The sequence below is a fragment of the Rhinoderma darwinii genome, chromosome 8, assembly GCF_050947455.1.
Source record: "Rhinoderma darwinii isolate aRhiDar2 chromosome 8, aRhiDar2.hap1, whole genome shotgun sequence".
In the NCBI taxonomy this organism is placed as follows: domain Eukaryota; kingdom Metazoa; phylum Chordata; class Amphibia; order Anura; family Rhinodermatidae; genus Rhinoderma; species Rhinoderma darwinii.
Genome location: NC_134694.1, coordinates 40057472 through 40129560, shown reverse-complemented (window position 1 = coordinate 40129560; position 72089 = coordinate 40057472). Strand labels below are relative to the sequence as shown.

The following is a 72089-nucleotide window of genomic DNA, read 5'->3' as shown; positions in this document are numbered from 1 at the left end:
CTGAACATGTGATCGCTGTGACAACCAATCACAGCGATCACATGCATTTCTGCATAGAAAACAGTGTGCACGCGATCGCGTGCACACAGCCCTGTGCCCTCGCTGTTACCAACAGCTCTGGGCACTGGGCAGAGTATCAGGGACCAATCTGATGGTCCCTGATCATGTGGTCGCTGTGAAAACCTATCACAGCGACCACATTTGTTTTATTTTGACTTTTCTGGCAGTAAATCTCCTGCCTCTTTTCTTCTCCTCAAACATTGTTTCAGTTTGAGGAGAAGAAGAGACTCGAGAGAATTGCTGCCAGAAGATTACAGTGAAAAAAAATACAGTTACACTAAAACATTCTCTGTATAGATAGATTTCTATCTATCTATACAATCTATCTATCCATCTATCTTTTTTTCTATATATCTACCTTTCTATCTTTTATTCTATTAGAATAGGCAGGTAGGGAGTATATAATTATATATATATCCACATATATATAATATATATAGCAATAGCGGTTTATTTTTTTGTTAGCGGTAGTGTAGATATATATAGCAGTTAGTGTGTTTTATATAAAAAAAAAAAAAAAATTTGTTTAGTTAGTGTTCGTGTTAGTTACGTTATGGCGAGGAAGTTGTTTAGCGCCGAGGAGGCATACGCCATGCTGTGGTCTGAGTCGGAGACCGCATCAGAGATGGCGTCCGAGATGGAACCTGTTTTAGGTAGTGACGATGACAGCGTCACTTCAGGTTCATCTTCAGGGGACGTTGTCCCTGATGCAGTCGAAACTGCAAAACATGAAAGCGCAGGGCCAAGTAGCGCTGTAGCACGGGACAGCCTGGTCCCTCCAGTCCAGGCTCTTGTATGGGCACCTGCCCCATCTTTTGGGCCTAGAATCCACGGATTTACGGCCACTCCTGGCATAACCGTGGACAATACAAATTTTGTCCAAATGGATTACTTCCATTTATTTATAACGGACGACATCCTAAATCAGATTGTCCACGAAACAAATTTATATGCCACGCAATATATAAGGCAGAAACCTTCATCCACCCATGCCAGAGATTGGACGCCCACCAATTTGCAGGAATTAAAAATTTTTTTGGGGCTCACCCTAAATATGGGTATTGTCAAAAAGCCCTCCATTAGGTCTTACTGGTCAACAAGACCCGCCCAAGCCACCCCAGTATATTCTGCAGTAATGCCCAGGTCTCGTTATGAGACAATAATGAGGTTCCTCCACTTCAATGACAACGCACAGGCCCCCCCAAGTACCGATGCAAACCGGGATCGGTTGTTCAAAATAAGACCGCTAATAAATTCCCTCAATAATTTATTTCTGCAACTCTACACCCCTGAGCAGAATGTAAGTGTGGACGAATCCCTCCTCAACTTTCATGGCAGACTTAGCTTTCGCCAATATCTACCTTCCAAAAGGGCAAGATATGGCGTTAAGCTCTACAAATTGTGTGAAAGCGGGTCAGGATATACCAGCGCCTTCAGAATTTATGAAGGGCGGGACCGCACAATAAATGTTCCTGGATGCCCCCCTGATCTTTCCACCAGCAGTAAGATTGTGTGGGAGATAATGCAGCCTCTGCTTCACAAAGGGTACCACCTGTACTGTGATAATTTTTATTCTAGTGTGCCCCTGTTTAGGCATTTGCATGCTGCAAGGACTGGGGCATGTGGTACCATGCGCAAAAACAGAATTGGTTTTCCACAGCAATTAGTGGGGAAGCGCATGGTAAAGGGGGACTCCTGTGCTTATGCATCTGAAGAATTGCTGGCGGTCAAGTTCAGGGATCGCAAAGATGTGTATGTGCTAAGCACGATTCATACCGCAGGAACAGTGGCAGTGAGGGAAAGAGGGGCAACATCGGACAAGCACAAACCAGTGAGCGTGTCCGAATATAACAAGTACATGGGGGGGGGGGGTGGATTTAAGCGACCAGGTTTTACAGCCCTATTTAGTAAAACGCAAAACTAAAACCTGGTACAAAAAAGTGGCCATTTATTTGTTACAGGTGGCCATCCACAACTCATTTGTGCTCTATAAAAAAAACAGAGGCAGAGACACATACCTGGATTTCCAGGAGAAAATTATTGAAGGCCTCATTTTTGATGTTCAGGACACCCCAGAATGCCCCCAGTCTGAGGATGTCACGCGACTGACTGAAAGACACTTCATCAGTCGGATTCCCCCAACAGCAACCAGAAGCAACCCCCAGAAAAAGTGCCGCGTCTGCAGAAAAGACGGGCACCGCAAAGATTCCCGATATTTATGTCCCTCATGTCCCTCGCAACCAGGCCTGTGCATTGAGCCATGTTTTAAAAAATACCACACTGTTCTGAATTATTAGATTTTAGTTAATTTGTTGAAAATATATTTGCCCTACATTACGTTTTTATTTTTCCCCTGATTTTACTCCAAGGGTGAGGGAGGGAATGGGTGGGGGGTGGATGTCATGTTTGATGTTTTCTAAAGTTCATCTGCTGGAGAGCTCCATTTGCATTAACCTGAAATTTCTTATTGTAGAAAACCCCAAAAAATTAATTCCCATTATACCCCTAGATGAATATTTTGGGATTTCTGCTTCAAGAGCAGATATTTTGGACGTGTTATAGAAACTCTGTTGAGTTTTGTAAAACCAGCTTTGAAAAAAAGCGATTTGTGAAATAATCTTCTTCTATCCTCCGCCCTCCTACATCTCTATGTGATAAATAAGGCCACATATTTGGTATCCCCATGCACGGGAGAAGTGGCAGAATGTGAACGGAGATTAATTTTGACCGTGGTCTAAGCCGTGTGTGAAAAATGCTGGTATAAACTGACGCATTTGCTAAAAAATTGCTAATTTTATTTTGATCCATCTTATTCAAGAAACTTTCAGAAGAAAACTGGACTGTCTAAAAATATGATAAACCCCTTGAAGGAAACCTTGTGGGGTCTACTTGTGTGAATGAAGTCGTTTATGGGGTGTTTCTAATGTTTCAGCAGCATTAGGCCCCCCAGAAAACAGTATGCTGCTATAAAATCAAATGCAAAATTCCTGGACCGAAAAGGCCAAAAAGACTCCTTTTATGCCAAGCCCTGGCACATGCCCGCACAGTGAATAAAGCACACATATTTGGTATCCCCATGCACGGGAGAAGTGGAAGAATGTGAAAGGAGATGAATTTTGGCCGTGGTTCATACCGTGTGTGAAAAATGCTGGCATAAACCGACGCAATTGTTAAATTCTTGCATTTTTTTCCAATTTTGCCCACTTTAGTGAAAAAAAAAAATGATATATACTGACAAATGCCACTAAAACAAAGCCCTATCTGTCCTTTAAAAAGAGTGTAAAATTCAAAGATGAACTTTATTCACCTGCTGAGTTATAGTCATCTAAAGAAGCGCATAGCAAAATTGTGAAATTTGCTCTGGTCATTTAGCTGTAAAACAGCCTAGTCCTTAACCGGTTAAAAAAAAAAAAAATGGGTATTGGGAGAAAACACTGAAGCAAAAGGTGTTGACCAGTTCACAATTTAAATTACACATTTTATCGTTTTAATATAAAAAGGAGGAAACGAATCTCACTGCTTATAAGCAACTTACTTTGCCAATGACGAAAATGTTGGCCAGCCTGGTGGCAAAGCTGTTTCCATTGGCATCCTTGACATGAACCACATCAAAAGAACCTGGGTGCCTCTCCCGGTTGGTGATGATACCAATTCGGCCCAAGTTAGCACCTCCAGTTACCATGCAGAGGTTACCTGCAAAACAAGAGATTCAATTTAAAAATAAAAGCAGGACAACACATAGTGTGACAAATGGCTACCGAACTTGTCTGAATAACGTTGAGTGCGCGGAATGGCAAACTTTTCAAGCATATGCCGAAAACACATGCCATGCATTGGCACCATAGAAACCTACAGATCCTATATGTATACAAATATAGTACTCCAATGCATTGCCAGTTTGTGGTTTTAACCCCTTAATGACCGGGCCATTTTGCACGTTAATGACCAAGGATTATTTTTTGTTTTTTCACGGTCGCATTCCAAGAGTCGTAACTTTTTTTTTATTCCGTCGACATCGCCGTATAAGGGCTTGTTTTTTGCGGGACGAGTTGTATTTTGTAATTGTACCATTTTTAGATGCTTATAACATATTGATTAACTTTTATTAACTTTATTTTAGGAGAGAATTGAAAATAAGCAGCTATTCCAGCATTAATTTTCACGTCATAAATTTACGCCGTTTACTATGCAGCGTAAATAACATGTTCACTTTATTCTATGGGTCGGCACGATTACGGGGATACCAAATATGTAAAGGTTTTATATGTTTTTCCTACGTTTGCAAAATAAAAACCCTTTTAGAAAAAAATTACTTGTTTTTGCATCGCCGCATTCCAAGAGCCGTAACTTTTATATTTTTCCGTCGATGTGGCCGTATGGGGGCTTGATTTTTGCGGGACAATGTGTAGTTTTCATTAGTATTATTTTGGGGTACATGGGACTTATAGATTAACTTTTATTTTATTTTTTATGGGGGGAATGGGAGAAAAGAGAATTTTGCCGTTGTTTTTTGCGTTTTCTTTGGACACCGTTCATCCGGCGGTTTAATTAATGTGTTCATTTTATTGGTCAAGTTGTTACGATCGCAGGGATACCATATATGTGTATGTGTGATTTGTTTTGACACTTTTACTAAATAAAACCACTTTTTGGGCCAAAAAAGTAGTTTTATTTGACTTTGACTGTAATTTTTTTTATTTTTCTTTTTCACAAACTTTATTTAACAGATTGTCATTTTTTTTTTAAGTCCCATCAGGACACTTCACTATTAGATCTGTTGATCGCATATATAATGCTTTGGTATACTCAGTATACCAAAGCATTATTGCCTGTCAGTGTAAAACTGACAGGCAACCTATTAGGTCATGCCTCCGGCATCGCCTAACAGGCAGATGCTGAAGACAGACCTGGGGGTCTTTGTTAGACCCCCGGCTGTCATGGAAACCCGACGGCGACCCGCGATTTGTTTGCGGGGGCGCCGATCGGGTGACAGAGGGAGCTCCCTCCCTCTGTCAAACACATTAAATGCCGCTGTCACTATTGACAGCGGCATTTAATGGGTTAAACTGCCGGAATCGGAGCGCGCTTCGATTCCGGCAGTTGCAGCAGGAGCCAGGCTGTGTATAACAGCCGTGCTCCTGCCGCTAATCGCGTGGGTACAGTGACAGTACCCGCGCGATCACAGGACGGATATATCCGTCCTCTTGCGCGAACTAGCAGCTGCTGAGGACGGATATATCCGTCCTTCGGCGTTAAGGAGTTAAGTTGTCTTATGGTGTGAACAAGGCCTTAAAATCTTTACACCAAACAAGGTTCTGTTCCCACTAAAGTTACAAGCTTTTACCAAGAGCTTAAAGAGAACCTTTCACCTGCCCATACACGAGCAGCAAGTAATGGGCAGGACTTCACAAACACTGTCTCACTTGAAATTATTTTTCTAACTCCCTCCATTATTTACATATCAGTGCCGTTATATTTGGCACCCGATATGTAAATGAGCCTCTGGACTGTCCAATCAGCTACGGACAGGGTCAGGGCGGCTTGCGCTGTGTTCCCTCCTGTGAGAACACACACAGACCGGGAGAGCGCTCTCTGCAGAACCACCAGTCTACTGCATGTGCTCGCGGGAGGGAACACAGTGCAAGCCGCCCTGACACTGCCGGTAGCTGACTTGACAGTGTCAGAGCAAAGACATCACGCCCCCTTGCCATTTAGATAGAAACGCCCCATTGACAGTTCAGGGGCTTATTTACATATTGGGCACCAAATATAACGGCACCGATATGTAAATAACAGAGGTAGTTAGAAAAATTATTTCAAGCGAGACTGTATGTGAAGCCCTGTCTATTACATGCTGCACATGTATGGGCAGGTCAAAGGTTCTCTAAGGCTGGCGGCCATGCAGCTTAAACACTGCGAAATTCCCGCAACAGAATTCTGTGCGGAAATTCCGCAGCATTTACAACAGCAGTAAAGTGGATGAGATTTAGAAACTCATGCCCACGCTGCGGTAAGAAAAAAAAAAACACAAAAAAACAAAACAGCATAAACGTTAAGTGACATGCGGTGCAGAATTTGAATTCAATGGGGGATGCAAAGCCCGCAACAAAAAGCCAAGTGTTGCGACTTTCCGGCGGAATCGCATCGATTTCGATGCAAAGATCGCAACTCAAGAAAATAAATAAAAATGAATAGCTTACCGGAGAGCATTCTGGCCTCCTGAGACGTTTCATCCCGTGACTGCTGCAGCCAATCACAGGTTGCAGCGTCATCTTGGAAGGCCAGACTACGCGCAGAAAAGAGGGAGAGGGTAAGTATGGTGTTTTGTTTTTTACCACAGCGCTGCATTCAGCAGCAGAGATTCTGTTCGACAAACCACACCACAATGTGGTGCGGTTTTTCGGACTGAAGGTGCTGTGGCTTCCAGGTCAGATACGCTGCGGTTTTTACACAGCGTATCCGACCTTTGGGAACCCTGCCTAATGGGATATTATGACCAGACATTTACGGCAGCTTCATGGTCTGTCAGTCCACTTGGGCCAAAAATAGTGTTAACGCAGTGACAAAGACCAGAGCACATTTTGCATGAACTCTGCAAAAAAAATAAAAAGTGCAGTTTAAAGGGAGTTTGTCACGAGATGTCCGTATTGAACTGCCAACAGGCTATTCTAGATTCGGCTATAGAATGTGTATGTATACTGTATATATTTTGTTTAATTGATGACCTGACATCTTGTTGCAATGGTTTTATCGCTATATTGCTTGTACATCTTGACGGTAGCCAAGTAATCAATTTTTACATATAAATTTTGATGTTAGGCCATAATATTGAGAGTGGGTGATGGCAGATTGGTTTGATCATCCATTTGAATGACAGGGCTTACCTGGAATATTGACTCCCCCTTTTTTCTATGTTCAAATTACAGGTGACTGGTGCCGTGCTGGGGGTGCTCGGAGTACTGGCGGACATCTAGCGTGGGCAGTTTTGCTCGCATTGATGGACGACTGTGATGAAGATGGTATGGGGCAAGGTGGGCACCGTTTGTAGTTGCCTCATTGGGTTCAGTATTTGAACCCCAGGCGGGACTAGAAGCATGACCTCCCGACGGGTGCGAAACGCACGTTGGGGTGTTTCCTCAGGTGTATTACAATTCCATCATGTCGACCACAGGTATTTAACTATATTAGCTTTTGCACTTTCTGCATTTTTTCCTGACTACCTGTGGTCTTACCAGTGGGATTCTGATCCTGGATAATTTTTCCTTGGTGGATGTCTGTTGATATAATACTATTGATCTATAAACCACGCATCTGGGTCATTGTGGTTTTTTTTCACCTGATGCGGTTTTTAATATTGTTTTGTACAATTTTTTGTAATAGTGGAATGGGGGGGGGGGGGGGGGGGCTTGGGACTATGGACTATTAAAGTGCAGCTAAACGTTTGACAAACTTCTGACATGTCATCATAAGTTTGGATTGGTGGGGTCCGAGCACTGAGACCCTGCACCAATCGCTAGAACAAAGCAGCTGAAGCATTCGTGCGAGCTCTCAACCGCTACGTGTCTGTTCGGACTCAATAGAAAGTCTATGAGCGCATTCTCCAATACATCGGCTTTCCGGAAAAAGCCGAACAGGCACGAAGCGGCTGAGTGCTCACACTAGCGCTTCGTTCTAGTGATTGGTGGGGGCCTCAGTGCTCGTACCCCCACCAATCCAAACCTCTGACATGTCACTATGATGTCAGAAGTTTGTCAAACGTTTAGCTGCACTTTAATGATTTACAAATACTATTTTGAAATATTTGTTTTATATTGGGCTAAAGACATCATTGGTTTTGTGTACAGACATTATGTCTCGTGTTTTGACTATGGTTTATAATATATTATAGATTAGGCTCACCTGATTCTAACATGTATTAAGTCTTTCCCCAGAGTGCAGTCTTTGAAAAGAAAAGGCTTTTATTACATTTATGCAAGTGAGCATTTTGGAGCAACGAGGACCTCACCGTTGCTCCAAAATGCTCTCTCGTCATTCCCCAAGCAGCATACAGATAGAGTTCATGCCTGGCCCCGTATGGTAGTGAACGCATCTACAGGCTAATCGGCGCATACACAGTAATGCCAATTAGAACGGTGACTTACAGGTTGCACTGTGCATGCTCCGTATCCTAATCGGTGCATGCGCAGTGTAATCTTTATGCTCATTGATCTAATCGGCACTACTGTGCATGCGCCGATTAGGATGTAGGGACGTGCGTGCACTACGGGGCCAGGCGTGAACTCGCCTAATACGCTGCCTGGTTCCTGTCAAATGAAGCAGGGAGGATGAGGAGTTGAACTGGGGAATGCCGATAAAGCATTTTGGAGCAATGGTGATGCCCTCGTTGCTCCAAAATGCTCATTTGCTTATTTCTTTTCTCTGGGGAAAGAAATAGCCTGTTGGTAGTTCAATACGGACATCTGGTGACGGACTCCCTTTAAAGCTCCAGGTAAAAGCAGACACTTAGAGGGAGCAGAAGCTTTTAATTAACCAAGTTACACACTGGACAACTGCTGCATCTTAAATCTAAGGGATTCCCTTTAAGGCCCTGTTCACAGAGTTTTTCGACGCGGAAACCGCGCCGCAAAACTCCTCAAAAACCGCCCGAAAATGCCTCCCATTGATTTCAATGGGAGTTGGACGAGTTTTTTCAGCGCGAGTAAAAAAAACGCGTTGCGGTAAAAAGAAGCGTCATGACCCATCTTGAGGCGGTTTCCGCTTCCAAAACCCCATTTCAGTCAGAAAGAGGAAAAAAAAAACGCCTCGAGTGTTTTGACGAGTTTTTGTCAAACCACTGTGCAAAAAACGTCTGGAGCAGATTTTGCAGGAGGAATTTTCCTCCTGCAAAAACTCAGTGTGAACACAGCCTAAGGTTTATAGTGAAGGTTTAAGTTGTCAGTGCCACATACTTACCAGTATCAAACTTGATGAACTCTGTAATCTTGCCAGTTTCCAGGTCAATCTGAACAGTGTCATTAACCTTAATGAGGGGGTCAGGATAACGGATGGTGCGGGCATCGTGGGTCACCAAGTGAGGGATTCCTTTTGTTCCCACCCAGGTCTTCCTCACCTTGCACAGCTTGTACTGAAGGTGGTAAGGGACAGTTAATATTCATCTGTTGGTATAGACTGCTCATACACGGACATGAATATTGAAGAAGTGTAATGCCAACCTGAACTACTGGCCAACATGTAGGCATAACTATTGTGCTTCTATCATACTATGCTTATTAGCCATTTTTATTTGGTGAAGGCCATGTTTGCACACAGCAGAGAATACAGAACAGGGAAACAAAATTGATAGAATAGAGCATGCTGTGAATTTTGTAATTTGCCGATCCCATTCACTTGCTTTGTACAAAGTCTACAGATGTGGAAGTTGTGTATTTGTATTCACTTCTCACACCAACAAAATTCACAACAAATATGTTCACAAAACCCGGGACTGCAATACCCATAGCTATACCTTTGCCTCTTCAGCTGTGATCCTGTGCACTGCAAATCTACCCTTGGTGTCATATACCAGACGGAAGTGCTCACCAGTTTTGTCAATGCTGATGACATCTGTAAAACAAGAGAGGTGGATGGCTTTGTGGTTAAAGGGACTCTGTCACCACATTAGAAATGCCCTATCTCCTACATAAGGAGAGGGGCGCTATAATGTAGGTGACAGTAGTGCTCAATGGACAACAGGGCGTGTTTTACTATTGACCAAGTGGTTGTTGTACAGAGGAGTGTATGATGCTGACCAATCAGCGTCATGCACTCCTCTCCATTCATTACCTCAGCACATAGGGATCCTTTTAGATCACTATGTGCTGTCTTATACTAACACATTGATACTGAAGTGTTTAGACAGTGAATAGACATTCCACGGAATATCTATTCACAATCTCTGCACTTACTGCGTTACTGTTTCTGTGGTAGTTACAGCAGAGCAAGCGTAACCTCGCGAGATTACGCGGTAAATGACAGGTTACAAAGAGATTACGCTTGCTCTGCTGTAACTACAACAGTAACGAAGTGCAGGGATTGTGAATAGACACCCCGTCCTGGCTGGAAGGAATGTCTATTCACTGTCTAAACACTTCAGTGTCGTTAATGTGTTAGTATAAGACAGCGCATAGTGATCTAAAAGGATCCCTATGTGCTGAGGAAATGAATGGAGAGGAGTGCATGACGCCGATTGGTCAGCGTCATACACTCCTCTGTACAACGCCCACTTGGTCAATAGTAAAATACGCCCAGTTGTCCATTGAGCAACTCATTAGCATAAAGCTAAAATCGCTAATAACGTGGTGAAAATAGATAGTTTTTTTTAAAATAAAAAGCATTACTGTCATCTACATTATAGCGCCCATCTCCTTATGTAGGAGATAGGCCACTTATAATGTGGTGACAGAGTCTCTAAGAGTACGCTTAAAAGGGGTAGTCCCACTATAACAATCACCTTTCCGTGGGATAGGTTATTAAAGGTTTGTTTACTAGGAACCCCACCAAATCACAAAAACAGGGGCACCGGGTCCCCTGTCTGAATAGAGCAGCGGAGACAGCCAACCGCTGTTATCTGCCATCTCCATCAGTTCCATAAGGAATGAATGGAACAGCAGCGGGTATGCTTGACAGTCGCTTCGTTCAAACAGGGGACTTGGGACGCCTGTTCTTGTGATCAGTGGGGGTCCCAGTGTTAAAAAACGTATCCCCTATCCCACAGGGGTGATAAGTTGTTACGGTGGGACAACCCCTTAAAAACGTGTTACTCAGTTCCCATGTTATAGCACCCTATATGAAGCTTCAATGAATCAATAGAAGGCAAAGAAGCTGGTAGATATACTTAGTCATCAAGACACATTTAAAAACTTTTGACATTTCATAGATACATTCAAGTCCCCACTAATTGCTTGAGTAAAAAAGGGGCACAACTGCTTTACTGCTGTCAACCTTCCTTCGCAGCACGCACAAAGATGATGATGATGGGTCATACAGACTTTTGCCTCTCCGCAAGCTCCCAAACAAAGGCAAGAGGATACAAAGTGGACAGTGCTATATGGGGTGCGTGTGCCCCTCTCGTTATAGTTACCAGACCAACCAAAACTTCTAACATGCCAGACCCATGTTTAAGAGACAGGCACGCATTTAAGGCATTTGTATAAATGAACACTTCCCATTCTCAGATCAAAGCCACATTATTCAGGTCATGAATGGCCTATCCTCCATCTATTGCCTGGTCTTCTGAGAATTACTTTGAAAACTAAAAAGGAGCATTTCGGAATTACTCACCCCCATAGCAAAATTGTAAGAGATTCCACAGTATGACTTGAATGTGAAGGCAATTGGAACTACTTTCATAAGACGGGATGGAGGGAACAGCGCTGCAAGCCATTAGGCCCCATGCACACGACAGCAAAAAAACCTCAGTTTTTGCGGTCCGCAAAAACGGAGCCATTCACTTTCATTGAACACTGACACCTTTCCATAGCACTACGGAAGGGTGTCAGTGCCGTGGAAATGTTCCGGGAATTATGGAACGTGTCCGTTCTTTCGCATTTTGCGGGCCGTGCTCCCATACTTTGTATGGGAGCACGGCCCGAAAATGCGGATGTCAGTCAGTGGCCGGCCGTGCCCGCAAGCGCGGGCTGGGATTGCGGGCACGGTCGTGTGCATGGGGCCTGAGTCACCTGCGATTGTGGGACACATGCAGAGAACTAGGTAGAAGCGCTGATCCTCTGCAGATCAATGGAGCTGTAAGGTGCATCAGGTTAGACCCGTGAAAGGGACATCAAAACCATGAAAATTCACTTTGACAAGACTTGATGCCAATCACTCCCTTCAAGCAAATGTATTTATTTATTTTTTATTAAAAAAGGCAATTTGTTTGGGCTCAAATTGAAGACCATTCCGATTCGAACCGCATCGCTAGTGTCGTACATTATTGTCCCCTCACCTATACGCAAAACATAACGCCATGCCAAATTGCCACAGCAGTTAGTTGCTGACCGCAGCAGTGACGTTCCCTCCATAGTGACATGACTATTTTAAAGCGTCAGCTCAAACATCATTGTAGTCTATATAAGAGTATGAATGGGGTGACCATTCCTCCTCCAAACTTCATTACATGACTGGTATGAATTTGTCATTAGTGTTCTCCTATAGAACCGATCACAAGTCAGCGTCTAGCACGAATGTAAGAAAACACAAAACCCAAATCAAGCAGCAGCAGCGTAGAAAATACTTCCAAAGCCAGTACAAAGTATAAGTTGGGATATTAATAACCATCACTCACCCATGAATCCAGCCGGGTACGTAATGTCTGTGCGGACTTTGCCGTCAATCTTAATGAAGCGCTGCATACAGATCTTCTTTACCTCATCTCCGGTCAGAGCGTACTTCAGCCTGTTCCTCAGAAAGATGATGAGGGGCAAACACTCCCTGAGCTTGTGGGGGCCAGTGGATGGACGTGGGGCCTGTAGGTCAATGGTTTATACAATTACTAACATCTTTAAAACATACACAGAACTTGCAGAAAAGTTTAAACGACTTCAAAGATTCTTACCAGAAGTGAACAGAACTTTACGTAGCTCTACAGCCTACCGGAACTCTTATTAGAGCAATAATCAAAGGTTTAGAAGAATTGTATGACCTTATATCCAGTATAGATCTATACCATAATCACACTAAACATGACAAATACTCACAAATACACCCGTCAGCTTATCCAGCATCCAGTGCTTGGGCGCCGCCACGCGCTTCAAATGCTTCTTGGGTCCGCGAGCCTTTAGTAATAAAAGGAAGGAAATCAAATCACAGGTTATGAAACATACACAACTTTACCCTGTGACCACCAGGCAGCAGCCATTGCCCTCCTTTATAGTCACATTGCTATATAGTTATCCACAGGGGTCAGCACTAGATTGGATGATCCCCGGGAGCTCCTCATAACGGATAATGGAAAAGCTACAGACAATATCTAGTCACGTGAGAACCATGAAGCCCCCCCTAAGTACACATGGGATCTTCCACATAATGTAACACGGACTGACGACTTCCTCCTTCATTACCAGGGTCCCCGATAACAGGCGCCTAGTGACCGGTGCAGCGACGTCATTACAGGGTACTGGAGCGCTCACTAGCCGCACTACATGCCACAGACCGGACAAGGCTATGATACGCTGCTAAGTCTCCGGGAGCAATGGCGGCCCGGGCTCACCGTGTCAAGCCCTCTAAGTTTTAATGCTTTAGTTAACAAAACAGGTGCCAATGAAGGAGGTGGACAGATGTGTACGGCCTCTACAGCATTACCATGAGGGAAACGGTGCCGAGAACGAGGGGAGGACAGAGGATGGGGTCGGATAGAGTTTCTGAGATAATCGAGAATAAGTCTCACCATGGCTGCGTCTGCAATGGAAAGGACCTCCTTCTTCCGGGGGCGGCGGGATAAACTTGTGCCACAGACAGCAAGCGAGCAAGGACAATACTTCCGTGTATTCTACTCAGCGTAGGGACCTCTGCTGGAATGGAGTGGTACTGCAATTTATGTTTCCGGTTCATGTTACAGCGATCTGCCTCCCGTGGAATGATTTGGGGTATCTAAGAGGATGCATTGAAATCGTTAATTACCGAAAAACCGCGCCATTTTGTGGTAATAAACCGCGATTTGACCGCACCGCACTAAAAATTGTATTTAAAAAAAACCTTAAGAAAACCTGATCAAATCTGCACGTGTGAATACAGCCTAGGGTATAGGCTGTATTCACACGTGCAGATTTGATCACGTTTTATTAAGGTTTTTTTTCAATACAATTTTTAAAGCCAACACCAGAAGTGTATTCAAACAAGAGGAGAAGGGTTCAGTATATGTCCTTTATACTTTCTCTCCCTTTATGATCCACACCTGGTTTTGGTTTAAATAAACCTGATCAAAACCAAATCCTACATGTGTAAATAACACCCTAAAATCCTGCACTCATGGATTCTTATACAGGCAGTTTTTGTTAGGAATTATTGTAACATGTAATATTAACACAGTTTGGTCCCTGGTATCTAAGAGTGGGGGCAGTATATGTCTGCTGTATGTACATACTGTACTGTTGGTATACAATGCAAAGATTGAATTCCGTGAGGGATTTGCTGCGGCCAAATATGGCACTAATGCTTCTAGGGATTTCTATGCTGCCTCGCGGAGGAACCATATGGCGGCACAAAGGTGGCTATGGGTCCGTGTGTGCGCAGAAGGGGCAGAACATATTATTAAAGGAGTAACATGCAGTGCAACTTTTAACCCCTTCCCTCTTTGGCCACTTTTGACCTTCCAGACAGAGCCTCATTTTTCACGTCTGACATGTTTCACTTTATGTGGTAATAACTTCGGAATGCTTTCACCTATCCAAGCGATTCTGAGATTGTTTTCTCGTGACACATTGGACTTTATGTTACTGGCAAAATTTGCTCGATACATTCAGTATTTAATTGTGTAAAACGCCAAAATTTTGCAAAAGATTGCAAAAATTAGCATTTTTCTAAATTTTTATGTATCTGCTTGTAAGACAGGCACTTATACCACACATAATAGTCACAAATTAACATCCCCCATATGTCTACTTTAGATTGGCCTAGTTTTCGGAACATCCTTTTATTTTTCTATGACGTCACAAGGCTTAGAACTTTAGCAGAAATTTCTCACATTTTCAAGAACATTTCAAAAGGCTATTTTTACAGGGACGAGTTCAGTTGTGAAGTGGCTTTTAGGGCCTTATATATTAGAAACCGCCAATAAGTCACCCCATTTTAAAAACTTCACCCCTCAAAGTATTCAAAACAGCATTTAGAAAATGTCTTAACCCTTTAGACGTTTCACAGGAATTAAACCAAAGAAGAGGTGAAATTGACAAACTTCATCTTCATTTTTATTTGCAGAAATTCATTTTTAATAAATTTTTTTTTTTTTTGTAACACAGACTTTTACCAGAGAAACACAACTCCATATTTATTGCCCAGGTTCTGCACTTTTAGGAAATATCCCACATGTGGCCCTAGTGCGGTAATGGACTGAAGCACCGGCCTCCGAAGCAAAGGAGCCCCTACAGGATTTTGGGCCTCCTTTTTATTAGAGTATGTTCACACAGTTAACAAAATAGGGCTGAAAATAAGGAGCTGTTTTCAAGGGAAAACCGCTACTGATTTTCAGCTGTTTTTTTAATCATACTAGCATTTTTTGGAGCGTTCTTTACGGCCGATTTTGGAGCTGTTTTTCTATTGCGTCCATGAAAAACGGCTGACATGCACTTCTTTATACGGGGTGTCTTTTTATGCACAGTTTTTTTGAAAATGAGGCGTAAAATAACGCCACGTCGGAACAGAACGCTGTATTTCCCATTGAAATCAATGAGCAGATGTTTGTAGGCGTTCTGCTTCTGACTTGTCAGCCGTTTTTTGGGATGTTTACGGCCCAAAAAACGGCTGAAAATAGCCCGTGTGAACATACCCTGCAAATATATTTTACCGTGTCAGGTTTGAAAGGCTCTTGCGGTGCCAAAACAGTGGAAATCCCACAAAAGTGACCCCATTTTGGAAACTACACCCCTTGAGGAAATTATCTATGGCTATAGTGAGCATTTTTACCCCACAGGTTCTTTGCAGAAATTATGGAAAGTAGGCTCTGAAACTGAAAATCTAAATTTTTTGTAGGTTTAGCTAATTTTTTCTAATTTCTACAAGGACTAAAGGAGAGAAACCACCACAGCATTTGTAAAGCAATTTCTCCCGAGTAAAACAATACCCCACATGTGGTAATAAACGGCTGTTTGGACAAACGGCGGGGCTTAGAAGTGAAAGAGCGCCATTTGGCTTTTGGAGATCATATTTAGCAGGAATGGTTTGCGGAGGCCATGTCACATTTGCAAAGCCCCTGAGGGGACAAAACAATGAAAACGCCCAAAAAGTTACTCCATTTAGGAAACTACACCCTTGAGGAAATTATCTAGGGGTGTAGTGAGCATTTTGACCCCACAGGTGTTTCATAGATTTTATTAGAATTGGGCGTGAAAATATAAAAAAATACTTTTTCTTTAATAAGATGTCGATTTAGCTAAAATTTTTTCATTTTCTCAACACATAAAGGAAAAAAAGAACCACAACATTTGTAAAGCAACTTCTCCGGAGTACGGAAATACCCCATATGTGGTCATAAACTGTTGTTTGTGCACACGGCAAGTATCAGAAGGGAAGGAGCATCATTTGGATTTTAGAGCACAGATTTTGCTGGATTGGTTTCTTGACACCACGTCGCATTTGCAAAGCCCCTAAGGTACCAGTACAGTGGAGGCTGCCAAAAAAATACTCAATTTACAAAACTACACCCCTTGAGGAATTCATCTAGGGGTGTAGTAAGTTTCATAGATTTTATTAGAATTGGACAGTGAAAATACTAAAAAATCATTTTTCTTCAATAAGACGTAGATTTAGCTCAAAATTTTTCATTTTCTTAACAAATAAAGGAAAAAAAGAACCCCAACATTTGTAAACAACTTCTCTGGAGTATGTAAATACCCCATATTGAGTATTTCTGGTGTTTCAGTTTATAATGTGGGGGTATATGTTTATAATGTGGGCAGAGTACATCAGGGACATAGTCAGGTGGTATAATAATGGGTTAAAAAAAACAATATATTGTCATAAACTGCTGTTTGGGCACACAGCAAGTATCAGAAGAGAAGGAGCGCCATTTGGCTTTTGGAGCACAGATTTTGCTGGATTGGTTTCTTGGCACTATGTCGCTTTTACAAAGCCCCTAAGGTAAAAGTACAGTGGAGACTACCAAAAAAAGACTCCAATTTAGGAAACTACACCACTTGAGGAATACATCTAGTGGGGTTGTTAGCATTTTGACCCCACAGGTTCTTCATAGATTTTATTAGAATTGGGCAGTGAAAATAAAAAAAATAAAAATGTTTTTCTTCAATAAGAAGTAGCTTTAGCGCAAAATTTCTCAACAAATAATGGAAAAAAGGAACCCCAAAATGTGTAAAGCAATTTCTTCCGCGTACGGCAATACCCCATTTGTGGTCATAAACTGCTGTTTGGGCACACGGCAGGGCTCAGAAGGGAATGAGCGCCATTTTGCTTTTGAAGTGCAGATTTTACTGAATTGGTTTCTGGTCGCTATGTCGCAATTACAAAGCCCCTGTGGGACCAAAACAGTGGAAACCTCCAAGAAGTGACCCCATTTTGGAAAATACACCCCTCAGGGTATTCACCTAGAGGAGTAGTGAGCATGTTAACCCCGCAGGTGTTTTTGCAGAAATTACTGTGCACTTGTTGTTGCAGAGTGAAAATGGGAGTTTTTTCCATAGATATGCCAATATGTGGTGCCCAGCTTGTGCCACCATAACAAGACAGCTCTCTAATTATTATGCTGTGTTTCCCGGTTTTAGAATCACCCTACATGGGGCACTAATCTTTTGCCTGGACATTCGACCAGGCTCAGGAGTGAAAGAGTACCATGCGAAATTGAGGCCTAATTTGGCAACTTAGAAAGTATTGGTTCACAGTTGCAGAGGCTCAGATGGAAAATAATAAAAGAAACCCATGAAAAGTGACCCAATTTTGGAAACTACACCCCTCAAGGCATTTCTTAAGGTGTAGTGAGCATTTTCACCCCACAGGTCTTTTCCATAAATGATTGCACTGCGGATGGTGCAAAGTAAACATTTCAATTTTCCCCAGATATGCCAATTCAGTGACAAATATGTTGTGCCCAGCTTGTGCCACTGGAGACGCACACCCCAAAACTTGTTCAAAGGGTTCTCCCGTGTATGTCGATGCCACGTATGTGGCAGTAAATAGCTGTTTGGGCACGCTGTAGTGTTCAGAAGCGAGGGAGCATCATTTGGCTTTTGGAGCGTGGATTTTGCTTGATTTTAGTTTTGGTTGGAGTTTTACTGGTATTTCAGTTTATAGTGCGGGGTCACATATAAGCCGGGTAGAGTACATCAGGGGCATTGTCAGGTAGTATAATAAAGGGGTAAAATAATCCATAGATCTTTGTTATGCTGTAAAGTAATCCTATCTGCACAGGCCAGTGTCGCACTGATAAATGGTGTCCTTTCTTATCCCCCTTTTGGTTCACACTCCGCACCTTTGCAGTTTGGGGAAGTTTGTTGGGAGGTGTTGTCCTGGTATAATATGGGCACTGTCGCTTCCAGCGGATATGTTTGAGCCCTTCCCTTCCTGTTTCCCTAATTTTAGTGCCTTGATAAATCGCCTCTTGAAACAGAAGAAATGTTCCCTTCGGGCCGTCACAAATGCATATTTTTTTATTTCCTGACTTATTGGAGCCTTAACTAATTTTATTTTTTCATAGACGTAGTGGTATGAGGGCTGTTTTTTTGCGGGACGAGCTGTAGTTATTATTGGTACCATTTGGGGTACATGCGACTTTTTGATCACTTTTTATCCTATTTATTGGGAGGCAAGGTGACCAAAAAACAGCAATTCTAGTATAGTTTTTTCATTTTTTTTTTATACAGCGTTCACCATGCGTTATAAATGACATTTTGATTTATTTTGCGGGTCAGTACGATTCCAAATGAAAGAGATCAGCAGCACATCACAGTCCCAGAGAGCATTCACAGGGAGCATTTAAACAGGAAAAGATTTCAATCGGTGCAGGCAGTGTCGAGTCGCAGCCAAACAACTCCAAAACAGGCACAAGAAGGTAGAAAAACCACAGCACACACGTTATCCAGGTATCAAAAAAGAGGTGTCTTCATTTCACCATAAAAAGCGATGTTTCGACCCCAGTGAGGGTCTTTCTCAAGTTTGAGAAAAAAAAGTTTAATAAAGTTAATAAAAAAATTTGAAAAAAAGTGAAAAAGCCACTTTTCCCCCTTACAAAATGCTTTACTATTTAAAAATTAAATAAAGTAAAAAAAGTTACACATATTTGGTATCGCCGCGTCTGTAACAACCCCAACTAAAAAGCTATTACATTATTTAACCCGCACGTTGAACGCCGTAAAAAATAATATAAAAAACAATGGAAAAACTGCTGTTTTCTTGGAATCCTGCCTTAAATAAAAGTGATCAAAAAGTCGCATCTACTCCAAAATGGTACCAATAAAAACTACAAGTCATTCCGCAAAAAAAAAGCCCTCATACAACTGCATCGGCAAAAAAATAAAAAAGTTATTGCTCTTCAAATATGGAGACACAAAAACAAATAATTTTGAACAAAAAGTGTTTTTACTGTGTTAGGCCTCATGCACACGAATGTATTTTTTCCCTCCCGTAAATACTGGCGTAAATACGGGTCCTTGGTCACACGTATTCGACCCGTATTGCACCAGTATTTACGGACCAGTGCCTGTAAATACGGGTCCGGTGTCACCAGTATTCCACCCGTATTTACGGGCACGTTTTCGCTGCAAAATTGCACTGCACTAATTACATAGTTACATAGTTTGTACGGTTGAAAAAAGACACATGTCCATCAAGTTCAACCAAGGGACGGGAAAAGCGAAGTAAAAAATTTCTACACATAGGAGTTAATATTTTTTTGTTCTAGGAAATTATCTAACCCTTTTTTGCAGCCATCTACTGTCCCTGCTGTGACCAGCTCCTGCGGTAGGCTATTCCATAGATTCACAGTTCTCACAGTAAAGAAGGCTTGTCGCCTCTGCAGGTTGAACCTTTTTTTCTCCAGACGGAGGGAGTGCCCCCTTGTTTTTTGAGGGGGTTTTACATGGAACAGGATTTCACCATATTTTTTGTATGTGCCATTAATATATTTATATAAGTTAATCATGTCCCCCCTTAGTCTTCTTTTCTCAAGGCTAAATAGGTTTAGTTCTTTTAATCTTTCCTCATAACTTAGATTCTCCATGCCCCTTATTAGCTTCGTTGCTCTTCTTTGTATTTTTTCCAACTCCAGGGCATCCTTTCTATGAACTGGAGCCCAGAACTGAACTGCATATTCTAGATGAGGCCTCACTAATGCTTTGTAAAGTGGTAATATTACATCCCTGTCCCGCGAGTCCATGCCTCTTTTGATACAATCGGCATAATCGGCAGCCCCTTCTCTCTATCAGTGCAGGATAGAGAGAAGGGGCAGCCCTTTCCGAGGTAAAAGTAAAAGAAATTCATACTTACCCGGCCGTTGCCTTAGTGACGCGTTCCTCTCTTGACATCCAGCCTGACCTTCCTGGATGACGCGTCAGTCCATGTGACCGCTGCAGCCTGTAATTGGCCTGTGATTGGCTGCAGCGGTCACATGGGCTGAAACGTCATCCCGGGGGGCCGGACTGGAGGAAGAAGCATGGAGTTCTGGGTAAGTATGAACGTCTTTTTTTTTTTACAGGTTGATCTATATTGTGATCGGAAGTCACTGTCCAGGGTGCTGAAAGAGTTACTGCTGATCGTTTAACTCTTTCAGCACCCTGGACAGTGACTATTTACTGACATTGCCTAGCAACGCTCCCGTAATTACGGGTGCACACACGTAGTCACCCGTAATTACGGGAGCCCCATAGACTTCTATGGGCCTGCCCGTGCCGTAATTACGGCCTGAAATAGGACATGTTCTATATTTTTCAACGTCACGGGCACCTTCCCGTAAGCATATGGGGAGGTACTCGTGGCCAATAGAAGTCCATGGGCCCATAAAAACGTGCCGTAATTACGGGCGTTTTTTTACGTTCGTGTGCATGGGGGCCTAAAAGTAAAACATACAAAATCTATGCAAATTTGGTATAGTTGCATCGTAACACCCCCTTGTTTAAAGTTATTGTGTTATTTATACCACACGGTAAACGGCGTAGATTTAGGACGAAAAAAGAGAGGCGAAATTTCAGGATTTTTTCTATTCCGCCCCAACATTTTTTTTATAAAAGTTAATCAATAAATTATATGTACCCCAAATTGGTGCTTTTAAAAAATACAACTTGTCCCGCAAAAAACAAATCATGAGCCGCCGCCGCCATCTTGTCGGCGGCTACGGAAGCCTTCTAGGCCCTGCCTCTGGGTGGAGCCTGAAAGGCCTCCATACTAGGCATATTGGGAGGCGGGTGTTAAGCCTCCGATTGCCTATGCAGCCACCGGCACCCCGGCAATTTTATTGCTTGGGTGCCGAAGAGCTGCAAACCCCTTAAATGCAGCGATCGCTTTTGACCGCTGCATTTAAGGGGTTAATGGCAGTGGTCGGAGCAAATTTTGGTCCCCGACATTACCCCAGGGTGTCAGCTGTAACATACAGCTGACCCCTGGGGATGGTGGCACCGACTCAGCTTCTGAGACGGTGTCCATTATTTGTCATATGGATACATAAAAATGCGGGAAGCACTAGCTTTCCATAACGTATCCATACAACAAATATCGGGAGACCTTTATGACATATCCACAGTATATGTCATAAATGTCAGATAGATGCGGGTCCCACCACTGGGACCCGCACCTATCTCTAGAACGGGGCCCCTTAAACCCCGTTCTAGCTTTGTCTGATCTCGCTGACTCCCGGCCACTTCCTGGTTATATGGTCGGGAGTTTCGAAAACAGCATAGCTCGCTGAGCTATAACCTTTTTCATGGTCGGAATTCCCCTCATTTAGCCGCAACACAGAGCAACTGAATGGGGTTTAGGGGGTCCCGTTCTAGAGATAGGTGCGGGTCCCAGAGGTCGGACGGAATTCCTCTGCAGAATTTCCGTAGAAGATTACAGTCCCAGCCATGTGGATGAGATTTGAAGAAATCTCATCCACATGCTTCTGAACATTTTCCGAATGGAAACCAGAGCATGCTGGGGATATTCCAAGCCGCAGCATGCTCATTCTGTCCTGGATGTTGAAGGTGGATTTTACCCTTTTCAAGCTGGGTTCACACGAGCACATTAACGTCCGTAATGGACGGACGTATTTCGTCCGGAAGTCCCGGACCGAACTCAGTGCAGGGAGCCGGGCTCCTAGCATCATAGTTATGTACGACGCTAGGAAACCCTGCCTCTCTGCAGGACAACTGTCCCGTACTGTAATCATGTTTTCAGTACGGGACAGTAGTTCCACGGAGAGGCAGGGACTCCTAGCGTCGTACATAAACTCCCTGCACTGAGTTCGGTCCGGGACTTCCGGCCGAAATACGTCCGTCCATTACGGACGTTAATGTGCTCGTGTGAACCCAGCCTTAATGTAGAAAGGTTGAAACATACACACATAACACGTGCATATGATGCTGCGGGTACACTGCGAAAAAATCTGCAGCATTGTTGACCCGTGTGAAACCAGGCTATGGCGACTTATCACATGTCATGTGATTTCATGCAAGCCGCGATGTTAGTAAGTAGGGGAGGGACTTCAATAAATTTCTTAACACTGCTGAAGTTTTGGCAATCGTCATATCGCGGACAGGTGATGCATGTACATACACGATTACATGCTTCCCCGTAGACGTAGCTTAGGGGTAATATCGTACTGCATTTTACCGTGAACGCGCTTGTGCAACTATTGGCCACAATGGGTCGCCGTGGAGCCGTGGCCTTAAAGGGGAAAAACAGTGTGGAGTTGAATGGGTTAAGTGGGAGGTTCTTTCCACAGTCTCCTCAGAATGCAGGCAGATTCTATATAAGACAGGACAGGGCTACCTCCATCTTGCTCCTTGCCCTGCTATTTCCTGAGAGTTCTTTGAGAATTTCTATGTGAACTTGTTTTAAGAGGAAAAAAAAATTACTTGCTGCGGAGATACAGAAGTATCTGCTCTGCCTCATCTATGGGGACATTACCTGCTTTATACTCCTCCCATTTTAAGTAATGGCTGCACCTGGGTGAGAAAATGTTGATGCTGCCACCCAGAGTCTTTTCTCCTTTTCATGGTCCTGCTAAGACCTGCTCCCTATGCTTCCCTCCATGAGACTGCCACATGATAGCCTGTCGCAATGATGCCTGCACCTCAAAACCTGCTGCTCTTCTGGTTGCTTCTCGCTGTAGCACCCCCTGCTATAGGAATGGATGGGTTAGGGGTGATCATGAGGTCTCCTGCTCTGCCATTGATTCAGACATTGATGGACCATGGACCTTTGAAGTCCCGCATGGCAGCAAAACGTGATCTGAGCGTAGAGCACCTACGCTTTATGTTAGAATTGTACCAAAGGTCTGCAGATGAAGATGGAAGACCAAAAGCGAGTAGACCAGCCGGAGCCGCAGTGAGACTTGTAAGGCCTGTGAGTCCAGCACCTTTTATTTCGGGTGAGAGATGCAGGGTTTTTTGGGGTTGTCATATTAGGCATCATTCACACTAGTGTTTCTGCTTTGTCTTTGTTTTTTGACCTGTTTATTGGAAGGTAAGTAAAATACATGACTAAGTCAAAAGGATAAGTGATTGGATATGCATTGGATCGCTCATACTTTTTGATGTGTATGTGTGTGTGTGTGTGTGTGTATATATATATAATATGCCACACCCACATCTGTCTCCGCTTTCTACGCTATTGTTTGTTCTTTGGAGTAGTTGTACTGAGGCTACAAGGAGTGGAATAGGCTGATTCTACCTAATGTTCATAAGAAAAACAAACTATAGGCTGAATTCACACCCAGCGTTTATTTGCGCTTTTGGTAGCAATTTTAGCAGCATCTGTTTGCCCTACTACGTTGCAGCCAGGTGTTAGTAAGTCTATAGTAAAATACAAGAGAACCTACATACACAGCGTTTTGGTTTCTGGCGAGGTTTTTGAGGCCTAAGGGTATATTCAGACATTGAGGTGCGGTTAAAACTGTGTGAAAAAAAACACATCCACACACCGCATGCATTTTGACCGTGAGTTGGTGCATTTCTCGATGCAGTCAGTATTAAAAAAAAAACATTAAAAAATGCACTAGAAACATGTGGTAAACGGCCGAAAAATCGCAGGCAGAACGCCTCCAAACATCTGCCCATTGATTTCAATGGGAAAACGGCGTTCTGTTCCGACGGAGCGTTTTTTCGTAGTGTTTTTTTTTTTTTACGCGTAAAACCGCGGCCGCGAAAAAGAAGTGCAGGACACTTCTTGGGACGTTTTTGGAGCAGTTTTCCATAGACTCTATTGAAAAAAGCTTCAAAAACGTCCGTAAAAAAACGCAGCGAAAATCGCGAGTGCCACAAAAAATGTCTGAAAATCAGGAGCTGTTTTTGCCTGAAAATGACTCTGTTTTCAGACGTTTTTGCTCACTGCGTGTGAACTTACTCTTATTCTATGGGTCGGCATGATTACAGGGATACCAAATATGTAAAGGTTTTAGGTTTTCCTACGTTGGCACGTTAGAAAAAAATTACTTGTTTTTGCATCGCCGCATTCCAAGAGCCGTAACTTCTTTCTTTTTCCGTCAATGTGGCCCGATTTTTGCGGGGCAAGGTGTAGTTTTCATTAGTACTATTATGGGGTACATGGGTCTTATTGATTAACTTTTATTTTATATGGGGGGAATGGGAGAAATAAAATAATTTTGCCATTGTTTTTTGGTTTGTTTTTTTGGACGCTGTTCATTCAGCGGTTTAATTAATGTGTTCCAGTCGTTACGATCGCGGCGATACCTTATATATGTATGTGTTATTGGTTTTGACCAAAAAAGTGTTTTTTATTTTTACTGTTTTTTGTTTATTTTTTTTGTCCAATTAGGGGAGTTTACTTTGCGATCTTTAGATCGCAGATATAATGCTTTGGTATACTTAGAATACCAAAGCATTATTGCCGGTCAGTGTAAAACTGACAGGCAATCTATTAGGCCATGCCTCTGGCATGGCCTAATAGGCAGTTGCTGAAGGCAGACCTGGGGGCCTTTGTTAGGCACCCAGTTGCCATGGCAACCCGAAAAGGCCCCGCAATTTCGTTGCCGTGGCGCGGATGGTGTGACGGCGGCGGCTCCCTCCCTGTCAAACACATTAGATGCACCTGTCGCTATTGACAGCGGCATTTAATGGTTTAAACTGCCGGAATCTGAGCGCACTCCGATTCCGGCAGGAGACAGGGTGTGTATAACAGCCGTGCTCCTGCCACTGATTGCGTGGTTACACTGGCAGTACCCTTGTGATCAGAGGACGGATATATCCGTCCTTGTGCAGGTAGTAGCTCCTGCATAGGACGGATATATCCGTCCTTCGTCGTTAAGGCCATTTTACACAGGCCAATAATTGAGTGACCGAGCACTCGTACGAACAAACACCAGTTTGTCGGCTGATCAGATATTTTATGCTATCATAAAAAAGATAGTTTATTCAAACTGAATAGGGACGCAAAAAAAATATACTCAATTTCGCTATGTGTAGTCGAGCCCTAACAATCATTCGTCCCTATATTGCTACAATATCTGTTTCATGTTTGGTGCTCGCTTGCTCCATATGTTGTCATAGTCTATTGGCACTCCTTACCAGGCAGTAATCACATGTAGGGCCCTGGCTATGGGCCATGATTACGGGTGCCGCTGGCGGCTGCGCACAGCCACTCGCAATTTCCGTCCGTGCTTCCATACAAAGTATGGGAGCACGGTCCGTAAAAAGCAAAAGATGGAACATGTCCTATCTTTCGCGGAGGCTTTCTGCTAGGGCTGGACAATTAATCGAAATTCAGTGCAAATAATCGACATCTAGCCAATTTTGGTTTTATCAATTATTTTCTTCCAGTTCAAACTGTATCTGCATCTTCAGGACGCAGATACAGTTGAAGCCAATGGTCCAGTACTATGTATGGCTGAGCGTAAGGCAGTGATGTCATCGTGCCTTTCTGCGCTGAGCTGCACAGACCAGGCATTATACTGTGTGGAGGGCAGTTATGGGGGCATTATACTGTGTGGAGAGGACTATTTGGGCAATATACTGTGTGGGGGCAGTGTCAGGTGGTATATTATACACGGTGGTATACAGCAGACTCGGGGGGATAAATATTAATTCAATGGTGTGGCATGCAAAAGGGGTGTGGCCTAAATCATTCAGTAATCGAGGTAACGTGTTAAATTAATCGTGCTTTGGATTTAAGTCCTAATTGCTCAGCTCTACTTTCTACGGCCCGGACACCTTCCCGTAAATATATGGGAAGCTGTCCGTGGTCAATATGTGGATGGGTCCGTAGTTGCGGACCACTATTACGGTCCGCAATTACGGACCAATTCTATGGTCTAGTGCATGGGGCCTTACACAGTGACTTTGGTTGGCAAATTTAGATTTCTTGCGGCTGTCCTGTCACAATAACCTGCAGGTCGGAATGCAGCCACATTTACATTTGTCACTGCAATGCAGCCAGCTCGACACTGCGATCTTTGGTGGTGCTGTGTTTGACACCGCTAAAGTCGCTGTGTAGCCCTAGCCCAACACTGGGTTCCCACGGGTCTCAAATGCTGCGTAATCACGCAGTGTATGCAACCTGGAACCCACAGTACATACCGCCAAAATAAACGCAGCACGTGGTGGAGCGGTTTTTCAGCCGTAATTTTCGCTGGGGGAAAAACATTCGTACTTAACCCTCCCCTCTCATGCGCGTAGTCCGGCCTCCTAAGACGACGTTGCGGGCCATGTGACGCTGCAGCCTGTGATTGGCTGCAGCGGCCACATGGGATAAATTGTCATCCAAGGAGACCAGACTGCAGGGAGGAGAGTTCTGGGTAAGTATGATGTTCAATTATTTTTTTCCTGAGTTGAGTTTTCGGTTTTATTTGGTGGCAGAATCGCTTTGAAAGTCGCAACACATGGCTTTCTGTTGTGGGTTTTGAATTCAATGGGTAAAAACCTGTAACGAAAACGCAGCATAAATTGACATGCTGTGGATTTAAATTCCGCACCGCAGGTCAATTTATTAACATTTACGCTGCGTTTTTTTTTTACGCAGTGTAGGCATGAGATATTCTAAATCTCATCCACTTTGCTGCTACTATAAATGCTGCAGAATTTCCGCACAGAATTCTGTTGCAGAAATTCTGCAGCGTTTACACTATGTTGAAACCTGGCCTAAGGATGGATTCACACGCAGCGAATTTTGTGGTGGAAATTTCTGCAACTGAATATCCGTTCCATTCATCCAAATGAAACGTGCAGAAACGACTCCATTCAGGTGAATGGAAAGTATTTTCAGTTGCAGAAATTTATGCAAGAAAATCTGGCATGTGTGACTGCTCACTAAGACTACATTCACACGAGCATGTCCGGTTTGCGTGCGCAAAAAACGGACCGTATTTCCTGCATTTCATGTCAGTGTACCATCAGTGCGCTTTGCGTGTGGCGTCCATGGTTACCCTCTGCAAGCAATCCCTTTTTTTTTTTTTTTTTAATTCTCCGTTTCTTTACCAACTGATGCATGAAACAAGTACAGGATGTCGTCCGTGTGCTGTCTGTAATTTTTCACGCACCCATAGACTTCAATGGACGACAACGTACGCAAAAACTCGCCAATCTAGGAAATGCAGTGAGTGAAAACTCACGCATGTCTGAATGCCCCATTTAAATGCATAGGTCCATGTGCTGTCCGTTATTTCAACCGGACAGCACACAGATGAGGAACACGCTCATCTGAATGAACCCTTAGGCTGGGTCCCCACAATGCAAATTGTGTATGCATTTTGTAAGCCAAAACCAGAATTTGATCTAAGAGAGTAGACCTAAAGTATATAAGGCCTTTTTTTTTTCTATTTCTTCTGTTTGTTTCCGTTCCTGATTTTGCTTAAAAATACATGCGAAATCTGCAATTCGGGAACCCAGCCTAAGGGTATGTTCCCACTGAGTTGTTTTTTTTGCAGGCAGAAAATTCTGCCTCAAAATTCCGTTTGGACTTTTGAGGCAGATTTTCATCTGCATGCACACCGTTTGCCGTGTTTTTCGTGGCATTTTTCACTCGCGACCATTGAGCGCCATGGGCAAAAAACGCCACAATACTTTCTCTGCCTCATATTGAAGTCCATGGGAGGTCAGAGATATAAACGCCCGAAGACAGGGCATGTCGCTTCTTTTTCCCGCGAGACTGTTTTTCCGCTCGCGGGAAAAAACTCCTCCGCCTCTCATTGAAATCAATGGGATGCATTTTCAGATGTTTTTGGCGCATTTTCAAACACGGTTTCCGCGTCAAAAGGGTAAAAAAAACTGTGGGAACTGACCCTAAGAGTGCATATAGATGTGATTTTTTTTTTTTTTTTGGTCACTCACGGCAAAAAGTGTTTTGATGTGGTTTTTGCAGGTACAACACATTTATTTTACAAGTTTTACCTGTAAAAGCCGCACGGGCAAGAACCGCATTGGGAACTGCAGCAAATTGCAGTAAAACCGTGATTTCTAAATTGGCTAAAATGCACCCGAAGTCAAAGTTTACACGGAGTTGTTCTTTTCAAGCAGAAAAAATTACTCAAAATTCCTTCAGGATTTAAGGCAGATTTCGATTAGCCAGGATTTTTTAGTGCCTTTCTTTAAGTTTTTTTGGAGCAGTTATTTTATTTTTTGCAGCGTTTTTTTAAATGAGCTGTGGGAAAAAAACTCTCCAAACAAGCAGCACGCTCTTCTTTTGCCCCCTATAAAGTTCAATAATTTTAGAGGCTTAGGGTATGTGCACACGTAGTGACCAAAAACGTCTGAAAATCCAGAGCTGTTTTCAAGGGAAAACAGACCCTGCTTTTCAGACGTTTTTTGACCAACTCGCATTTTTCGCTGTGTTTTTCGCGCCGTTTTCGCAGCGTTTTTTACGTCCGTTTTTGGAGCTGTTTTCATTGGAGTCTATGAGAAAACCGCTCCAAAAACGTCCAAAGAAGTGTCCTGCACTTCTTTTGATGAGGCAGTCATTTTACGCGTCATCGTTTGACAGCTGTCAAACGACGACCCGTAAATAACAGGTCGTCTGCACAGTACGTCGGCAAACCCATTCAAATGAATGGGCAGATGTTTGCCGACGTATTGTAGCCCTATTTTCAGACGTAAAACAAGGCCTAATACGCCTCGTTTACGTCTGAAAATAGGTCGTGTGAACCCAGCCTAAAACCGCAAGATAAGGTTTGCTGCCCAGAAAAAAAATGCCTCTCCCTCCCATTGAAATCAATGGGGGGGGGGGGGGGGGAAGACTTGGGGCTTTTTTTTTTTTTTTTAATTTTTGCTTTTTCTAGCTGGCTCCAACATGGTTTCCGCATTTCGTTTGGAATGTTGAGGCAGATTTTGATCTGCCTGCACGGCGTTTGCCGTGTGTTTCACAGCGATTTTCGCTGCTTTTTTTTCCGCTCGCGCCACAGGCCAAAAACGCAGCGAAATACGCTATCTATGCCTCCCCTTGATGTCCATGGGAGGTCAGAGACGTAAACTCCCGAAGAAAAGGTATGTCGCTGCTTTTTCCCCGCTCGCAGGAAAAAAAAAAACCTTACATTTTTGGCGCATTTTCCGACGTGGTTTCCATGTAAAAAAACTCCGTGTGACCTCACCCAGCATATTCAGCCCTTCACACAACAGGGTTGCCTGGCCATGTGACGGCCGTCACACGGCTGCAGTAGGAACAATAGACCCCTAATGGGGCTATTCACACTACCGATTTTTTGACGGCCTAGGAAACCCGGCCGTCAAAAAATGGGACATGCCCTATTTTCGGCCATTCTCCCGGCCGCCCGGCTCCCATAGAGGTCTATGGGGCTGGGTAATACACGGCCATTACTTGAATGTTCTCCAAGTGACGACCGTGTCTTCCGTCGCTCGCTCTCTCCTTCTCCTCACAGTGCGAAGTGCATGTCAGGAGGAGGGTATGTCTTTTGCTCCCTGTAGGAGCTTCGGCAACGCTGTGGCCGGGGATTGGGGATTCCGCTCCAGCAGAAGTCCCTGACTTCAATGTGTCCAAATATGGACATTAAAGTCAGGGACAGCTGAAGCGGAATCCCCGGCGATGTGGCCGGGGATTCCGCTCCAGGAGAAGTCCCTGGCTTCACTGTCCATATATGGACACAGTGATGTCAGGCACTTCTGAAGCGGAATCCCCGTCCCTGTGGCCGATGTCTCCGCTCCAGGAGAAGTCCCTGACTTCACTGTCTTCATATATGGACGTTGAAGTCAGGGACTTATCCCGGAACGGTGGCGCTATCTACAGACAGGTAGGGGGTGCCATCCATGGGGGGGGGGTGCTGTGTGCCACTACCTACAGGGCGGCTGTGTGTGTCATTATCTACCGAGGGAAGTGTGTGGCAAAAATTTACAAATGAAACTCATTCGATTTTTAAAACTGATAGGGGAAAAAAACTGATGAATAATGGGTCAAAATCGGCTGTTAGAAACGGCAACACGGCCCGGAACGGATGCAAACCGGCCGGGAAAAACATCCCAAAGCGGCCGATTTTATCGGCCGACACTCAGACCCTGTCGTGTGAATTAGGCGGGATTCACACGACCGGGTCGCGTCCGAGCCCGAGTGCCGGCCGGTAAAATCGCCCATTCTGCCCGGCCGGTTTGCATAAAGTTATGCATCCGTGCCGGGCTGGGCAGATCCGGACAGTGACATCATCGGCAACTCCTGAAGGGGAATCCCCATGTGTTCGGGGATTCCGCTTCAGGAGTTTCCCCTGATGTCACTGCCCAGATATGGACAGAGACATCAAGCGCTCTGTCCAGGAGCGGAATCCCCGAACACACGGGGATTCCGCTCCTTCAAGGAGCTAAAGTGCGGCTAGCACATAGCAGAGCGGGGAGATACCTCCCTGCTCTGCTATAGTGGCGTCGCTGCAGTAGTAGTAGCAGCAGCAGCAGCAGCTGCTGCAGCTGCTAGCGGCGCCATCAAAGGTGTCGCCGAGCCAGGGCGCTTTTAAAACAAGCAGGAGAAGGGAGCCAGCGCAGCACTCCCTTCCACCTGCTGTACACCCCGGCCCTGCTACACCGTGTACAGCGAGGCCATTCGTCAGAATGGCATCAACTCCTCCTCCTCACATGCACTCTGCGCTGTGAGGAGGAGGAGATAGAGCGCAAGAGCCGGAAAACCCGGCCGTCACTCGGGACACATCCCGTTGATGGCCGGGTATTACCCGGCCCCATAGACTTCTATGGGAGCCGGGCGGCTGGGTACCCGGGCGAAAATAGAGCATGTCCTATTTTTTAACGGGCGGTTTTCCCGGCCGTCAAAAAATCGGTCGTGTGAATATCCCCATTAGGGGTCTATTATTCCTAATGCAGCCGGGTGCCGGCCGGGAAACCCTGCCGTGTGAATGAGGCCTAAGGCCTTAGAATGCTCTAGAACCAAATATTCTTCAGTGGATTCTGGCAAGCTGTCAAAATGAATTATATTGCAAAGGTAACAAATACTATGAAGTATCAGTTCAGACTTCAAAAGAAACCGTGAGTATAAACATTATTCATTACACACTTGTATCTAAACTGTTGCCTTGTTAGGCCTTATTTACACGAACGCTGCGCATCTCGGATGTGAAACTGCAGTTTTTCACGTCCGAGGTGCATCCGTGCTCAGCGCTGTCATGCATCCCCCATCGTTGAGTCTATGGAGGGATGCGTGATGCGCGAAAAGAACGGTTCGCACGGACCCTTCACATGGTCCGTTGAAACAACGGCTGTGTGAATGGCCACATTAAATTACATAGGTCCATGGGACAGCCGCTGTTTCAACGGCCGTCCCACTCACGTTTAACACGTTTGTGTAAATAAGGCCTTACGGTAATAACATTGCCACATGTATCAATTAACTTTAACCCCTTAGTGACCAGCCTACTTTAAAGTGTAGCTAAACGTTCGACAAACTTCTGACATGTCAGAAATTTGTATTGGTGGGAGTCTGAGCACGGAGACCCCCACCAATCACTAGAACAAAGCAGCTGAAGCGTTCGTATGAGCTCTCAGCTTCTTTCTTGTCCGACTTTTTCCGGAAATAAATGTATCGGTGTACGGACTCAATAGAAAGTCTATGAGCCCGTACACGATACATTTATTTCCAGAAAAAGCCGAACAGAAACTAAGCAGTTGAGCGCTCACACGAACGCTTCAGCTGCTTCGTTCTAGCAATTGGTGGGGGTCTCCGTGCTCGGACCCCCACCAATACAAACTTGTGACATTTCACTATGTACATTTGAACAGTCATAACTTCTTTTTTTTTTTTTTTTTTGCTGGACGACTTTTGTAGTTTTTATTGGTACCGTTTTTTATTTTTTTATTACTAGTCCCACTAGGGGACTTTAATATGCGCTCTTCCGACTTTTGTATTGCATTGTATTACTGCCTGTCCGTTTAAAACGGACAGGCATCTGCTAGGCCATGCCTCTGGCATTCACTACAGGCAGACCTGGGGGCCTTTATTAGGCCCCCGGCTGCCATCAGAGACACAGACACTTGGCAATCTTATCGCCGGGTGTCAGTGGGATGAGAGCAGTGGCGTAGCTATAGGGGTCACAGTTGCGACCTGGCCCCTAAGCTTGGGGGGGCCCAGGGAGCCCCCGTTGCCACACAGCAACATAACATGCATTTTCTGTGCCATGGAGCCGACACTTCCTGGTTACGGTCACATGTGTACCATGTGACCGTGACGTCACGTGAGGGGCGTTCCAGCCAGCGTGGAAGAGGACTACAGGTGAGCTGCAGAGTCTGTACTGTACTATTTTTTATTGTAATGTGTTGGGTTGTCTTGTAATGTATTGTGCTGTCTCTGTTTGCGGTGGAGAGGAGGGGGGGGGGGGGCGTTAAATTACAGCCCCCATTCCTCTCTCCACCGCAAACTGCACAATACAACACAATACATAACAAACTGTGGGTCGCGTCCCCCTGGGGGGGTTGTGTGAAGACCTCCGGGGGGGGTCGTGAGTCACTCCCGAGGTCCTGGTTCTATTCAATGCTGGAGCTGACGGCTGACCCCTTGCTCCAGCATTAACTGTGCCCTGAGTGGCTTGATGCAGGCAGGAGGGATGCAGCAACATCTTCTCGCCTGTCTGCGCCGAGTCACTCATGGCACACGCCGGAGGAGGCGAAGGATCCTCCACCCGGCGAGGGAACTGGGATAGGTAAGTAATTTTGTTATTTTTCTATTCACATATGGGGGCATTATTGTGTGTGTGTGTGCGCTGAATGGGTGGCTGATATGGCGGGGGGTATTATACTGTATGGGGGGCTGATATGGCATGGGAGCTGATGAGGTGGGGGGCATTATACTGCATGGGGGGCTGATATGGGGGCCATTATACTGTATGGGAAGCTGGTATGGGGGCATTATACTGTATGGGAAGCTCATATGAGGGGCATTATACTTTATGGGACGCTCATATGGGGGCATACTGTATGGGGAGCGGATATGGGGGGCATTATACTGTATGGGGGGCATTATACTGTATGGGGGCAGGAACAGAGGTAACAAGGAAGTTGAATCCAGCGCTTGAGTGAAGATAAAATGGAACGGTTTTCCAAGTTTATTTGTTTTTCGTTAAAAGTCCAGTAAGGTATGATCCTGGTGTGTGGGCAATGGGAGAATATGATCCTTTTAGGCCTACGCGTTTCGGACGATAGCAACGTCCTTAGACTTGGCTGTAGTCTAAGTCTAAGGACGTTGCTATCGTCCGAAACACGTAGGCCTAAAAGGATCATATTCTCCCATTGCCCACACACCAGGATCATACCTTACTGGACTTTTAACGAAAAACAAATAAACTTGGAAAACCGTTCCATTTTATCTTCACTCAAGCGCTGGATTCAACTTCCTTGTTACCTCTGTTCCTGCATCGTGTGCCGACACGAAGGATCCGGGCGCTGACAGCGACACTCACTACTGTGTCAGGTGAGCTGGAGGATTCCTCCCCTTGTTTCCTGTATGGGGGCAGCTTTGTGGGGCATTATACTGTGGGGGCTGATATGGGGAGCATTATACGTTATGGGGGGCATTATACTGTATGGGGTAGTTAAGGGGATAGGGCATAGGCACGCGCAGGGGTGTTGGGTAGGGGGGCCCAAGCTGAATTCTTGCACCCGGGCCCATGAGCCTTTAGTTACGCCCCTGGATGAGTGAGCTCTCCCTCTCTCCAAAACAATTCAGATGCGGCACACTCTATTGAGCGCCACATCTGAGGGGTTAAACGGGTGAGATCGATACTGATATCAATCTCACCTGTTCGACCAGGGATGCCCCCAGCCCTCTGCTACCTCTGGTAGCTGAGAGCAGGGAGATTTAACGGCTCCCTGCTCTGTTTATTTATTCTGATGCAGCGCCGTGAAAAGGCGTATGCATCAGAATAAAGCCCATTAGTGGCTGCCGTGAAGAGGCGTATTGGCTGTCACTAACTGCTTAAAGCTGGCAAAATGACCACAATGTGTAAATCAAAGGCTGCTGTAAGGCCCCATGCACACGGACGTATTTTTGCGGCCGCAATTCACCCGCAAATCTGCGGGTGAATTGCGGTCCCCCATTCAATTCAATGGGCCCATGCACACAACCGTGGTTTCCACGGTCCGTGTATGGCCCAGGAACCTGCACCGCAAAAAGAACGGGCATGTCTTATTATGGCCGGGCTCATAGAAAATAATGCACGCGGCCATGTGCACGGCCCGGGATTTGCGGGCGGCTCGTGGGTGACACTTCGCTGCCGGCCGACCCGAAAATCGCAGCTGTGCACATGGCTACGGTCGTGTGCATGAGGCCTAACTCTCGTTCTATTCCCCTTGGAGCGGGCTCGCTGCACAGCCGATGTGACAGGCAGTAAGGTCCGCAAGCCGGCTTCCAGAGAATCCGAGAATGAGAACAGACTGTAGAGGGCCGTGATTACTGGCACGGCCGTGTGCATGAGGCCTAATTACGGACAGTAATTACTGACCTATTCGTTTCTATTGGCACGGACACCTTTCAATATTTTTACTGATGGGTGTCTGTGCTGAAAAGAATAGGACAGGTTCTATAATTTTATCTGTAATTATGGCAAGGACTCTCCGATAGAAGTCTATGGGAGCTTCCGTAAATACGGACGGCTACAGATGTGCATCCGTAAACCGTCCGTATTTACGGAAGAATTGCTAGGCAACATGTTGATGACATCATTTACAACCTCCCTCTTTTTGTACGGATCCATATATACAGATGGAATATGAATGCAATGCAGACCGTATTTACGGACACCCTCCCGTATATACAGATGAAATACGGATGCCTACTGATCCGTTTTTATGGACAGTATTTCGGTATAGATGACAATACTGTCGTGTGCATGGGGCCTTAGTGTGAGGTACATTATGGGGTTAATTGCTATTAATGCGAGGTGCATGGAGGTTCAAAATTCATAATACCCTGTGCCTCACTTTAATAAGTGAAAGAAAGTGGTTTTTTTATTTTTTTTTATTTTTTGACTGCATACACCATAAATTACCCTATAAATTTGTTGTGCAGGTTGTTGTGCACGAATGTGGCAAAAACCGCAACAAAACTGCATTGTGTATATCCAGCAAAGGACCTGCAGATATAAAGGTCATATGACCTTATGTCTGCAGTTCTTGTTACTGATTAGAGACCTGCTGGTCACATGACTGCAGCTCCTAGAACAGCAGCAAGAGAGAAGTCTGTGAGGTAAGTATAAGGGGATCATGGATTTGTTTAAGGGGTGTGTTTAGGGGGTCTGGTCTGGGGTCTGTATATTTAGGGGGTTTGGGTCTGGTGTGGGGGTCTGTATTTAGGAGGTCCAGGGTCTATATTTAGGGGGTCTTGTCTGGGGTCTGTATTAGTTTATGTGGTCTGTCTGTATTTAGGGGTCTGGCCTGAGGTCTACTTGTTTTGGGGGTAAGGTCTGGGGTCTGTATTTAGGAGTCTGGGGGATCTATTAGTTTGTGGGGACTGGTATTGGGTCTGGTCTCGGGTCTGTGTTTAGGGGGTCTGGTCTGAGGTCTATATTTAGGGTGCTTGCTCTGGGGTCTATTTAGGGTGCTTTCTCTGGGGTCTGCATTTGTTTAGGGTGGTCTGGTCTGGGGACTGCAATAGTTTAGAAGGTATGGAGTCTGTATCTATTCTAATTTATTAGTCTGAGTAAAAGGGGTTGTCCGGGCACATCGATAGGTCACCAGTATGAAAAACTGGCCCATGCCCGGAGAACCCCTTTAATGTATGGTTCTGGGCCTTGGTGTCAATTTTTGTGTTTCTATAGAGGCTGGAAATGGCTGAAGAAGCCTGGAGCAAAGATGTCTCGTCAGGAGAAGTCGCCACACCGGCCTGTCAGATGTAGAAGAAAAGAGAACGACTCCCATCAGAGAAGACGTCACTTGTAAGTCACTGGATCTATAGAGGATATGTCCACTCCCCTGACATGTTTGTTGTAGGAAATTCTTGTATTCCACAAAGTCTTTGTGTGTCCAGGACTAATAGACAAATGCATGTTACCATTCCCATTGTCAAGAGGATGTGTCCAGTGTGATAGTCAGCGATGGTTGGAGACTGTTAGTATGTAGGGACACAGCCTTTTGACAAGAGGAATCGTAACACCCGTTTGTCACCTGTCGGAACAGAACGGCGTATTTCCCATTGAAATCAATGGGCAGGTATTTGTAGGCATTCTGCTTCCGTTTTTTGAGGTGTAAATGGACCGAAAGACGCCTGAAAACACTACGTGTGCACATACCCTCATATATTTTGGCCAGGATTGCGTCAAAACAGTGTGTGGATGAGATTTCCTGCAATGATTTTTTTGCTGCAAATTTTCCGCACCAAAATCAGTTGCGGAAAATCTGTATTTTTTTACGCTATGTGTGAATCTACCCTGACACTGCATTGGGAGAAATCGGTCAATTAGCAGCAGCAGGAGGGGTAGGGGTAGACTGCATTTAAATAATACATCAGACTCTTACTTCACAGGGCTGGTATTGACCCTTTATAGACGCTGCCTATTTTGGCCGTCAGGATGCGGTTGTTTTTTGTTTTTTTACATCTCATTCCGAAAGCCATAACTTTTCTGTCGGCTTAGCCAGATTTGGTACTAATTTTAATGTGTTTTAATTTTTTTGCTTCGTTCCATTCAGTTATCTTCATGGAGGCATGTTTGCAGGACAAGTTATATTTTGGGGCACACAAGTAATTTACTCGCTTTTGGGCTGGATTTACACTAGCATGTGTGTTTTGCGCGCGCAGAAAAAGCGGTGTTTTGCGCGCGCAAAAGGTACTTGACAGCTCCGTGTGTCATCACCATATGATGCGTGGCTGTGTGATTTTCGCGCCAGCCGCCATCATTATGACACTCTGTATGTTTGTAAACCGAAAAGCACGTGGTGCTTTTCTGTATTCAATCATACTTTTTACTGCTGTTGCGCGAATCACGCGCGTCACATGGAAATGCTTTCGTGTGCTGCGTGTGATTTTCACGCACCCATTAACTTTAATGGGTGTGTGATGCGCGAGCAACGCACAAATATATAGGACATGTCCTGCATTTCACGCAGCGGACATACACTGCGTGAAAATCACGGATTGTCTGAACGACCCCATTGACTAAACTAGGTCCGTGCGAGGCGCGTGAAAATCACGCGCGTTGCACGGACGTATTACACGTTCGTCTAAATAAGCCCTTAGTTTGAGTTAAACTCCTGAATTTAAGCTTCACCTTTTGAAATGCTGCATTCTAAGCCTGGGTTCCCGCGTAGCATAAACGCTGCGAAATTTCCGCAACTGGATTCTGTGTGGAAATTCTGCAGCGTTTAGAATGAGAAAATCTCATGCTCACACTGCGGGGGAAAAAACGCAAAACATGTTCTGCCGTGCGTTTTTAAATTCTGCAGCACCTATTATGCTGCGTGTTTTATGCGGAGATGCTGCGTGTTTGGCCCATAGACTTCAATGAAATTCTGCAGCAGATTTATGTTGCGGTGTTTACAGCTTTTACGCAGTGGAAACGCCGTAAAAACCGCTGGAAATCTACTCGTGCACATATACCGTATTTTTCGGACTTTAAGACGCAGTTTTTAGCAAGAATAAATCTTGCTAAAAAGTCCCTGCGTCTTCTAGTCCGCAGCCAAGGCCGTTTCATTACTTAACTCCTTCCCGACCCATGACGTGCCGGCACATCATGGAGCAGAGGGGGGGGGGGGTGATGCGATGAGCCTGCTAGATACAAAGGAGGTGTACAGTTGATACACTGCTCTAATGGCCAGTAACAGCAATTTCTGTGTTCCTGGCAGTTTAAAGGGGTTGTGCCATAAAACACATGTATCCCCTATCCACAGGATAGGGGATACATGTGTGATCGCTGGAGGTAAGGAGAACGGGGACTGAAAGTCACCAAGAGCGCTACATGAGAAGATTTGACTTCTGCGTTCTGTGTCCAGCAGCTCCATAGAGATTAATGCGATTCTTCTGCATATGCGTGTGCGTCTCACCATTGATCTCTATGGAGCTGCCGAACGACTAAGCCGGACACAGAGCCTGGAAGTCCAAGCTTCTCATGTAGCGCTCTGGGTGACTTTCGGTCCCCTGTTCTCCTTATCGCTGGGGGTCCCAGCGGTCGGACCCCCAGCCATCCCACATGTAGCCCATATCCTGTGGATAAGGGATACATGTGTTTTATGGCAAACCCCTTTAACTAGTTAAATGCCACGGTCAATAGCGACCAAAATTTTATTGGGGTTTTTCCATGAAGGACATTTGATATATCCACAGGATATGTACTAAATGTAAAATAGATGCAGGTCCCACCTCTGGGACCCGCATCGATCTCTAGAACGGGGCCCCCTAAACCCCGTTGTAGCTTTTTGTGCTCTCCCGGCCACTTGATTACATGTGGAGTTACTGAAACCGCTTGACTCGCTTGAATAGTAGTAATGGAAACCGCGTAGCTCGCATGCTACGCTGCTATAACTGCCATTCACTACAATGAAAGTTATGGAAACAGCGTAGCTCAGCGAGTTATGCGGTTTCAGTAACTCCACATGTAACAAAGTGGCCGCTGGTTCAAGTCTCCTAGGGCATTGATCCCCTGCCACGGGGCCATGGACCAATACCGGGCCGTGGATCATTTGGTACCAGGTTGCGGTATCTGGTATCCGCCACGGTGGCCTCAGGGAATTTCGGGCAAAAAAACGCACCAAACTATGGTGCAGTTTTTCACCAGGAATGTCCGCTGTGGAAAACTGCTGAGTACCTGGGATGACCGCTGCAGCCTGTAATTGGCTGCAGCGGCGGTCACATGGGATGAAACGTCCTCCCAGGAGGCCAGCCCTCAAGTCATCCAAGCCGGTCTCCTGGGATGATGTTACATCCCATGTGACCGCTGCTGGTCCCAGTTCCAACTGCATCTGCTTCCTTAGGATGCAGATACAGTTGAATTGAATGCATTCACTTTGCCGTGAGTGGCTCGGCGCAGGCAGGCGTGATGTGGTGAAATCATCGCTCCTGTCTGCACCGAGTCACTTTCAGCACAGACCGGAGGAGAAGGATCCTTAAGTAAGGATAGTTAAGTTAATTTTTTTTTATTAGGCACATATAGGGGCATTATACTGGGTGTGGAGGGATGAGTGTTTGATATTGTGGCAGCTATGGGAGCATTTTACTGTATGGGGCAGCTAAGAGGGGCCTTATACTGTATGGTGGAATTATACTGTAGGGGCAGCTATGGGGAGCGTTCTACTGTGTGGGGGCAGCTATGGGGAGCGTTCTACTGTGTGGGGGCAGCTATGGGGAGCGTTCTACTGTGTGGGGGCAGCTATGGGGAGCGTTCTACTGTGTGGGGGCAGCTATGGGGAGTGTTCTACTGTGTGGGGGCAGCCATGGGGAGCGTTATACTGTGTGGGGGCAGCTATGGGGAGCATTATACTGTGGGGGGGGCAGCTATGGGGAGCATTATACTGTGTGGGGGCATTATACAGTGTAGGCAGCTATGGGGAGCATTCTACTATGGGGGAATTATACTGTGTGGGGGCAGCTATGGGAAGCGTTATACTGTGTGGGGGCAGCTATGGGGAGCATTATACTATGGGGGTATTATACTGTGTGGGGGCAGCTATGGGGAGCGTTCTACTGTGTGGGGGCAGCTATGGGGAGCGTTCTACTGTGTGGGGGCAGCTATGGGGAGCGTTATACTGTGGGGGAATTCTACTGTGTGGGGGCAGCTATGGGGAGCATTATACTATGGGGGTATTATACTGTATGGGGGCAGCTATGGGGAGCGTTCTACTGTGTGGGGGCAGCTATGGGGAGCATTATATTGTGTGGGGGCAGCTATGGGGAGCTTTATACTGTGGGGGGAACTATGGGGAGCATTCTACTGTGTGGGGGCAGCTATGGGGAGCATTATACTGTGTGGGGGCAGCTATCGGGAGCATTATACTGTGTGGGGGCAGCTATGGGGAGCATTATACTGTGGGGAGCATTATACTGTGTGGGGGCAGCTATGGGGGAGCGTTATACTGTGTGGGGGCAGCTATGGGGAGCGTTATACTGTGTGGGGGCAGCTATGGGAGTGTTCTACTGTGTGGGGGCAGCTATGGGAGCGTTCTACTGTGTGGGGGCAGCTATGGGAGCGTTCTACAGTGTGGGGGCCTCTATGGGGAGCTTTCTACTGTGTGGGGGCAGCTATGGGGAGCGTTCTACTGTGGGGGCAGCTATGGGGAGCGTTCTACTGTTTGGGGGCAGCTATGGGGAGCGTTCTACTGTGTGGGGGCAGCTATGGGGAGCGTTCTACTGTGTGGGGGCAGCTATGGGGAGCGTTCTACTGTGTGGGGGCAGCTATGGGGAGCGTTCTACTGTGTGGGGGCAGCTATGGGGAGCGTTCTACTGTGTGGGGGCAGCTATGGGGAGCGTTCTACTGTGTGGGGGCAGCTATGGGGAGCGTTCTACTGTGGGGGCAGCTATGGGGAGCGTTCTACTGTGTGGGGGCAGCTATGGGGAGCTTTCTACTGTGTGGGGGCAGCTATGGGGAGCTTTCTACTGTGTGGGGGCAGCTATGGGGAGCGTTCTACTGTGTGGGGGCAGCTATGGGGAGCGTTCTACTGTGTGGGGGCAGCTATGGGGAGCGTTCTACTGTGTGGGGGCAGCTATGGGGAGCGTTCTACTGTGTGGGGGCAGCTATGGGGAGCGTTATACTGTGGGGGGGCAGCTATGGGGAGCATTATACTGTGTGTGGGCATTATACATTGTAGGCAGCTATGGGGAGCATTATACTATGGGGGAATTATACTGTGTGGGGGCCGCTATGGGGAGCGTTCGACTGTGTGGGGGCCGCTATGGGGAGCGTTCGACTGTGTGGGGGCCGCTATGGGGAGCGTTCGACTGTGTGGGGGCCGCTATGGGGAGCGTTCGACTGTGTGGGGGCAGCTATGGGGAGCGTTCTACTGTGTGGGGGCAGCTATGGGGAGCGTTCTACTGTGTGGGGGCAGCTATGGGGAGCGTTCTACGTGGGGGCAGCTATGGGGAGCGTTCTACTGTGTGGGGGCAGCTATGGGGAGCGTTCTACTGTGTGGGGGCATCTATGTGGAGCGTTCTACTGTGTGGGGGAATCTATGGGGAGCGTTATACTGTGGGGGGGGGCAGCTATGGGGAGCATTATACTGTGTGGCGGCATTATACAGTGTAGGCAGATATGGGGAGCATTATACTATGGGGGAATTATACTGTGTGGGGGCAGCTATGGGAAGCGTTATACTGTGTGGGGGCAGCTATGGGGAGCATTATACTATGGGGGTATTATACTGTGTGGGGCAGCTATGGGGAGCATTCTACTGTGTGGGGGCAGCTATGGGGAGCATTATACTGTGTGGGGGCAGCTATGGGGAGCATTATACTGTGTGGGGGCAGCTATGGGGAGCATTATACTGTGAGGGGGCAGCTATGGGGAGCGTTATACTGTGTGGGGGCATTATACAGTGTAGGCAGCTAAGGGGAGCGTTATACTGTGGGGGAATTATACTGTGTGGGGGCAGCTATGGGGAGCGTTCTACTGTGTGGGGGCAGCTATGGGGAGCATTATACTGTGTGGGGGCAGCTAAGGGGAGCGTTATACTGTGGGGGAATTATACTGTGTGGGGACAGCTATGGGAAGCGTTATACTATGGGGAGCATTATACTATGGGGGTATTATACTGTATGGGGAGCATTCTACTGTGTGGTGGCAGCTATGGGGAGCGTTATACTGTGGGGGGAACTATGGGGAGCATTATACTGTGTGGGGGCAGCTATGGGGAGCGTGATACTGTGGGGGGGCAGCTATGGGGAGCATTATACTGTGTGGGGGCATTATACAGTGTAGGCAGCTATGGGGCGCATTATACTGTGGGCAGAGGCGTAGCTAGGTTCTCCAGCACCCGGGGCAAAGATTAAGTCTGGCGCCCCCCCCTCCCAACCTCTTTCCCGACATCTCCTTCCCCCTCGCCATGTTTGTTTTCTCTACCAATCGACGTGTCATTTCTTTTCCACATTTATCTTTATGTAACGCAAGCATAAAAACCTTTGTACATTTTACAAGCAATATAGTTCTATACACAACACCAGAACCAAGCTCCGTACATATATACAGCACCAGCACAAATACAGCTCAATTTAGTGCAACCCCTGCCGTATAGATGTGTACGGCGTAAAACTACAGCTCCCAGCATGGCCCGAACAATGGTAAGGATATGCTGGGAGTTGCTGTTTCACCAAAAATAAATCCTATCATAATCATACCACTCATCATCTCGCTGCAGATCATACAGTGATTACAGTGCTGATTAGAGGCAGAATGAACATTTACATTAGGTGACTCACCGGTGATGTCTCAGATTCTAGTTCTTTTTCGCCATCCGGTCCAGACCTCTATGAGGACTTCTCCCGGTCACAGCCCATTTCTGCAGTTTGCCGCTCACATGTCTTCAGCTTCTCACTTTTCCAACATTTCTGCACCTATAAATAAATATAAAGTTCTCCTAATACCACACACTACGCCCCTAAATATAATAGCGCCATATACTGCACCGCTAATTATAATAGCACCATACACCGTGTCCCACACACACACACTGTGCCCCCTGTAGATAGTGCCCCCATAGAGCCCACCCCTGTATATAGTGTCCCACAAAAAACTCCCCTTAGTGCTCTACAGATACCCCACCTCTGTATATAGCCCCCTGTACATATAGCCCAGCTCTGTATATAGTGCTCCACGTATAGCCCAACCCTGTATGTAGCCCCCTGTAGATATAGCCCACCCCTGTATATAGTGCTCCACATATAGTCCACCCCTGTATAGAGTGCTCCACATATAGTCCACCCCTGTATATAGTGTTTCACAGATAGCCTACCCCTGTATATAGCCCCCCTGTACATATAGTCCACCCCTGTATATAGTGCTCCACTAGATAGTCCACACCTGTATATAGTGCTCCACAGATAGCCCACCCCTGTATATAGCCCCCCTGTACATATAGTCCACCCCTGTATATAGTGCTCCACTAGATAGTCCACCCCTGTATATAGTGCTCCACAGATAGCCCACCCCTGTATACAGGGGTGGGCTATCTGTGGAGCACTATATACAGGGGTGGACTATATGTACAGGGAGGCTATATACAGGGGTGGACTTTCTGTGGAGCACTATAGGGGGAGCTATTTGTGGGATACTATCTCCGGGGGTGGCCTATATCTCCTATATAGCACCCCCTGTAGCTATAGGCCACCCCTGTATATGGTGCTCCATAGATAGCCCACCCCAGTATATAGCCCCCCCCCCTGTAGATAGACACCCCCAGCGTGTAGATAAAGCCCCCCCCCTTGTGTAGACAAAGTTCCCCCCCCCCCCCCCCGTAGATACAGCCACACTTTCATTAAATAGTTGTTTTTTTTTAAATTGTAAACTCACCTTAATCCCGCTCCCACGCCGTCCGGCAGCCATGGAGACCTGCTCTCTTCTGCGCAGGTCTCCTGGTGGTTCAACGCAGAGTCTATGAAAGGCGCTGATTGGCTGGGCAGGATGACTTTCCCTGTCAGTCAGTCAGCGCCTTTCATCGACGGAAGCTTCACTGGTACAAAAGGTACCAGTTGCTTCACTCGTGGAAAGACGCCTGAATGGTCATTCATTGCTTCTAATTGTACCTGTGTCCTTGCGACACAGGTACAATTATAGTGCAGGAGGAGGTGGCGCTGACGCCCCCCTCTAAGCTGCACCCGGGGCACATGCCCCGCCTGCCCCCCCCCCCCTAGGTACGCCCCTGCTATGGGGTATTATACTGTGTGGAGGCAGCTATGGGGAACGTTATACTGTGTTAGGGCAGCTATGGGGAGCGTTATACTGTGTGGGGGCAGGTATGGGGAGCGTTATACTGTGTGGGGGCAGCTATGGGGAGCGTTATACTGTGTGTGCGAAGCTATGGGGTGCGTTATACTGTGAGGGGGCAGCTATGGGGAGCGTTATACTATGGGGCATTATACTGTGTGGGCAAAGCTATGGGGAGCATTATACTATGGGGCATTATACTGTGTGGGCAAAGCTATGGGGAGCATTATACTATGGGGCATTATACTGTGTGGGCAAAGCTATGGGGAGCATTATACTGTGTGGGGGCATTATATAGTGTAGGCAGCTATGGGGATGTTATACTGTGAGGGGGCAGCTGTTGTGAGCATTATACTGTGAGGGGGCAGCTATAGGGAGCATTGTACTATGGGGGCATTCTACTGTGTGTGAGAAGCTATGGGGAGAATTATACTGTGTGGGGGCATTATACCGTGGAGGCAGCGATGGGGATTTTATACTGTGGGGGAAGCTATGGGGATCATTATATTGTGAAGGCAGCTATGGTGGCATTATACTGTGGGGACTCTTGGGTAGGGGGGCCCAAGCTGAATTCTTGCTCCAGGGCCCATGAGCCTTTAGCTACGCCCCTGCTGCTATTTGTTGTGGGTTATACCTCCCCACTGAATTCAATCGGGAAAACCCGCAACAAATAAGCAGCGTTTACACAAATACAATTGACATGCTGCGGAATAAAATTACAAAATGTATGAACTGACCCTAACCCCCCCCCCTCCCCGCTGGTCCCTGGAAAAGTCTTCTTGCATCAAACTGGTCCTCGATGCAAAAAATGTTGGGGACCGCTACCCTAGGGGAACTAATAGAATGTGTGAAAAAAAAGTGTAAAAAAGATTAAAAGTTCAATAAAAACTTTTGCCATTTTTTTTTTTTCCCCGAGCACATTGTCAAAAATGAAATTATTTGGTATTATCACTTCATATGTAAAAGTCCGATCTATTACAATATACCATTATTTAACTCGCACGGTCAACGGTGTAAAATAAAATTTTAAACGTCAGAATCGTTTTTTGCTTAGAGCTTAAAAAATTAAATAAAGTGATCAAAAAAATTGTATGTACCAAAAAAATGCTTGTACCAACTACAGCTCGTCCCACAAAAATAAGCCCTAGCACTGCTCAATCGATGAAAAGAAATATAAAGTTATGGCTCTCAAAATGTGGTGAAACAGAACCAATAATTTTTTCCCCATTTTCTGTTGTCTAAAACCTCAGTGCGTCTTATACTCCGAAAAATAGGGTACTTTGCTATAACCAATGTTTAACCCCTTCCCGCTGCAGCCCTTTTTCAGATTTTCATTTTTGTTTTTTCCTCCTCACCTACCAAAAGCCATAACTTCTTTATTTTTCTGTCGATATAGTACTATGAGGGCTTGATTTTTGCGGGACGAGTTGTAGTTTTTTGCGCGTCGTTTTTATGAAATTCACTGCAATTAAAATGTGGGTCAATACGATTACGGCGATACCAAATATATAGTTATGTTTTTTTCTATATTTTACTACTTTTACAAGTAAAAACCGAAGTTTAAAAGTTTATTTTATGACGCCAAATTCCGAGAGCCTTAACTTTTTTTTTTTTTTCATTCATTAAGTGATTTGAGGGCTTATTTTTTGTGGGATAAGCTGTCGTTTTTAATACCATTTTGGTATACATGTGACGTTTTTATCACTTTATTAGATTTTTTTTGTAGGAGATGAGGCGACCAAAAAAGAGATTTTGTCATTTACAGCATTTTTTTAAATTTTTTTTTTACGGCGTTCATGCGGGTTAAATAATGATATATTGTAATAGTTCAGACTTTTACGGATGCGGCGATACCAATTGTTGTTAATTTTTTTTTTTTTTTTTACTATGCTCTAGGTTGAAAATGGGAAAGGTTTTTTTTTGAACTTTTAATTTTTTTTACATAATAAAAAACGAACTCATTTTTTACTTTTTTTTATTTTTTATTAGTCTCCCTAGGGGACTTCAACCAGCGATCGTTAGATCGCTTGCACACTATACTGCAATACTAATGTATTGCAGTATATTGTGATTGACAGGCAATTATTAAGCCCTAACAGAGACGACGGACATTACATTAGGTCCCCAGGCAGCCATGACCACTATCGCCCCCCCCCCCACGATTGCATTGCGGGGGGCGCGATGAGCTGTTAGAGGGTGTGGCGGAACGGGTGACGGTTACAGGCATTGTACCCAAATACAGGTTAAGCCTGCCGCAAACCGTCGCACTCCCGCCATCCGGGTGCCATAGCTTAGATGGTGCCCGGTGCTAGATGGGGATATGTCCCCTCAAACTGCATTACGTTATGTTTGATAACCAGTTGATTTGTATTGTATTCAGTGCTGCTTCACTGTCCTCCCCCTCTAGGGTTAATCTTACACTGAAGGAGAATGAGTCACAGGCTGAGAGTGGGAACTTGTCTAATGTAAATAAGAAAAAGGAGGGGGCCTGTTTCCTGAGGGAGGGGTGAGTGAGGGATATAGTGGTGCTGGATGAGTTCTCAGTTAGTTGCAGCCCAGGAGAGGATGAGATAGCAGTGTGAGCTGCAGGCAGGGGCTGTCTACCTCAGAGATGGTACCTGACCTAGGGATAGTAATAGAGGACAAGTGCTGGAGTCCCATCTAACTAAGGAGGATCTGGAGACACCCCAAAGGATGAAAGGTACAGTGGAGAGACCCCATAGTGAGGTAGCCTGTCCCATCCAGCCCAGAGGGGAGAAGCAGCGATGCATTGGTTCTGTGTGTGTCTGTCCCTGTTAATAAACGCGCCGCTGTGGCTTGTCCCCTGTTAATCTGTGTCGCCTGAATCTATCGCCCACATTCTCTTGGCGTAAACCGACCCCCACTGACCCGGTTTCGCCACATTTGGTGGCAGCTGTGGGATAGATTCAGCCAGTTCTAGGGGAAGCGGCAGGGGATAGGTACCTTGGTACCATCCGGCGCTTCGCGGCCAGACCTCAAGGGCAGACTGCCACACGTGCTGCAGTACAGGGGGACCACAGGCACCTAAATCCCCAGTCATGGAGCCTGACTCTATGGATCCTCCCGGCGGAGCAGAGGCTGTCCCCTATGGCAGCTACCTCCGAATTACACCAAGAGCTGTGCCGGTTCCGGCGTATTGCCTTCTCGTCCCGCGACATCAAGGATCGGCTGATTGAGAAGCTCCAAGCCTGGGACCTGGCGAACCCGGCCGAGATGGGAGAGATGGCCAAGGGTGACGTTGACTACTGCCCCGAAGAACCGGCCAGTCGCCAGGGAACCGGCCGTAGCGCCATCTCGGACATCCAGGTCCTGCGGATGGGGGATCTGCTGACCGCTCTGGGGCCTCAAAGCTCTGAGGCTGAGCTCCTGATCATAGTTGGGGCCGTGGCCCGTGCAGGGGCACCCCCAGAACCAACAACTCCAATCCCTGCCGGGCCCCGAAGACCCCAACTACGATACAACGACCTCCCCAAGTTGGATCCTTCGTCCACGGATATCGATGCGCACCTAACCATGCTGGAGACACAGCTACAGGTGCATGACATCCCCACCACCGAATGGGCTCGCTACGTGGGGCCCAGCCTGCAAGGGAGGGCCCTTGAAGTCTACCGGAGCCTAGGTCCAGAGGACGGACGGGACTACAGTTGCCTCCGGGACGCCCTGCTGAAGAGGTATGCGATCACCCCACTTATAGAGAGCGGTTCCGTAATTTGACGCTCGCCGGCCAGGGTACCCATGTGGAACTGGCAGCCCAGCTCTGCTTAAGCTGCTCCAGGTGGGCCGAGGGGAAGAAGGCCTTCAGTCGGGAGGCCCTGGAGGACCTCGTCATTTTGGAGCAACTCCTCTCCAGGATGGAGGTCCCCATTTGTGCCTGGGTCGCGGACCGCCACCCCAGCACCCCTGAAGATGCCGCCACCCTGGCCGACGAGTTCTTGGCCCACCGACCCCAGTGGAGAAGCCTTCCGCGCCAGGACTAACGCCGAGAGCTCAGAGCCCCTACCAAAATAGCGGAACCACCCCGGCCAACTTCGATGAGACCCCAGCCGCAGCCTACGGCCGCCCCGATCCCTCCAAGGGTCCACGGCCCTACGGACTCCCGCCAGTGTTATGGGTGCCACCAGCCGGGGCACATCCGACGGGACTGCCCCCTGGCCCAATCAACGGTGCCCTTTCCCAGACCAACCCCAACCCGGGTCGCCTTTTGCCCGGAGGCGGGCGACCCCCGATGAGTGTGACTACCTCCTAGATGCACCAGAGGTGGAGGAGGTGGTCTACCACGTAGAGCTTGCAAGCCTCGTGACGAACCAGGTCCCTGCCAACATGCAGGGCCACCGACAGCCCGTGGTGCTGGGATGCCGCACCGTCCAAGGACTCCGTGACTCGGGGGCATCCCTCACCCTGGTAAGAGCGGACCTGGTTCCCCAGTCTAAGGTTCTTCCCCAGCGATTAGCCCGGATTGCCCTGGCGGACGGACAGCAGCGGTCCATTCCCCGCGCCAGAGTCTACCTGGACTGGGGCCCCGGAAAAGGGGAGGTCGAAGTCGGGCTCATGCCGGATCTACCCGCCGATGTCTTATTGGGGAACGACCTTGGGAACGGTCTCACAAGTCAGTTCGCTGGGGGCCGTGACCCGCGGCCAAGCCCGGGAGAACCTTTACCGGCCTCCACCACCGACCCGTGTAACCACCGAGGCTCCTCTCCCGGAAGCCCCGCCCCCTGAACCGCCGGTGGTAAGTACCCAAGCCCCTGACTCCTCACAACTGACCGACCTGACGAACCCCCCGACAGACCTGGGGGAGGTGGATAGGGTCGCTTTTAGGGAGGTCCAGCATACGGATCCTTCCCTGTCCTTAGCCCGTAGCCTGGCCGATTGACCACCCAGTGGAGGGGCCCAGGCAGGGTTCCAGTGGGACAATGGGCTGTTGTACGGGGTCGAAGCCCCGACCAAGCCCGCGTCGCCCTGGACCGCCTCCAAACAGCTGCTTGTTCCCCAAGCCTACCGTGCACGACTGTTAGCCCTGGCCCACGATATACCCGCGGCAGGTCACACTGGGACCAGGTCCACCAGGGCCTGGCTCTCGAAGGCTTTCTTTTGGCCAGGGCTGACTGAGGACGTGCAGCGGTACCGAGCTTCGTGCCCTGTCTGCCAACGGGTGACGGGGGCCCCGCGCAAGGTGCCGCTCAAGCAGCTGCCCCTCATCCAAGAGCCCTTCCAGCGGGTGGCCATAGATCTGGTTGGCCCCATTAATCCCCCCAGCCGAGGGGGAAAGCGTTACATCCTAACCCTGGTAGACTTCGCTACCAGATACCCGGACGCAGTGGCTCTGTCCTCCATAGATGCCGAGCACGTCGCCCAGGGACTCATGGACATCTTCAGCCGGGTGGGGTTCCCGCGTGAGGTACTCACAGACCAGGGATCTCAATTCCAGGGAGAACTCATGCAGGACTTCTGGAATCGGCACGGGGTGAGTTCTCTAAGAACCACCGCCTACCACCCCAAACGAACGGACTGTGTGAAAGGTTCAACGGTACCCTCAAGCAGTTGCTACTCCGATACGTCCACTCGGAGGGGAGAGACTGGGACCGCTCATTGCAGCAGCTTCTCTTTGCCTATCGAGAGGTGCAGCAGGAGTCTACCGGGCACTACCCATTCGAGTTGCTGTTCGCGAGGCGGGTCTGGGGACCCTTGGACTTAGTCCGGGAAGGTTGGGAAGGGAAGTTTGCAAGCCCGGAGATCCCGGTAGTAGACTATGTGAGCCAAATGCGGGAGCTCCTAGCACGGCTGATGGATTTGGCCCATCAGCGATTGGAAGTAGCTCGAAGCCGTCAACGGGACGAGTACAACCGTAGCGCCCGACCCCGAGAGCTGGGGGTGGGGGAGAAGGTACTGGTCCTCGCGCCAGTACGAGGCAACAAGTTGCAGGCCAATTGGGCTGGACCGTACACTGTAGTGGGGCGACAGGGGACGACTAACTACCTAGTAGCCCACGACAAAGCAGAAAAGCGGGTACGGAACTACCACATAAACCGGCTCAAGGCCTATGTGGTAAGGGAGGTAGGAGCGGTCGCGATATGCTGCCCGCCCATGGACAACCCTGACGTGGACCGCATCCCTGACCTACTGGCAGAGGCCCGACGCCAGACAGGGCTGGCAGATGTGCAGCTTGAAGTCCAGCTATCGCGCTTGCAGAGTAGGGAGATGGGGGAGGTGTTAGCAGCCCAGGAGGCCCTGTTCACCGCGTCCCCCGGACGTACCTCCCTAGTCGCTCACGAGGTCGACACTGGAGGAGCCCGACCCCTGAGGCAGCCCGCGTTCCGAGTGGCTCCCTCAGTGCTGACCGCGATGAGAAAAGAAGTAGAAGAAATGCTGGAGATGGGGGTCAATGTACCATCTCACAGTCCTTGGGCCGCCGGCGTTGTGTTGGTCCCCAAGAAGGACAAAACCACGAGGTTCTGTGTAGACTACCAGCGGCTGAACGAGGTAACCGTTACGGATGCCTATCCGATGCCACGGATTGATGAGCTGCTCGATAGACTGGGAGGGGCACACTTCGTGTCCACTCTGGATCTCAGCAAGGGCTACTGGCAGATTCCTCTGACCAAGGAAGCCCAAGAGCGCTCGGCGTTCATCACCCCGTTCGGCCTGTTTGAATTTACGTGCATGCCGTTCGGGATGAAGAACGCCCCCGCGACCTTCCAGAGGGTGGTCGACCGGATCCTCGTGGGGTGTCAGGAGTTTGCCCAGGCCTACCTGGACGATATCGCTATCTTTAGCGAGACTTGAGAGGAACACTTGGGGCACGTGGCGCAGATCCTGGAGCGCATCCGGTACGCCGGCCTCACCATCCGCCCCGACAAGTGCTAGATGGGGATGGCAGAAGTCGCCTACCTGGGGCACCGAGTGGGCAGCGGACAGATCCGCCCCAAGCCGGCCAAGGTGGAGGCCATTCTCCATTGGCCCCGGCTGGCCAACCAGAAGCAGGTTAGGGCCTTTCTGGGAGTCACAGGGTACTACCGAAAATTCATCCCGCAGTATAGTACCCTGGCCAAGCCCTTGACCGACTTGACGTCCAAAAGGTTCAGTCGACTGATGCCCTGGTCCCCTCACTGTGAGGCGGCCTTCGGGAGCCTTAAGACTGCCCTCTCCACCTCCCCTGTCCTGGCTGCCCCTGACTTCCACCGGCGGTTCATAGTCCAAACCGATGCCTCAGACGTCGGGCCGGGAGCGGTACTGAGCCAAGTGGACCAGGCGGGCCACGAACACCCGGTCGCGTACCTCTCCCGGAAGTTGCTGGACCGAGAGAGGGCATACGCAACCATTGAGAAGGAGTGCCTGACTGTCGTGTGGGCTCTAAAGAAGCTCCAGCCCTACGTTTATGGGAGGGAGCTCACAATAGTCACAGACCACAGTCCTCTCAGTTGGTTGAACCGAACCACCGGGGTCAATGGGTGTTTACTACAGTGGAGCCTGGCCTTACAATCCTATAACTTTACCATCTCTCATAAAAAGGGCCGGGACCACGGGAATGCTGATGGACTCTCTCGGCAGCAGGACACTGATGGGCGGAGACTGACAGCCCCGGGCCCAGATCTCATCACTGACCCGACAGAGGGTCAGCAGGACTGATTCTGGATCTAAGCTGGGGGAGGTCTGTGGCGGAACGGGTGACGGTTACAGGCATTGTACCCAAATACAGGTTAAGCCTGCCGCAAACCGTCGCACTCCCGCCATCCGGGTGCCATAGCTTAGATGGCGCCCGGTGCTAGATGGGGATATGTCCCCTCAAACTGCATTACGTTATGTTTGATAACCAGTTGATTTGTATTGTATTGTATTCAGTGCTGCTTCACTGTCCTCCCCCTCTAGGGTTAATCTTACACTGAAGGAGAATGAGTCACAGGCTGAGAGTGGGAACTTGTCTAATGTAAATAAGAAAAAGGAGGGGGCCTGTTTCCTGAGGGAGGGGTGAGTGAGGGATATAGTGGTGCTGGATGAGTTCTCAGTTAGTTGCAGCCCAGGAGAGGATGAGATAGCAGTGTGAGCTGCAGGCAGGGGCTGTCTACCTCAGAGATGGTACATGACCTAGGGATAGTAATAGAGGACAAGTGCTGGAGTCCCATCTAACTAAGGAGGATCTGGAGACACCCCAAAGGATGAAAGGTACAGTGGAGAGACCCCATAGTGAGGTAGCCTGTCCCATCCAGCCCAGAGGGGAGAAGCAGCGATGCATTGGTTCTGTGTGTATCTGTCCCTGTTAATAAACGCGCCGCTGTGGCTTGTCCCCTGTTAATCTGTGTCGCCTGAATCTATCGCCCACATTCTCTTGGCGTAAACCGACCCCCACTGACCCGGTTTCGCCACAGAGGGGGTCGCCCCCCTCTTTCTAACGATTTAAATGCTGTGGTCGCTATTGACCGTGGCATTTAACAAGTTAAAAGAGCGTGATTACAGCACGGGACAGTTGTCCGGCAGCGAGGCAGGGACTCCTAGCGTCGTACATAAGTATGATGCTAGGAGCCCGGCTCCCTGCACTGTGTTCGGTCCGCTACTTGCGGCCGAAATATGTCCATCAATTACGGACGTACCCAAAAGGTGAGGTTTTTTTTTTTTGTTTTGCTATCTTCATTTTTTTTATTCGTATACCCCAAAATGTTTTGCTGCATTTTCAGTGGGACACATGGGGCTTTCTTATTTAAAATCATGATATTATTAATTTTGTAGGTTTTGTTTTTTTGAGTGAGAGGGGCTGATACCGTGGAAAAATTTTCCTAATTGTTTCATGCAATGTCTTAATGTAGTTTGTTCAATGAATAATTAATACGCTAATTATACGTTGCAACTTATAACCACGCTATAGCGTCCACAACAAAAACACTTCTTTTTTTTTTTTCCCTTTAAATCTATCCCTTTCCTTTAGCTTTAAACGCAGCATCTGTACATGAATGATATTTAGTAAAAGCGCAATAGCAGATAAGGCTAAGGTAGAACAGATTAAAATTGGTGGCCGAGGTAATTATTTTATGTTTGGCATAACACGAAGTTCACACTAGCGTTAATATACGTTTACCTCTCTTTGGGCATAGGAAGAGGGGATCGAAACATTAAACGGAAAGCAGTAGTTCCGTTAGAATTAACGTTGATTTCAATGGTAATTCTTTTGGTTGCTTTCCATTTGTCTCGGTTCGCTAGGTTTCCATTTTTTTTTTTTTTGACAAACTAGTTCTGCAGACTGCACTTCTGTTTCCGTAAAAAAAAAAATGGAAACCTAGCGAACAGAGACCAACTGAAACAAAAGAATTACCATTGAAATCAATGGCAATTCTAACTGAACCGTTGCTTTCATGTTAATGTTTCGATCCTCTTTCTCTGACAGAAGAGAGGTAAACTTATACTAGCGCTGGTGTTGTAGAAACCTGACGTGCATTCTGCCAGATGGGAACATATTAAAGAGGCTCTAGCATAAAGCTAAAATAGGTCATAACTCTGTCAAAAATGATCTTTCTAAATAAAAAAAACTTCTGTAATCTACATTAAAGTGCCGATCACACTGATGTAGAAGATAGGCCACTTATAATGTGGTGACAGAGCCTCTTTAATGCCTGAGCACCTTACGCCCAGTGTTAGTGTCACGCAGAATACCTAAGATTGTCACTTGTGGGTTCGGAGAGGCGTGCACTTTTTGGGGTGGATTTATTTACCGATTCATTTTTTTTTGCTATCGGGCCGCAGGTTAGCAGGGAACGCTGTTCCCTTCTGTCCCCATATACAATCAAATTCCAGTGATCTAATAGTAACAGCCCATTACATCACTGTTTCTTGTGATCTGTATAAACCTACATGGAGAGAAGACGCAGACTGCATTTTCTCTTCATACCTTCAAACCCCTCAGCAGAGGGAATCCCTGTGGCATCGTTACTGATATCATAGGTTATCCTAGTAATCGCCTGACCTTCCAGTGGCGGTTTTGAGTGTTTTGGTGAATGAGCGCTGTGTTCAGGGTTTTCTTGTGACGGAACTGATTTCAGTTCCCTGTCACAGTACAGGATCAGGTTACACTGACAACCCGATCCCACCGCTGGCACGGTGTGCAGGTGCAAAGTGGCATCAAACATCACGCGTAATTTAATAGGCTTCTTGCACATGGACCAGTCAGTTAACCCATTCATTTACGTAGTGTGGGTGGCTAAGGGTTAATAATGAATGCAGTTTGTGTTGAGGAATGTAGTGACAGATCCTCTTTAAGGACTGTAAGTTATGATGTAAACCTGAATGTTATTCCTGTTTTGCAGAAAAGAAATGGAGCATACAAAATCTTAAGTTTATCTTGCGTAACCTAAAAACAGAAGAGCTGATGAAGGCAACCGTGATGTATCCCCGCACAATGTATTTTGGAGGCAGTTACTACATTTGTAAGGTGAATCTTCTGTTAAGTTCTGGTCTCTCCACCAAGACAAGAGTTAGACCTGGAATTTGGCTGTGGGCCGAGACAGATATCACATCCCACATCAGATCTCTACTTGAGGATGCGAACCAGAGTTTACATGTCCAATTCGTATGCAAGAGTTTCGGGAAACGCAACACTCGGCTGGCTGTTTCAGCCTCCCACATCCCCTTCTTACTCCTTTACTTCAACCCTAAGTTCCGAAATCAATCCACAGAGAAGATTTTAACTGCATTATCAGAAAAGCCTGTGCCACGCGTTTTAGAAAGAAAACCACGTCAAGTGGGGACTTTTGGCATTAAGCTCCCGAAAATTGCCGACCAGAGTGAACAGTTCAAGAATCATTGTTCCCTACGTCCATTCTGGGTTAGTTTTCATCAACTAGGATGGGATCACTGGATTATTGCACCACACAGGTACAACCCTGGCTACTGCAAGGGAGACTGCCCTAGACTTCTACATTCAGGGTATAATTCTCCCAACCATGCCATTATTCAGAACTTTATTAATCAGGTGGTTGATGGAAATGTCCCACGCCCTTCTTGTGTCCCTTACTCCTATGGTGCAATCAGTGTCCTTATGATTGAACCTGGAGGAAATATCCTTTATAAAGAATATGAAAATATGATCGCTCAATCATGCACCTGTCGGTAAAAGAACAGGGACTGCCAGCTAAGAAAGCAGAAAAAAATGAGGCACTTTATTAACCTACTTGAAAATGTGTGTAAATATGTTTGTTATTTAATCAAGCTTGTAGATGTGACTTTATGAGCAGGTCTTTTTCTATGGTTGTGTAACTTTATTCCTCTCCCACCCCAAACTGAAAATAAAACTTTTTTCACTTTTTGTAATTCTATGTTTAGTTTTTAGTGGTTTAAAGATACATTTATATATTTAGGATATCTTTCATCACAAAATTACACTTTGCATACATGAACGACAGCGATCAGGTGGTGTACAGGTCTCTGGTATGTTGCTAATAGCTCCAAATATTATGTAGCATGCACGGATTTCATAGGTTTATCAGTTTGTAGCAAATTTACAACTCACACCGTTTGTGTTGTTCATGTCTTTTTATCGAGCAAATATACACAGTGCAGGGACCTTTGACTTTGCTGCTGAAGGGGGATCTTCAGGCTATTAATCTCTTCCACCAACTGTTTCCTGTAGATACAAATAAGATTTGTACAATGTTGAGAATGAGTTTTAGACAGTTTCTCCCTTCAAATGTGATTCAGTTCATCAATATTTTTGGGAGGCCTTGTGTGAACAGCTCTCTTTAGGTCATGCCACAGCATCAGTCAGAAGAGAGGAATCTGTTTCCTATCCCAGTAAAGGGCCTGCCCCCCAGCCCAGCATTGGTTAAAAGGTCCCGGTCATGTTGAACGTGCAATCTGCTGGCAGCATGTTAGAAAGCGTGTGTTTGTGTGTTTGCCCTGTATGAGTGTGAATACAGAAATAGCTGTCAATCACGGAGTATGAACACCCACTGGACCCATAAGCCCAGAATGAGCAGAAGATTTAATGAATGACAAGTTTATACTTTATCTTTTACTACAAAAATATATTCATCTACTCCATTCCTCCTGCTCTATAACAAGATCGGAAAATTAATGCAGTAATCCATGCTGAGCAGAATGTGTTATTTAGAGAGCTACATCTGTATTGAGTAAATATGGGGGAATGGGGTGATCAAGGCAAGAAAGACAGAATTGTAAATAGCAGTATTGCGCTACATGCACACCAGCATTTTCTTCAGTGTGCTATCTAGGTCCGTGTACTATCCGTAAAAAACAAAGCACATTCATTTCTATGGCCCCATGCACGCGACTGATTTTCACAGATCCATGTGGGACTGGGCTTCAAAACTCAGAGCAGGTCCTATTCCTGTCTGTTTTTGTAGCTCGGTCCTGCCTATAAGTCTATGGCGATGTGAAAACCACAGACTGTCCGTATGCAATCTGTGTTTCAGAGGCCTATAAACTATACAGAAGAGCCTGCTGGAAACTCTAGTGACCGCATCCAGGAGGAACATTATGTCAAGGCCAATAGATGTTAAGCACCTCATCACTATGGTCTGTGATCGACCCATCGTTTGGGACAAGCTACGGGAGGAATAACAAGACAAAATCCGTAGGGATCATGCGTGGGAGGATGTCACTAAAATATTCTGCATTCCCACTCCTGCGGGAACTACTGAGCAGCGGAACAAGCTTGGTAAGTTTAGTCTATGTCCCAAATTGTTGTTTTAAAGTAATAGCCTTTTTTTTTTTTTAACAGTAAAAATCAAGACATGATGGAACTAGTGTCGTGATCAGTTCCGCTGGTCCCTCAGAAAAAGGGAAAAACGGTGACGGTTGGTTGACCAAGAGAGTGTATATTTACACACACAAGCTGCAGTTTTCTCTGACTTCATGGATGAATGCCAGTAAGTATATTATTGCTTGATTTATTATTATTTTTTTTTACTTGTCCAGTATTTCTTGCATTATGCTAGGTGCCATATATACCCATGTTGCGTAGCATATTTCTATATGTCCATTTTTAACCTGTTTACTGACGTTTTAGGGCCTACCGCGGTGATGGGTCTATTCTAAGTGCCATGTACACTGAGTACAGAAAATGTATATATTTTATTAATTACAAAAACATAATACATATTCTAATCAGATTGCCACAGTGTTATAGATGGAGGTCAAACAGCAACAAATCTTGGACAAAATATAAATGTCTACAAGACCGATTATGAACTATCCTATAAAAAAGGAAGGTAACTACACAGATAAAGGGAACAAATACCAGTCCCATAGAATCTACAAGACTATTGAGTCAAATGGTAGTACTGACACAATGCAAATACATTAACCGGTTCCCGACCGCTGACTGTATTTACGGCCGGCCACGGGGTCCTTAAAGCCATAGACTATTTTTACGGCGCAGGCTTTAGCTTGCTGCCCGAGCAGCTGAATGTTGGATCTCCGGCAGTCATTGACTGCCAGGGACCCTGAGGAGAAGATAGAAACAGCAATATTGATCTCTCTATCTTGATCTATGGAGAGATCTCCATCTCCTTTTGCTTGTATGTAACTGCTTTTATTCATATATGACTATATGTATATTACCATTGGATATCAGCCAGTTGATGTATTTGCATTGTCAGTACTACCATTTGATTCAATAGTCTTGTAGATTCTATGGGATTGGTATTTGTTCCCTTTTATCTGTGTAGTTCCCTTTTTCTTTTTTATGATCTTTCATAATGTGTCTTGTAGACATTTACATTTTGTCCAAGATTTGTTGCTGTTTGCCACAGTGTGATAGATGGAGGCCAATCATCTTTGATTTTAATGGTTTTGTTTAGCTTTTGTAATTTAATAAAATGTATACATAAGTATTGTTGTGGTATTGACACTTTGTAGGTTGTTGTTCTTATTTCAATGAGTCTCCACTGGTGATATCATGTAGTATTGGGCTCATGTTTGTCCCCCCATATTTGAAACGTGAAGTATCTATTAGATTTTGATTAAGAGGGGGATTTTCCCCTCACCACGACAGCACCCCTTGGATAGAGGGTCTGCCCCAGGGACAGGAAACCTGGAAATAAGACACCCACCTACATTGCCTAAGTGGTTTCTTTCCCTGGCGGGAGACCTGGCGTGGAGCTGTGAGGTCCGAGTCAAATGGAAGGGCTGGGGGTTCCCTATACATGGGCAGCTGATAATACTCACCTGCCAGGGAACCTTGTTGCCGTGAGTTCACGTTTGAGTCTATGGCTCCGGAGGTGACGGTGCTTTCTTTTTCTCTGCTGGGATCCCACGTAGACCCCAGGAATGTTCATATAGTCCTGCCCTAGCAGGACAGTGACCACTTCCGGAAGTGAGGTAAACGCGCATTGGAAGTGACGCTCAGTATACCAGTGTGAATCACGGGAGCAAGCTTTTTTAAAAATCTTTATTTTTGCTGCATGGAGCTTATTTTCGCCTCCTTTACTGGAGTCCTGGATGCATCTTCAAACTATGGCAGCTTCTGCAGAGTGAAGCAAGTGGGCAACTTATGATTCTCGACTGCACAGGGGCACATTGTACCTTGCAGATAGTCGTTCTCCTACATAAGGAGATGGGCGCTATAATGTAGGTGACAGTAATGCTTTTTATTTAGAAAAACTATCTGTTTTCACCACTTTATTAGCGATTTTAGATTTATGCTAATGAGTTGCTTAATGCCCAAGTGGGCGTGTTTTTACTTCATACCAAGTGGACATTGTACAGGGGAGTGTATGACGCTGACCAATCAGCATCATGCACTCCTTTCCATTAATTTCCTCAGCATATAGGGATCTTTTTAGATCGCTATGTGCTGTCTTATACTAAGACATTAACGATACTGAAGTGTTTAGACAGTGAATAGATATTCCACGGGATGTCTATTCACAATCTCTGCACTTCATTACTCTGTGGTAGTTACAGCAGAGGAAGCGTAATCTCGTTGTAACCTGTCATCTACCGCGTAATCTCGCGAGATTACACTTCCTCTGCTGTAACTACCACAGACACAGTAACGAAGTGCAGAGATTGTGAATAGACATCCTGTGGAATGTCTATTCACTGTCTAAACACTTCAGTATCATTAACCCCTTCCCGTCGTAAACAACTTTCAGATTTTCAATTTAGTTTTTTCTCCTCCACATTCCAGAAGCCATAACGTCTTTATTTTTCCGTCGATATAGTACTATGAGGGCTTGATTTTTGCCGGATGAGTTGTCGTTTTTCGTAGCCCCATCTATTTTGCCGTATAATGTACTAGGAAATGGGAAAAAATTATTTGTGGGGTAGAAAATGAAAAAAACTGTTTCCTCCTTGGTTTTTTGCACAATGTTTTTACGGAATTTACTGTGCAATTAAAACAACATGTTAACTTTATTCTGTGGGTCAATACGATTACGGAGATACCAATGATATATAGTTTTTTTTTCTATGTTTTTCTACTTTTACATGTAAAAACCTAAGTTTAAAAAATTTATTCTGCGTCGCCAAATTCTTTTTTGCGGCATAAGCTGTAGTTTTTAATTCCATTTTGGTGTAAATGCGACGGTTTGATCACTTTATTTCATTTTTTGTGGGAGATGAGGTGACCAAAAAATAGACATATAGATATATTATAATAGTTCAGACTTTTACGGACGCGGCAATACCAATTATGTTTATTTTTTTACACCGACAAACTTTATTTAACTTATTTTTACTTTTTTTATTACTCCCCCTAGGGGACTTCAACCAGTGATCGTTAGATCGCTTGCACAATATACTGCAATACTAATGTATTGCAGTATATTGTGATTCTGACAGGCACATATTAAGCCCTGCCGGAGGCAAGGCTTAATAGGTGTACAAAGATGGCGGACCTGGGGGCGTTCATTAAGCCCCCAGGCAGCCATAGCAACCATCGCCCCCCCGCGATTGCATAGCAGGGGGCACAATGAGGTCTTAGTGGGGGTAGCCCCCTCTTTCTGACGATTTAAATGCTGCGGTCAGTATTGACCGTGGCATTTAACGATTTAAACTAGCGTGATCACGCTCGAGTTCGATGCCGCTAGTTACTCTGAAGTGTTGGCTGTAACATTCAGTCGACACCGTCATCGGATGGAGCGATCTCACTGCGTGAGCCCGCTCCATACTTCCCCAACCCGACTTTGGCGTACGGATACGTCAAATGTCGGGAAGGGGTTAATATATAAGACCGCACATAGCGATCTAAAAAGATCCCTATGTGCTGAGGAAATGAATGGAGAGAAGTGCATGACCCTGATTGGTCAGCGTCATACATTCCCCTGTACAACGCCCACTTGATCTAAAGTAAAAACACGCCCACTTGGGCATTAAGCAACTCACTAGCATAAATCTAAAATCGCTAATAAAGTGGTGAAAACAGATCGTTTTTTTAAAATAAAAAGAATTACTGTCACCTACATTATAGCGCCTATCTCCTTATGTAGGAGATAGGCCACTTCTAATGTGGTGACAGAGCCTCTTTAAAGCATCCGACGGACTAGAATGCAGATAGCTGCCTTAGGAAGACTTGAGTAGTCAGCTGCAGCATTTAAACCAAATATAGCCTTGATTGTGTGGCCATATTCCTTCTTATTTGGCTTAACCAGCTGGAAACTCAGATTCAGAATAAAGCCCCATGGGAGAATCTACTGGCTTCACTTCTGACCCTGAAGAAAGAGGCAGGGTTCATTGCGGACACATCGGCAGATTCCCTTAGATGGTCAGCGAGGTCCAGAGCACTGTCCAATGCGGCAAGAAGAGCCTTATGGCTTAAGAATTGTTTAGGAATATTCAGGGTCTAAAAATCTGTTGTGCCATACCATGTGAAGGAAATCCTGTTCTGGTCTGTGTTAGATAACCTTCTGGACCAAATTAGGAGATAGAGGGGGTTTCTCACCGCTTACACACCGAGACCAGGTAGATTTATTTTTTTTCTTTTTCTTGTCCCTCCAGAAATATCATCCAGCAGCCTAAAGGGAGGGAAGAAGGTGGAAGATGGAGATTCCCAAGGAAAAGTAAGGGATTGCCGTTTAACCAGCCTACCAAACCCTCCCGTAAATCGGGGCCTCAATGACGCCAGGCAGGCTTTCCTTTCGAAACTTCTCTCAGTTTAGGAAAAGGTCACCAGAAATTGCTGGGTTTTGGACATCATAAGTCAAGGGATTAGGTTAGACTTCTCTCCTTCTCCCACTCGCTTCATTGTCACGTGCACTCAATTCTCACGGTTCGATCGATCTGCCATGATAGAAGTGGATGATCTTGTAAAAAAAAAAAGCTGTTCAGTTAGCGGAAAGTCAGGGGTTTTGTTCTATGTTCCTAATAAGAAAGCCAAATGGTACCTTCAGGGCGATTTATCAACCTCAAGCCCCTAAACAAGTTCCTAGTCTATCAAATTCAAGATATAAAATCCACAGCGAACTTGCCATCGCCAAGATGTCTTATGGCATCAGTTGATTTGAAAGATGCCTACCTGCGCATCCCCATACATCCCTATTTTTCACAAGTTCTTCAGGTAGCCAAGCAGTATCCCTCCAAAACCAGGCATCTTCGGTTCTGTGCCCTGACGTTCGTGATCTCCATAGCACATCAGGTCTTTACAAAGATGGCGGTGGAAATGGCAGCACGCATAAGGAAGCCGGAAGGAACCTTTATTCCGTAGCTAGACTATTTTCTTGTGGTAGCGAGTATTCCAGGGGCGGTCCAGTTACAGATCAGACAGACTCTATAAATCAAGAGCTAGGATGGATTATAAATCTGGAAAAGTCATGCCGGATTCCCTCCCAGGTCCAAATCTTTTTGGGATTCTTGCTAGATGCCCAGTGTAGCGCTGGTGGCCGCCATTCACTGCATCTGGCTTCCCATGGCCGCTGCCAGCTTCTTACCTCTATACCGGCGTTCTCCTACCCAGAGACGCCGGCCAGTACTGCTTCTCCCTGCTGCTCGTTCATGTAGGGTGCGGACACTACGAGTATCTCGTGATAACCTTTTGGTCTGTGTAACGCTCCAGCAGTATTTCAGGAATTTGTGAATGACATCTTGCAGGATCTCCTGTCTTTGTAGTGGTATATTTGGACGACATCCTGATCTACTACCAGATCTGACCGCATCAGAAGCATGTCTGCCAAGTCTTGTTGTGGTTAAGGGAGAATAGTCTATATGCTAAACTTGGGAAATGCATGTTTGAGAAGATTTATCTTCCCTTCTTGGGCTGCATTGTCTCTAATCGTGGACTCCAGATGGATCCAGAGAAGATGAAGTTCGTTTTGGAGTGGCCACATCCTCAGGGCCTTCGGGCTATACAACTGTTTCTGGTGTTTGTACCGGCAGTTTATCCCAAACTTCTTGTCGCTGACTGCTCCTATCTCTGCCCTTACTAAGAAGGGAGTGAACGCCGCTAAAGTGTGGACCCTGGAGGCAGTCGGCATTTTACAATTTCCAAGACTACCTTCACTTCAGTTCTAAACCATCCTGACATATCTCGACAGTTCTCTAGAGGTTGACTCTTCTTCCGTTGGTGCAGGAGCACTAATGTTTCAGAAACTCCAAGGATAAGGCAGTGGTGTTTGGCTACTACTCAAAACTATTCTCCATTGGGGATTGGGAGTTACTGGCTGTCAAGTTGGCCTTGGAGGAATGGAGACATTTGCTGAAGGGCGCCATAGTGTGTGTGTGTGTGTGTGTCACTATATGAGCTTCCCATACAGTATAATGCCCCCTATATGAGCTTCCCATACAATATAATGCTCCTTCATATCGGGCCCCCATACAGTATAATATGCCCCCCATCAGTATAATGCCCCGTGTGTGTGTATAATAGAAAAATAACAATTACTTACCTATCCCACGCAGGGTGGAGGATCCTTCGCCTTCTCCGGTGTGTGCTATGAGTGACTCGGCATAGACAGGCGTGATGATGTCACTACATCGCGCCTGCCTGCGTCAAGCTGCTCGGGGCACAGTGAATGCTGGAGCAGGGAGCAGTCATCTCCTTGCTCCAGCATTGAATGGAACTGGGACCTCCGGTGAGTGACTCGCGACCCCCCCGGAGGCCTTCATACGACTCCCCAGGGGGATGCAACCCACAGTTTGTAATGTGTTGTATTGTGCAGTTTGCGGTGGAGTGTAGAGGGGGAGGCTGTAATTTAACGCCCCTCCCCCTCCACCGCAAACACAAACCGCACAATACAAGACAACACCATACATTACATTACAATACAGACTCTGCAGCTCACCAGGAGTCCTCCGCATAGGCTCTTCCACGCTGGCTGGAACACCCCTCACATTGACGCCGGCCATTTTGAGGGGGCCACTCACCCCATCTGCGGTGGAGGGGGACCACCTGTCAGTCTTTTCTCCGGGTCCTCCGCCCTCTATGGAACGGACCTTGACGGAGTTATGGGAAATGGTAAGGGCTCTGCCTACAAAGTCTGACCTGGATTTTCGTCTCTCCCGCCTGGAGGAGAAGCATAAGGCCATTGATGCAGTCTCCCAGGAGGTACGTTCATTGGCCGCACGTGTGGCGATATTGGAGCGCCAGAACTCTGTGTTTTCATTAGACCTCTTGGTCCTTTCTCAGACTCTGGACACTCAATCTACCCAAATGCGAGACTTTTCTTTACACCTGGATGATGTTGAAAATAGGGGGAGACGGAACAATTTGAAATTGAGAGGCTTATCAGAATATGTGCCTCCAGAAGTCCTGTATGACGCAGTGACTCATATCTTCAACAAGCTCCTGGATAGAGCACGAGATATGGCCATTGAGATGGATAGAGTGCACAGATTGGCGGGCCCACGGGATGTCATATGCAGAGTTCATTTCTACAAACAGGAGGACAATGCACGGAGAGCGTGCGAGAAAGGGGCCATACCCTATAATGGTTCAGAGGTCACCGTTTTGCCGGATGTTTCCAGATTGACTCTACATGCGTAGAGCTGTACGTCCTTTACTGGAGGCTACTAAAGAAGCGACGTGCGCTACATACAGGTGAGGCCATCCCTTCCACATCGTACTCCGCAAACAGGGGCATTCGTTTGCTGTTCAATCTCCAGATGACTTGAGGAATCTCCAGGAACCGAAAGGCCTCCTCCATGTCCGGCTGCCTGATTGGGCTGAGCCCCCAAAGTCGTTCTTTCCCAGGGTAGTTCCCTATCCGGATACTGCTCGTCCGATTCCGCCTCGCTCCTGAGACGGTCCCTCCGAGATGTGAACACCAGTGAGGCGATCCCCGCGCAGAGACTGATTTATCACATAACACTACGGCCTAGCCCTCACCATTTGGGCCTCGGTCGTTGTTTTGCGTGTTACTTGTGCTTATTTCCCATTTACAGTGTTCTTCAAGAGGTGCCGCTGTTAGTATTTGTGTTTGGTTCTGAACAGGGTATTCTGCACGGTATGCTGGCAAGGGGGTTCCTCTATTTGTTGATTTTCACATGTTTATCCAATCAGTGGTAGGGAGGTCTCCGCAGAAGTCTACTCATGTCCGGTCTATGTTTTTGTGTTCTCAGGCCTGGTCAAATACGTAGGGGGGATGGAGCGGGGCAGGTAGGCTGGCCACGGGGGGGGGGGGGGGTTTGGGTTCTGGATACCTTCTGGTTCGATTTCCCAACCTAGTCCTTAGCATTGATGCTTAGCCTATATTCCTTCTGTCTGTTGTGCCCCTGTCCTTGTGTGTGTCGTTAGTCATGGTGGCTCCTCACGAGCTGTCCTAGGCAGCTGGGAGTCCCCTCGCATGGGAATACTGAGGTAGGTGGTGCTTTGTAGGAGGGTCGGGTAGTCAATTCATTATCTAGCCGGTAGAGTCCGGAGTATCCTTGGGTTCAATTTGTTCCTGGTATATTTTGTTGTTCCTTGAAGATTTGCTTTTTCGCATCACTGTCATTCTTCGTTCCCCATTAGGGTCCCGTATTGCTGTCGCGGTCGGAGGGTATTTTTCCTTCCGAGGGTGACATAGCACACGATGAGTTGTTGAGGGGTTTTGTACTCTGCTTTTAGTGGGGCTGTCTTGTTCCATTTGTTCTGATACTTCTGTCTCTTCTAAGGGGACTTTTTCTTTCTTGGTTTCCTTCCTTTCCCCTCTGTCTTATTCTTCCTCCCCCATTATGTCTAACATTACCATTTTTTCCCTGAATGCGCAGGGTCTGAATATCCCTGAAAAGAGGTCCTCCATTCTCCGTCTTCTCTGGAAGAAAAAAAGCAGGTAGCCTTCCTTCAGGAGACCCACTTCCGGGCTGATTTGTATACCGAAGCTCACGGATTCACATTATACAGATGGTTATCATAGCGTGTCCCCAGATTCTAAGACTAAAGGGGTCTCCATCCTGGTTTCACGCTCTCGCCCTTGGGAACATGTGGAGACTCGCACTGATGGAGCTGGAAGGTATCTCTTTGTGAAAGGTAGGCTGGCTAACACTCTGTTCACACTGGCCTCGTATTATTATCTCCCTAACTCTGGCCCGGTTGCCTTTCTAGAGAGGGTCCTGGCAGAGTTGGATGACTTTCTGGAAGGTACTCTAATACTGGGTGGTGACTTGAATGTCCTCCTAGACCCCAACTTAGACTCCTCACGAGGGCACTCGTCCTTATCTAGGTCTGCCCATTGTCGTATTCGTCTGTTACATGAGCTTCAATTAATTGATGCGTGGAGTCTCATGCACCCGTCGACAAGACTATACTTTCTTTTCGGCCCCCCCATAACTCCTACTCCAGAATAGACTTTCTTTCTACATCATACACCTCTTTCCGGCCTCACGTCTGCTTCCATAGATATTACCTTTTCTGATCATGCTCTTATCATACTTACTCTCTCCCTCCTCAAACACATTCCCATATCTGCACGGACATACCCGACTATTCGGCCCACCTTGGCAGTTGCGTCCCGATTTCTTTCCTCTGAAAGATCTCGGTCTCCCTTCCCCTTGTTTCCTATTCTGGGCAATCCTGTGTCCCGTCCCCCGTCTCCCCCCCCCTGGACAAGAACAGGGTCCCTTCCAGCACCGGTTGTGGGCAGGTAGGGGACATGCGGCTCGTTTCATACAAGGTGGGAATTTGATGTCTGGCCAACAGTTAGCATCTCTAACAGACCATCACTCCTTTTACCTTCTGGCAGATTACTCAGTTGAGACATTTCCTCACGTCCTTACCTAACCCGTCAGCATACTCTCGGGATATTACCCCCTTTTGAGCTTCTTTGCACCAGCACAGTGCGTCATTCACTATCCTGAATTTATGCCCTTCTGATTTCTCCATCCAACCTTTCCACACCTTCCTATTTGCTTAGTCTAACATTTACTGCGAAACATAAGGATCGTTTACAATGACCAATAAATCCTCCATGGCTAGCAGATTCCAGGAGGCGGGATTTAAGATTGTCACGCTGGTAGAGTGCCTTCCAGATTGCACGCATTAATACCTGCGGTTTCACCGTTGTGTTGGAGATGTGGAGATCATGTGGGCAAAATATTACACGTTTTGGGACTGCCCGCAGTTGACAGACTTCTGGTCAGAAGTGTGGCGCATCCCCTCCAAATTTACGGATTTTCCACTTCCATGTTCCCCGGCCTTCTTCCTACTCAATCTGTGTGATATTCCATTATCTACGTACAGGTGCTCAGTGGTTCGCCACCTGGTGAATGCAGCTAGAGCATGCGTTCCTGCGTTGTGGAGACAATCTTGTCCTCCGGTTAGTATGTGGTTCAGCAAGATCCAGGAGATTAGGAGAATGGAGGATCTCACTGCATCCATGAGGGACCCATGCTAAATTCCTTAAAACCTGACGACATTGGATTAGATTTCAATCTTCTGTGGAGTTTAGGACCATTATTGCCTCTTGAGTTTAATTCTCCTGGTCTGGTGCATTATGTCCGTTCCCTATCCTTCCTTTTTTCCCTCCACTTCCCTTCTTCTTTTACTACTTTCTCTCTGTCCTGTTTCTTACAGGTCGCTGTGTATGGCTACTGGTTTCAGCATGCATAGGATGGTTTCTCTGGTAACTTTTTCAGTTGCTCGATTATGTTTTTCGCATTTACTGTAGCTGCATATATTGGCCTGTGTGCCGATGTTTGTGCTTCTTATGTAGGCACTTTATTTTCTTTTGTGTGTTACTGAAAATGGAAAATAAAAATTTGTAAAAAAAAAAAATAGCCCTGCGCCGGTACGTCCGCTCTGTTTCCTGCTCCCTGACTCCACCAACGGACCTCTCCTGGTCTCCTTTCCCCGGCTCACCGCTCCACCTACATCCTCCACTCTGTACGGATGCACACCGCTCCAGCAACGATCCCCCTGGAAAACGAGTGCTAATTATCCATGTGTAGCAGCAGCTACACTCAACCCTCTCCCCTGCATAACGAGCACATAACCTTGCTTCTCTCCCCTACTTTCTATCACCTACACTTAAACATTACTATTTCCCCCTATACAATGAGCACAAACCCTTTATACAACCTACACTTCCCTAGTAATCCTTTCCTTCCTGCCTGCATATATCCCCTGGTCCCATTGTTAACCCTCACATTGCCGGCACTTCCCCCGGTACCAGTGTCCCCGCACATTAAGCCTTTCCCACCATTCACTTGGTACACACATCAACCCATTCCCCTGTTAACCCTTTATCCTTCACATCCCTTGTTAAAGAGGCTTTGTCAGTTTATAAATGCCCGATCTCCTACCTAATCTAATAGTCGCTGTAATGTAGATAATCGTATTTCTACAATTTTTTTTCTTCTAAATACTCAACTGGGTGTGTTTTTTACTTTTGAGCAAGTGGGTGTTGTAAAGAAGTGTATGATGCTGACCAATCAGCATCATACACTTCTCATTCATGTTCAGCTGTACTCACACTGTGCTGTGAGTACAGCTGAATATGAATGAGGAAGGTTATGACGCTGATTGGATCTGCGTCCTACATTTCTCTTTACAATGCCCACTTGCTCAATTGTAACAAAAAACGCCCAGTTGAGCATTTAGCAGAAATAAGCATAAAGCGAAAAATAGTCATAACTCCATCATAAATAAATGTTTTAAAAAACAAACAAAAGACTTCTCTACATGACAGTGACTATCAGATTAGGTAGGAGATAGGGCACTTATAAACTGGTGACAGAGCCTCTCTAAGCCTTCGTGTACAGGGACCGTTCTAGTTAGGAGGGAGTGGGACAAACTGGGTGCGTGTGTGTATTGTAACGCAACTTATATGTATGTTTAGATAGGTGGGTGGTGGTATAGCTTCGTATTATAATACCTTGTTAATACTGTGCCCCGTGTAGTGTCAGTGTATTCAATACATATTACTTGTTATGTGTATTGGCATACACTGATGCTATACTGTGATTATTTACTGTGCTTGGTGTATTTTATATCTAAGAACGATTACTGTTTGTAATAACAAATATTACCTTTTAGTCACTATACAATTTTACTCCCTTAGTAGCAAAGCAATTAGATTGACGTTCGTATACAAGAAAGTTAGGGGAACTAGGCATAACCCTAGTGACCCTCAGATAAAGGAGGTAGTAGTGGGCGACACTAGCCAGTGAACCCCGCTATTACTACATGCTCTTTTACATTGGCGAGCCAAGGCCCAAACCGGTTTCAATTTATTTATGGTTTTGTACAATAGAATTGTGTTAAAACGTGAACTAAGATAGGCAGAGAGGAATGGACCGGTAACATACGTACTTGGTTAAGTGTTAGATTATAATGTGTGCCTGGACCTTTTGAAGTTTGGACGAGTAATACAATTTTATTTTATCCTTCAGGACTGAGCCTGTTGTCGCCTTGAGGACGAAGCCGATTTTATTTTATTTTTTTTCAAATCTTACATGTTACCTTTTATGTAGTAATTATTTTACCTATCCAAGTGATTCTGAGATTGTTTTCTCGTGATATATTGTACTTTGATAGTAAAAAAAAATGTGGTCGATAAGTTCAATATTTGTGTGAAAAACACCAAAATTTTGAGAAAATATGCAAGCATTTTCTAAATTTAAATGTATCTGTTTGTAAGTCAGGAGATAAGAAAGTGACTATTTTGTGTGGTATTACTGTCTGTGTACTTTTGTTTGCATCATTTTTTGAACATTGTTTTATTTTTCTAGGACGTTACAAGGCTTAGAACTTTAGCAGCAATTTCTCATATTTTCAGGAAAATTTCCAAAGGCAACTTTTTCAGGGACCAGTTCAGTTCTGAAGTGGCTTCGAGGGCCTTTATATATTACAAAGTCCCTATAAATCACCCCGTTTTGAAAACTGCACCCCTCAAAGTATCCAAAACAGCATTCAGAAAGTGTTTTAAACCCATAAGTGTTTCTCAGGAATTAAAGCAAAGTAGTGGTGACCTTTACAAATTTTGCCAAAATTCATTAGTAATACAGTTGTTTTTTTTTTTTTCTGTAACACAGAAGGTTTTACACAACAAATGCAACTCCATATATATTGTCCAGATTGTGCAGTTTTTAGAAATATCCCACATGTGGCTCTAGTTTCCTAATGAATTGAAGCACCGGCCTCAGAAGCAACAGAACACCTAGTGGATTTTGGAGCCTCCTTTTTTATTTTTTTATATATATATATATATATATATATATATATATATATATATATTCTAGGCACCATGTCAGGTTTGAAGAGGTCTTGTGGTGCCAAAACAGTGGAAGCCCCCCAATAGTGACCCCATTTTGGAAACTACACCCCTCAGGGAATTTATCTAGGAGTATAGTTAGCATTTTGACCCCACAGTTATTTTTTGCTAAATGTATTAGAATTAGTCTGTGAAGATGAAAATCTACTTATTTTTTTTTTCTGAAAAACTTAGACTTTTTTACAAGGAATAAAGGAGACCAAACACCCCAGCATTTGTAAAGCAATTTCTCCCGATTACGGTAATACCCCATATGTGGTAATAAACTTCTGTTTGGATGCACAGCAGGGCTCAGAAGAGAAGGAGCATCGTTTGGATTTTGGAGCGCTGATTTTGTTGGCTTAGTTTTCAGTGTCATGTCGCATTTGCAATGAACTGGAGGGACCAAAACCGTGGAAACCCGCCAAAAGGGATCCCATTTTGGAAACCACACCCCTCAAGAAATTTATCTAGGGTATAGTTAGCATTTTGACCCCCACAGTTTTTATTCAGCTGCCCAGTACATTATATGGTATTTTAAATGCTACCAATAGAAACTACAACTCCTCCCGCAAAAATATATGCTCTCACCCACTCTATTGACTAAAAAATAAAAATATGTTGGCTCTTGTAAGGCGGGAAGTGAAAAACGAAAATAAAAAAATGGCTGTGTTCTTAAAAGGTTAAAGGTGCACATCGCCGCACAGAGTTCCTTCTTTGACTTTAGATTGGCGGAACAGGAGATTCCTGACAGCCTCCTCTAGGCTTAAACCCTAGATTAGGTCTTCAGTTCCCCCATGTGACTTAAATATGGTTCTCAAGGCCATGACAACTTCACTATTTGAACCCCTAGACACTATAACCCTCAATGTTGACACTCAAAATAGCAATTCTATTAGCCATTACGTCAGCACGTAGAGTGAGTGAGATACAGGCCCTCTGCTTTTTTTTTATTCATACACTTTGCTGTTATCATGAAGACTTTACCAGGTTTCCTTCCCAAAGTAGTTTCTCCATTTCATCAAGATGAAGAGATTATTCACCCCTCCTTTTGTGATTTGCCCTCAAAATCCTAAGGAGCAACAGTTTAACTGCCTGGATGTAAGGAGCTGCCTGGTCCAGTACCTAATGGTCACTAAAGATTGGAGATCTTCTGAAAATTTGTTTAGAGTTCCAGGGTCCTAACAAGGCTTCGGCAGCCAGTAGATCTACAATAGCTAGATGGATTACACAAGCCATACATTTAGCTTATGTTAATCAAAAGATCCAGCCTCCAGTCTAAATTAGAGCTCACTCTACCAGGGCTATATCTACTTCCTGTGCCGAGAGAGCAGAAACATCCCTAGATCAGATATGCAAGGCTGCTACATGGAGTTTCCCCTTACACCTTCCTTAAGCATTACCAATTACAGCTGCATACAGCCTCTGACCTAGCCTTTGGTAGAAAAGTACTACAAGCTTTAGTCTCACCCTGAAATCTTGACTTCTATTGTACATCTCCAGAGGTGCTGTCATAGATGGAGTAAAAGATTGATTACTTAGCGGTAATCGGTTTTTCATTAACCTATGATCGCACCCCTCTGTTACCCTTTCCTTTCTTTCTAGTATATAGTTCTCATAATGTGGGTGATTAGCAGAGATTGGAATCCAGATGGATCCTTTTTGTAAATGCTGTATATAGTGAAGGTGTGAAGTAATTTCAATTGGGTGGCGACAAAAAACAAAAACAAAAAAAAGATACATATGAACTAAAACTATTTCTCATCCTTAGTTCTTCCTTAAAATTGGGTATGTGGAGAGGTGTTTTTTTTTTTTTTTTTAATTTTATATCCGGCTTCCTGTCCGGCGACTGGGATGTCTCTCCAGGGGTGCTGTCATAGGTTTATGAAAAACCGATTACCGGTAAGTCAATCTTTTCTAGTGCGTCTGTGAACGTTGCAAGTCCAAATTATACACAGTGTTCCAAATTATTATGCACATTTGGATTTAAGTGTCAAACATTTAATTATTCGTTTTTCAATTAAACTCATGGATGGTATTGTGTCTTAGGGCTCTTTGGATCATTGTAATCCATCTCAGACACCTGTGATAATTAGTTTGCCAGGTGTGCCCAATCAAAGGAAAACTACTTAAGAAGGACGTTCCACATTATTAAGCGGGCCACAGGTTTCAAGCAATATGGGAAAGAAAAAGGATCTCTGCTGCTGAAATGCGTGAAATAGTTCAAT

The 72089-nt window shown here is 46.0% G+C and overlaps 2 protein-coding genes across 3 annotated transcripts in view; one reads left to right on the top strand and one right to left on the bottom strand.

Moving 5' to 3' along the window:
* Positions 1-13550, bottom strand: part of RPS4X (ribosomal protein S4 X-linked) — a 14497-nt gene extending 947 nt beyond the window's left edge. Inside the window, exons 1-6 of one of the 2 annotated variants that reach the window (XM_075835614.1) lie at positions 13484-13550; positions 12795-12872; positions 12383-12563; positions 9566-9663; positions 9013-9184; positions 3596-3753 (exon numbers count right to left, since the gene is read on the bottom strand). In XM_075835614.1, coding sequence (XP_075691729.1) covers positions 3596-3753; positions 9013-9184; positions 9566-9663; positions 12383-12563; positions 12795-12872; positions 13484-13486 — 690 coding nt within the window. In that variant the 5' untranslated portion in view covers positions 13487-13550. The other variant, XM_075835615.1, reaches the window with a different exon arrangement.
* A 9463-nt stretch (positions 13551-23013) lies between these two features.
* BMP15 (bone morphogenetic protein 15) lies at positions 23014-55502 on the top strand. Its single transcript, XM_075834252.1, has 2 exons — positions 23014-23323; positions 54547-55502. The coding sequence occupies exons 1-2, from the start codon at positions 23014-23016 to the stop codon at positions 55350-55352; spliced, it is 1116 nt and encodes a 371-aa protein (XP_075690367.1). The 3' UTR covers positions 55353-55502.
* The last annotated feature ends 16587 nt before the right edge of the window (positions 55503-72089 follow it).

Coding starts and splice junctions, on each gene's coding strand:
- BMP15 (XM_075834252.1), top strand. CDS start 23,014: ATGATGCCTGCACCTCAAAACCTGCTGCTCTTCTGGTTGCTTCTCGCT. Junction 23,324..54,546: donor TCCAGCACCTTTTATTTCGG/GTGAGAGATGCA, acceptor CCTGTTTTGCAG/AAAAGAAATGGAGCATACAA.